The sequence below is a fragment of the Oryx dammah genome, unplaced genomic scaffold (assembly GCF_014754425.2).
Source record: "Oryx dammah isolate SB20612 unplaced genomic scaffold, SCBI_Odam_1.1 HiC_scaffold_18, whole genome shotgun sequence".
Classification (NCBI taxonomy): Eukaryota; Metazoa; Chordata; class Mammalia; order Artiodactyla; family Bovidae; genus Oryx; species Oryx dammah.
The window spans coordinates 572,284-644,372 of record NW_024070202.1 but is presented as its reverse complement, the minus strand read 5'-3'; the positions used below and the strand labels follow the sequence as shown (position 1 = coordinate 644,372).

Sequence of the window (72,089 nt, the reverse complement as noted above, 5' to 3'; positions counted from 1 at the left end):
ATGCAGATTCTGCAACGTTCCTGCCACTAACCTTTTCACTAGAAGAGTATCCATACATCTTAGACATTGAAAAGTGGGCAGACATCCTACTTGCTTGATATAATCCCATTTTATGTCCATTATTTCACCATAAGTATTAGCAGAACTCTTTTTAAACTCAAATTATCTCAATTTGAACAATAAATCATATAGCTACCTTTTTTATTTCCAAACTAATTTTTCAGTATATATGAAGATATTGTTGTGGTAAATGTTATATAATTACTAATTTTTGTCATTTTTAAGATGATTTCATTAAAATCACTTTAGAAATATCTTCCAATTTTTATATAGTGATTCTCACATGAATCATATTGCTGTTGTTCAGTTCCTACATTTTTGCTTTTCAAGAGTTGCAATGAATATGGGAAGTCCTCAGGTGATTAGAAAATAAGACTTTAAATTTCGGATACTCTTTTTTTATGAGACTGCAGGGAGTATAGCAAGGTTCTATGGACTTTCTGTCTGGGATGATCAACATGAATGTAGCTTATGTACATTTGGAGATTCATTTCATAGAACTAAAGTATAGGGAGATTAGAATGGTAACCTCCATTTAGCGACTCATGGAAAGAGAAAAAAAAAATCAAAGCAAAGTATAACTTCAACATGGAAATGATGACTCTTATTACTAGGGGATGGAGAAGGCAATGGCATCCCACTCCAGTACTCTTGCCTGGAAAATCCCATAGATGGAAGAGCCTGGTAGGCTTCAGTCCATGAGGTCTAGAGAGTCAGACACGACTGAGCAACTTCACTTTCAATTTTCACTTTCATGCATTGGAGAAGGAAATGGCAACCCACTCCATTGTTCTTGCCTGGAGAATCCCAGGGATTGGGGAGCCTGGTGGGCTGCTGTCTATAGGGTCGCACAAAGTCAGACACGACTGAAGTGACTTAGCAGTAGCAGCAACATTACTAGGGGAAGATGTTAATAAGAAACATGGATTGATAGAAGAAAGGATTTCAACTAATGCTGGTGTTTATGCTTATTTTTTCTAGTGTAAATTTCATTGTTTATTAAACTAAAGTAAGCAAATATCAATTGAATAGGATGTATAATGAGAAGGCAAAGTGACTTTCAGATGATTTGCCTTGCAATCAAAAATGGTTTCTGGCACCACATTTTCCACAGGGCATTCTTCATCTCTGAATTTCTGAGAGTGTTAATCAGAGGGTTGACCATGGGAGCAATGAGGGTGTAGAAGAGAACATCTTGTCTTCTGGAAACATTGTGGCCGGCCTAATGTAAATGAAGAGAATAGGCACAAAGAACAGAACCACAACTGTGATGTGGGAACTACAAGTGGAAAGAGCTTCATACCAGGTTTCTGAAGGGTAAGCCTTGATGGTGTATAATATAAAAATGTAGGACAGCATCACGACCACAAAGATTACCAACCCCATTATGCCTGCTTTGGCCACCACTAGGATCCCAACTCCGTAGGTGTCCATGCAGGCCAGTTTCAGCAAAGGATACATGTCACAGAAATAGTGATCTATTTCATCAGGGCCATAGAATGGTAAGTTAATGGTGAGGAGACCCTGGACAAAGGAGTGCAGAAATGCTCCAGCATGACAAGCACTGACCACGGCACAGTATCTGTGCCTGCTCATTATGATGGTGCAGTGCAGGGGCCGCATAGCAGTCAGAGGCTGTCACGGTGAGGATAAAGTCTTCAATCCCCTAAAGAAGTGCATGGCAAAAAGCTGCACCATGCAGTCTGTGAATGAAATTGTGCTACTTTCTGCCAGCAAGTCAGTGACTAACTTGGGTGTCACCGTTGAGGTATAACACAGATCTGATAGAGCAAGGTAAATAAAGAAGAAGTGCATGGGTTGATCATTTAGCTGACTGCATGTGATAGAAATCATGATGAGCAAGTTTCCCATCCAAAAAGCTATGTAACAAAATAAGAATAGTGGGAAGCACACACGTTTGAATTTCATGTTCTGGGAAAGTCCCAAGAGAAAAAATTCAGTGATGTTATTGGTATATTTCATGATCTAATACAGTGAAGACTCAGTGAGTTTGCCTTTAAAAAAAGGACAGGTTAGCATGAGAAATATTGACTATGCATGGTGTCAATCAGAGTGAGTGTTGGAGAAATACATTCATTTAGTAAATCAGCTTCCTATACTATACTTTTAAACAGATAATTCTAAAATTGTATGAAAATCTTGCCATATAATATACCAGATCTTATTATTTTCTAGAATGAAAGAGAATAGTATCAATAAGTACACTTGCTCAAATATAAACAAACATGCACAGTCATCTTACTTATGGGATGAAAAGTGAGCTTAGGAAAGATACATTTCTTTTCCTGAAATAGCTTGTTCACTTACGAGATTCAAACAAACATACTTAAAGTGAAGGGAGTAAGGTAAGTTGTTCAATTGCAGGATAGAACCCTGTATTTATTTAAAATACTGATAATTTTCTTGTAGAATATGATGTTTTAAAAACCCACAGCAAATATTATCCTCAATGGTGAAAAATTGAAAGCATTTCCCCTACAGTCAGGAACAAGACAAGGGTGCCCACTTTCACTGCTACTATTCAACATAGTTCTGGAAGTTTTGGCCACAGCAATCAAAGCAGAAAAAGAAATAAAAGGAATCCAAATTTGAAAAGAAGAAGTAAAACTCTCACTGTTTGCAGATGACATGATCCTCTACATAGAAAACCCCAAAGACTCCACCAGAATATTACTAGAGCTAATCAATGAATATAGTAAAGTTGCAGGATATAAAATCAACACACAGAAATCCCTTGCTCTCCTATACACTAATAATGAGAAAGTAGAAAAAGAAATTAAGGGAACAATTCCACTCACCATTGCAATGAAAATAATAAAATACTTAGATATATCTACCTAAAGAAACTGAAGATCTATATATAGAAAAGTATAAAACACTGGTGAAAAAATCAAAGAGGACACTAATAGATGGAGAAACATACCATGTTCAAGGATTGGAAGAATCAATATAGTGAACATGAGTATACTACCCAAAGCAATCTACAGATTCAATGCAATCCCTATCAAGCTATCAGCGGTATTTTTCACAGAGCTAGAACAAATAATTTCACAATTTGTATGGAAATATAAAAAACCTTCAATAGCCAAAGCAATCTTGAGAAAGAAGAATGGAACTGGAGGAATCAACCTGCCTGACTCAGGCTCCACTACAAAGCCACAGTCATCAAGACAGTATGGTACTGGCACAAAGACAGAAACATAGATCAATGGAACCAAGTAGAAAGCCCAGAGATAAATCCACACACCTATGGACACCTTATCTTCCACAAAGGAGGCAAGAATATACAATGGATTAGAGACAATCTCTTTAACAAGTGGTGCTGGGAAAACTGGTCAACCACTTGTAAAAGAATGAAACTAAAACACTTTCTAACATCATACACAAAAATAAGCTCAAAATGGATTAAAGATCTAAACGTAAGACCAGAAACATAAAACTCCTAGAGGAGAACATAGGCAAAACACTCGCTGACAGAAATCACAGCAGGATCCTCTATGACCCACCTCCCAGAATACTGGAAATAAAAGCAAAAATAAACAAATGGGATCTAATTAAACTTAAAAGCTTCTGCACAACAAAGGAAACTCTAAGCAAGGTGACAAGGCAGCCTTTGGAATGGGAGAAAAGAATAACAAATGAAGCAACTGACAAACAACTAATCTCAAAAATATACAAGCAACTTATGCAGCTCAATTCCAGAAAATTAAACGACTCAATCAAAAAATGGGCTGAAGAACTAAATAGACATTTATCCAAAGAAGACATACAGATGGCTAACAAACACATGAAAAGATGTTCAACATCACTCATTATCAGAGAAATGCAAATCAAAACCACAATGAGATACCATTTCACACCAGTCAGAATGGCTGTAATCCAAAAGTCTACAAGCACTAAATGCTGGAGAGGGTGTGGAGAAAAGGGAACCCTCTTACACTGTTGGTGGGAGTGCAAACTAGTACAGCCACTATGGAGAACAGTGTGGAGATTCCTTAAAAAAACTGGAAATAGAACTGCCTTATGACTCAGGAATCCCACTGCTGGGCATATACACCAAGGAAACCAGAATTGAAATAGACACGTGTACCCCAATGTTCATTGCAGCACTGTTTGTAGCCAGGACATGGAAGCAACCTAGATGTCCATCAGCAGATGAATGGATAAGAAAGCTGTGGTACATATACACAATGGAGTATTACTCAGCCATTAAAAAGAATACATTTGAATCAGTTCTAATGAGGTGGATGAAACTGGAGCCAATTATACAGAGTGAAGTGAGCCAGAAAGAAAAACACCAATAGAGTATACTAACACATATATGTGGAATTTAGAAAGATGGTAAAGATAACCCTGTGTGAGAGATAGAAAAAGACACACAGATGTAGAGAACAGTATTTTGGAGTTTGTGGGAGAGGGCAAGGGTGGGATGATTTGGGAGAATGGCATTGAAACATGTATAATATCATATAAGAAACGAATCGCCAGTCTAGGTTCTATGCAGGATACAAGATGCTTGGGGCTGCTGCACTGGGATGACCCAGAGAGATTATATGGGGAGGGACGTGGGAGGGGGGTTCAGAATTGGGAACACGTGTACACCCGTGGCAGATTCATGTTGATGTATGACAAAACCAATACAGTATTGTAAAGTAAAGTAAAATAAAAAATAAAAAATTTCCACTAAATCATTATTATCTTTGAGTTGCTTGCACACAAGACAAGTGACTCATTTGCATCACTGAAGAAAAGCTACGACAAACCTAGACAGCATAAAACATTTCACTTTATCAGTATAGGTCCATATAGTCGAAGCTATGGTTTTTCCAATAGTCATGTACAGATGTGAGAGTTGGACCACAGAGAAGGCAGAGCACCAAAGAATGAAGACTTTCAAACTGTGATGTTGCAGAAGACTCTTGAGAGTCTGGACAGCAAAGAGAACAAACAAGTCAATCCTAAAGGAAATCAACTCTGAATATTCATTGGAAGGACTGATGCTGAAGCTGAAGTTCCAAAATTTTGTTCACCTGATGTGATGAGACGACCCTGGAAAAGATCCTGATGCTGGGAAAGATTCATGGTAACAGAGAATGGTATTGTTGGATGGCATCATTGACTCAATGAACATGTATTTGAGCAAACTCCAAGAGACAATGAAGGACAGAGAAGCCTGACGTGCTACAGTCCATGAGGTCAAAAAGATCCGGACATGCTTAGTGACTGGACAAGAAGAAACCTTGATTCTGGAAAAAAGTCTGATATATTTACAAGCATTGTGGAGAACAGTAAAAAAAAAAAAAAATTGCTGTATCAGGTGAAGCAAAAGTAGCTGTGGCATTTTTTTTTAATTTAAATTAGGAACAATAACAGTAATTATACATAAAATTGAGAAACAAATGTTGCCAAAATGACTAATAACAATAATATAGAAGTGAATGGCACTTGCTTTATAGGGATCAGGCTTCAGTGATTTTTATAATAGAATATTTTATAACTTGATTAATCATAGTGTCCCTGCTTTGTTATCTTTTAGGTCAATGATTTCTTTAAGAAATAGTGACAATTTCATAAATAAATATCCTAAGGAAATATTTTTTAGAATATCATACATAGTATTTCTATAATCGGAAAAATAAGTAAAAGTTACTTTCTTAAATAGTTTTAGTTTAGGTTGTAGAATCTTTCATTTCCAATTAATTTTCCAATATGCCATCTTTCTAAATTCCATATATATGTGTTAGTATACTGTATTGGTATTTTTCTTTCTGTCTTACTTCACTCTGTATAATCGGCTCCAGTTTCATCCATCTCATTAGAACTGGTTCAAATGTATTCTTTTTAATGGCTGAGTAATACTCCATTGTGTTTAGAAAGATGGCAATGATGACCCTGTATGCAAGACAGCAAAAGAGACACAGATGTGTAGAGCGGATTTTGGACTCTGAGGGAAAGGGAGATGGTGGGATGATTTGGGAGAATGGCATTGAAATATGTATACTATCATGTAAGAAATGAATTGCCAGTCTATTTCTGACGCAGGATACAGGATGCTTGGGGCTGGTGCACGGGGGTGACCCAGAGAGATGTTATGGGGAGGGCGGTGGGAGTGGGGTTCATGTTTGGGAACGCATGTACACCCATGGTGGATTCATGTCAATGTATGGCAAAACCAGTACAGTATTGTAAAGTAAAATAAAGTAAAAATAAAAATTAAAAAATAAATAAAATTTTTAATAAAATAAAACAAACAATTTCCAATATGCTTCTATAGTTTATAAGCATATTTTTAATCCAATAATTTAAGATCATTTTGATAATTTGCTCATATGATCCTGGAGGAAAGCATATTCTAACTGAAAAATAAAAGAGTAGAAACATTCCATTAATTCATAGTCAGGATAGTTTGAAAATCAGTCTCTCTCATGTTAACTAGATGCTATCTTAACAAAATGGGAAAATAATTAGAACACTTAATTAGTTTCCTTTTTTTCCCTTAAAAGTCTCTCTTTGATAGCCTCCAAATTAATATCAAAGGCTTCATAATAATGCTATTTAAATTATAACTTACATTTCTAATATCTCTTCATTATTTCCAATTTCCTTTGTTAATATTAGAGTTACTGATTTTATATACACAATATCCTCATTTCATATTTATTTGATTTAAAGAGAACATTTCGTATGATAAACTACAAGGACTAGAATTGCTGCTAAGACAAATTCATTATTTATGACAACAAGTTTCTCTTTTTTAATATGAGCATTTCTAGTATAAATATAAATATTTCATGGTAGTGCAGGTAGAATTAGCAGATACATACTGTGCAATGAACATCAATTATTTTCTCTTTGTTTTTCTTCATATCATTGTGTATAGATTGAGTGTCTCATATAGCATAATAAAAAATAAAAACGTGCTGAAATATTAATAGCTAAAAATCAAGCCATTGCAATTCATATCAAATTGATTTTTATTACAGATCTTTCACAGACATAAAAGATAAGTAATGATAATAATACCTAATATTTCCTGGAAGAAGTTTTATACATTTCATGTGAATTGAACCATTAATCCAAATAAGTGTCCAGTGATCATTTTATTATCTCTTTTTTTGTAAAAAAGGAAGCCAAATACTTAACAATTTGGGTAAATACTGATAAACACTAAAGACTGTTTTTAGGTTTATTTTAATTTTCTTTCACTATCCAGATATTGCTAATTTGGTTATCAGGTACAAATTAGTCTTATGGTTCTAGGGACATGTTATTTTTGTTTGTTTATTTTTGTTATTCCTTTCATAACCAAGTTGTCTCACAGAAAAAGTTATGAATAAGCTGAATGTTTTCCAACAGCTTCAACGTTTTCTCTTAACACCTGTACCAATTCTTGGCTAAACAAATTGTATTTGCTCTCTGTGTAACTGTTCATCCTGTTCTCAATCTTCCTGAATAAGTTTGCTCTACCTTGACATTCAGGATCCTCTGATACTAAGGTTTTCTATATTGTAACATTTTGCTTTTTTAATTACTCACTAAATACATATTATGCAGAGTAACAAAGGAGGCAGAAGAGTGATGAATCTCTGTATCAGTACATTCCCTTATTTTATCTGTATTCTTTTTTTCTTTAATATTTTTTCTCTTCAATTTTTTTTCCTCTTCTGTCTTAAGTATAAGTTTTTTTCTTCTTTTCTTTAATATAACCCCTATGTGACACAAATGCTATCATTTCTCCATGAATTTCTCAAAATCATACCAAAAATCTGCTTAATTTTGACATCTGTTGAGGCATATGACAAGGGGAATTAACATATGTAATCAGCATGTTTATAGATAAAATTTAATTTAAATTGTATATGCAAATTTTATCTTTTATATTTGAAAGTAATTATTATTTACTATAGGTTGATTGAAATTTTACTAACCAGGTGATTATCTCATTAGATAAAATCCTTTATCTCTGAGTAAATGTTAGCAATGTTTTTAATGCAGTCAGAATCTTAACCATACTGCTTAAGTTAATGAATTTTACCTTAAAATCACATGAATCCTGGATCTGGGACTTTTCTGCTATCCTTACAGAAATATTAATTGCTCTCCTGATTTTTGAAACTAAAATCATCTAAATTTTTAGATGATCTAAAAATCATTTAGATTTTTAAAACTGAATCATCACTGGCATTTATGTTGAATAGTGCTTTTGTTTTCTACCAAAAGTTATATCTCCTCTGTGGTTCTGGGAATAGAAATGTATACATAAGCCTTCTGTTTGATTTCTAAGAGGTATTTAAATAGATGACCTTGGAGATTATAACCACCAACCTCCTTCTCACTCTTTGTAAGGATGAGACAGTTCTCCAAAGAAAAGCTGGTCAAGTCCTTCAAACATACCTATGTCACAGCTATTAATTCCTTATATTCTGAGGAATATGAGTACAAACTGAAAGTCCACTTTTGTTCATTACTGAGACTATAATCATGTCCTTTATGTTGAAACAAAATTTGAGGAAAAACTAAGAGATAATATCTGAACAGAAGAAATATTAGAAAATACTGAAGAAGCCAAAGGCCAAGAAAATTAGAAACAGGATTTTTATTTTATTTTTTGATGTAGATCATTTTTAAAGTCTTTATTGAATTTGTTACAATGTTGCTTCTGTGCTTGTTTTATGCTTTGGGTTTTTAGTCATGAGGCATGTGGGATCTTAACTCCCCAATCCAGGGATCAAACCCACACTTCCTGCACTGGAAGGCAAAGTCTACTGAACTGTCAGGGAAACTCCAGACCAAGTTTGGAAGTTTGGTTTACTATGGAATAAACTGTTTGGAAAGAGAATGAAAAACATTCTCTGTGTTGCTTCAAATTTAAAGCACCCTCTCAACCTCACTAGATGGTTTATTGTATAGTTTTAATATTCAACTTGTTTAAAATATGTGCTTATTGCAGTAGAAACTTAACTGCATTGCCATCAGGTGAGGTGGTCAAAGTAATGTGTATTTGAAGAAAATTAATTTATAGCACAATATATGATATTTTTAAAAGTAATCTCTGTGTGCTTAAATGGAATACACATTCCAGAGTCTCTGGTTCAAGTGAACTGTAGCTGTCCATGAGATCTCATCAGGTTTATAACCCTCTATTTCCATAGAATATACAAACTTCTATTTCCATAGAATTTTTGTAGTTTCTTAATATTATGAAATGTCATTAACACTATCAACACTATTAACACTATCAACTAACTATTTCTGTTAATTTTGCTCTGACACTAATATGAATACTACCTTTCTTTTCATTAGTAATTACCCAATCGATATTCTTCCTTTATTTTTAACCACTTGGCATCTTTATTGTTTAGGTTAATCTCTATAAAATGTATGGTAGTTGTGGTTTAGTTGCTAAGTTGTGTCCAACTCTTGCAACTTCATGGACTGTTACCTGCCAGTCTCCTCTATCCATGGGATTTTCCAAACAAGAATACTGGAATGGGTTGCCATTTCCTTCTCCAGGGGATCTTTCCGACCCAGGAATTGAACCTGGGTCTCCTGCATTGCATGGAGATACTTTATGGACTGAGCTAAGCAGGAAGCCCCTTTAAAATATATGACTATATTTAAAAGTCAGAGAACAGTGTGGAGATTCGTTAAAAAATTGCAAATTGAACTGCCTTATGACCCAGCAATCCCACTGCTGGGCATACACACTGAGGAAACCAGAATTGAAAGAGACACATGTACCCCAATGTTCATCGCAGCACTGTTTATAATACCCAGGACATGGAAACAACCTAGATGTCCATCAGCAGATGAATGAATAAGAAAGCTGTGGTACATATACACAATGGAGTATTACTCAGCCGTTAAAAAGAATACATTTGAATCAGTTCTGATGAGATGGATGAAACTGGAGCCGATTATACAGAGTGAAGTAGACCAGAAAGAAAAACACCGATACAGTATACTAACACATATATATGGAATTTAGAAAGATGGTAATGATGACCCTGTATGCAGGACAGCAAAAAAGACACAGATGTGTATAGCGGACTTTTGGACTCAGAGGGAGAGGGAGAGGGTGAGATGATTTGGGAGAATGGCATTGAAACATGTATAATATCATGTAAGAATAGAATCGCCAGTCTATATCTGATGCAGGATATGGCATGCTTGGGGCTGGTACATGGGGATGACCCAGAGAGATGTTGTGGTGAGGGGGGAGGGTGGGGGGTTCATGTTTGGTAACTCATGTACACCCGTGGTGGATTCATGTCAATGTATGGCAAAACCAATACAGAATTGTAAAGTAAAATAAAAAAAAAATTAAATAAATAAATAAAAAGAAAATGAAGGAAAAAAATTAATTAATTTAAAAAATAAATAAAAATAAAAACATTTTAAAACCATTTTAAATTAAAAAAATAAAACAATAAGTCTAGTCAGATAATTATTATCTTTTAGCTGAATAATTTAAATCAAGCAGTCTGACATATTTTCATGGATTAATTTCTATAGTTCTATATCTGTTTTATATTTCTAATATATTTTTATTTTTAATCTGTCCTCTTTTCTTGTCTTTTAAGAAGAAATTTGTTTGTTTTCCCCTTCTGAAATTTTGGAAATTTTCATTTCTGTCATTGCTATAGAAATTTGTCACATGTGAATCTATTTATTATTTAAAAGGTTTTTTTCCTCAGTTTCTGTGGCAGTCCATACAGTTTAAGGGGCATAAACTTCACTGATATTGTCAGTGGTTTAGGTCTTAGTGTTGGTACCATATAATGTAACAAAAATTTTATAAAATAAAGAAGGGTTCCAATTACTGTGAATAGCAATTTATGATAGATCAGTAAGTCCCAAGAAATATACTCCTTTTTTTCAATAAGAATCATAGGATTCTGAAGTGGTAGACCTCAAGTGAAAGCACTTTACTGCTAGAGATAAAGTGGTCCCAGACCATCTTATACTGGTCTCCATGGGAACAAAGTTTCACACTATGTTTGTTTCCACGGTTCCTAAATGCAAAGCTAAAATAGACATTCTTGATGACAGAATCTTTTCATTGGATTTTTGATTCTTATTATGCTCAAATGTAAGCCCATGGAACATAATTTTTCTATCACTACTATGTAGCCAAAATAACACTGTATCTCTGATGGATATGCATATATTAAGGTCACCATAATAGCAACAACAAAAACAAAACATAAACAATAGGGGGCACTAATTGTTATTACAAGTACTTCTCAAATTACTTGTTTAGCTTGTGGATAGATATACCTTGAACACTGACAATGGGTGTTCATAAATTACTTTAGATGATGACTTCAACTGTACCTCCTGCTTCAGATTCAGTAATTCGAACAAAAACTCATGTTAATGTCTAAGGATTAGTGTCTCTGAGGCAAAAGAGTATAGACCCTCCCACCTGAAAAACTAATATGTCAGTAAATTTGGAAAACTCAACAGTGGCCACAGTACTGGAAAATGTCAGTTTTCATTCCAATCCCAAAGAAAGGCAATGCCAAAGAATGTTCAAACTACAGCACAATTGCATTCATCTCACACGCTAGCAAAGTAATGCTCAAAATTCTCCAAGTCAGGTTTTAACAGTACATGAACCGTGAGCTTCCAAATGTTCAAGCTGGATTTAGACAAGGCAGAGAAGCCAGAGATCAAATTGCCAAAATCCACTGGATCATTGAAAAAGAAAAAAAAAAAAACTAGAAAAACATCTACCTTTGCTTTATTGATTACACCAAAGCCTTTGACTGTCTGGGTCAAAACAAACTCTGGAAAATTCTGAAAGAGATGGGAATACCAGACCACCTGAACTGCCTCCTGAGAAATGTGTCCTCAGATAGGCATATGACACCACTCTTATGGCAGAAAGTAAAGAATAACTAAAAAGCCTCTTGATGAAAGTGAAAGAGGAAAGTGAAAAAGTTGGCTTAAACCTGAACATTCAAAAAACTATGATCATGGCATCCGGTCCCATCACTTCATGCCAAATGGATGGGAAAACAATAGAAACAGTGGGAGGCTTTATTTTTTTTTGAGCCCCAAAATCACTGCAGATGGTGACTGCAGCCATGAAATTGTAAGAAAAGCTATGACCAACCTAGACAGCATATTAAAAAGCAGAGACATTATTTTGTCAACAAAAGCCCATCTAGTCAAAGCTACGGTTTTTCCAGTAGTCATGTATGGATGTGAGAGTTGAACCATAAAGAAAGCTATGTGCCGAAGAATTGATATTTTTGAACTGTGGTGTTGGAGAAGTCTCTTGAGAGTCCCTTGGATGGCAAGGAGATCAAATCAGTCAATCCTAAAGGAAATCATTCCTGAATATTCTTTGGAAGGACAGATATTGAAGCTGAAACTCCAATACTTTGGCTACCTGATGTGAAGATCTGACTCTTTGGAAAAGACCCTTATGCTGGGAAAGATTGAAGGCAGCAGGAAAGGCAACAGCAGAGGATGAGATGGTTGAATGGCATCACTGACTTGATGAGCATGATTTTGAGCAATCTCTGGGAGTTGGTGATGGACAGGGAAGCCTGGCATGCTGCAGTCCATGGGGTCGCAGAGTCAGACACAACTGTGCAACTGAACTGAACTGAACTGAAAAACAGAGTGGTAAATTTTCCATCATGAAGAAGCTCAGTGATTGCAAGCAACACATCATCAAGTGAGAATGATCTCTAAGAGGTTAGGTTTGAATATGTCTCATACACTTAAGAAATGTTCATGAAACTCTTGCCAAATTGTCTCTTTTCCCTCAGTCAACAACTGTGATCTTATGGTGAGTTGGCCAAGGAGGAAACACACATTTGCATCTGTTTGCATTTAGTTCTACCAGAAAATCTGGCACTGACTCAACATGGAATGTTATAGCATTACAGCCTCAAACATGAATATTCCCAAAAAGATAACACTGAAGAAATTCTTCTCAGTAGTCAAAACCTCAGCCAATGCACTTGATTGTCTAGTTTGTAGAGACAACAAGATATCTAGATATGTAGGACTGTTCCTAAACATGGCACTTGTTAATGGTTTCACTGGGAAAATAACTATTTAGAAAGCATAGAAGGTGTGAAAATAAGATATATTTTTCCACAGCTTCTGTACTATACAGAAGCCCAAACTAGTCCATTGAAAACCGACACATACAGGACAGATGCAGAGTTTTATGGCCAGCAGTTCAGCTGAGATCCCAGCTCACAGCCAACCTCAACTTCCAGGAATGCAATTCAAGGTGTTAAAAGGTTTCAGCTTCCAGTTAATGAACTTTTTTTTTAATTAATTTATTTTTTATTGAAGGATAATTACTTTGCAGAATTTTGCTGTTTTCTGTCAAACCTCAACGTGAATCAGGGATAGGTATACATATATCCCCTCTTCTAGCTCCCTCCCAACTTTTGAGTTATCTAAGCTGCAACCTCAGACATCATGAAGTTAGATAAGCCATCTTCAGTATATCTAAATTCCAGATCCCAATCACAGAAACAAAGACTAATATAGCATTGTATATGTTTCATACATTTAATTACATACTATTTTTTTCTTTTTTAAGTTTTGAGTATTAATTTTACAATATCTTCTTATTGTGACAGATTATTCAAGAAAGATTGCAACCTGAACTAGAAGAGAAACTAACATTTTCCAGAAGGCATTTCCTTTTTGGGAGAGACAGAGGGAGACTATCTTTGTAGAAGCATCTTGTTTGGCAAAAACATAGAGATGTTATTGTTTTTATAAGGAGATTCAAATTTAATGTAGAAGAGTGGTAATAAACTCTAAGTAGCCAAAGGAGTTCAATGTTACACTCATTTACCTATTAGTCTCAACTCAAGTGAAAAATGAAAGTGAAGTCGTTCAGTTGTGTCCGACTCTTTGCGACCCGTGGACTGTAGCCCATCAAGCTCCTCTGTCCATGGGATTCTCCAGGCAAGAATACTGGAGTGGGTTGCCATTTCATTCTCCAGGGGATCTTACCAACCCAGGGATTGAACCCAGGTCTCCCACATTGCAGGCAGACACTTTAACCTCTGCACCACCAGGGAAGCCCTTAAATATAAAAATACAGTCTTTCAGAAAACCTCCTATAGAGACACAGAACTTCAGATCCAAGTACTAACATCAAAGATTTCAAGAGAGGAAAGGAAGCCAGGTTGAAAGAAGAAGGGGGAGGAGGCAGGAGATGGGGGCTGAAAGGGGTGGCCTTACAGACATCTCCTGTCATCTACAGACGCCCAAGCAATATGGGACATTTCCCTGGGCCTCCAGAAAAGGGAGGACTGGAACTGGGCCCTATCAGAAATCAGACCAGACCAGAACCAGAATTCGAGTTCTCTGCCAAGAGGAGGTGACCAGTCTCCAATCCTCAGCTCAGGCTGAGGGCCCTTCGATCAGATTCCTGAATCCAGGACTGGGGGACTAGAAAGACAGGGAAGGATAGGAAGGGTTAAGGAGAGGAAAGAGAGAGGGAAGGTGAGTGAGGTCAATAAAGTATCTTGTTCCTTATCAGTTGGGGCACTCTGGACAGTTGTCCAGGTCAGGAGGAGACCAGGGACCAAAGGGTCCCAGTTGCGGCTTCTGGGTCTGGTCCATTGACAGGCAAGCTGGCCCCTGAGTACCCCAAGTGGTCAGGATGTCAGTTTCATCGAAGAAAAGTCCCGCCAGAGTCACCATTTGTTGCAGGATGAGGGACCCCTTCCACCGCCCGAAACTGGGCTCTTGTCTAACACTTGGAAATGAATTGTCCGAGGAGACACATGTGCTGACAAACAAGAGATTTTATTGGGAAAGGACACCCAAGTGGAGAGCAGTAGGGTAAGGGAAACCAGTTCAAAAATCCACCTTTAAATGCTCTCCTCTGAGAAGCTGGAAGTAAAATCTCACAATATTTGTCCTCTATTAGATGACTTCCTTTAGTTTATGTCATTAAGAGCACGCTAGAATAAGATTGGCAGTCCAAAGGAGAGAATTAGAGAATTGGCTATATGCTACTAGAGAATTTATGTTTCCGTAATTAACGATGCTTATTTAATATTGGTCTGATATTTTAAGAGGGCTTGCCTGTTAGCTCAGATGGTAAAGAATCTACATGCAAAACGGGAGACCCATATTAGATCTCTGGGTGGAGAGTATACCCTGGAGAAGGAAATAGTTGCCCACTCCAGTATTCTGGCCTGGAGAATTTCATGGACAGAGAATTTCATGGCAGGTTACAGACTAATAGGTTGCAAAGAGTTGGACATAACTAACTATCACTTTCACTTTAAGAACCGACATAATTATTTTACTCAAATCTAATAAATTTGAATAAAACTTATCAATACATCCACTTCCCACTATTCTCCACCTATGATTTCCTAGAAAATTAAGCATTTCAAAAGAAAAGTTTCATATATATATAGGAAGAAATAAAATATTTTATTGTACAGTCAAAATACAATGTCAAATTAAGGAATTCTTGAGACAGGTATGAGAAGAGAAAAGAGGGAAAATAAACATGAAAAAAATTAAATTTCCCAACCAGAAGAGACCTGAGAAAATGCTGAAGATTCTATACCCAGCTTTTGCAGTCACTGTAAACTCCTTGTATATCATCCCATATTATCCAGAGCTCATGATATTTCTAGCCCTAAAGTGATTTTCTGAAATATTTTTTTTTCATGCAGGTTACTGCCCTTTCTTAAGAAATGGATGATACCACACTTTCTTCACAGCATTCTTCATCTCCAAGTTTCTCAATACACAGATCAGAGGGTTGAACATGGGAGCAATGATGGTGTAGAAAAGAGCAAACACTTTGTCTTCTGGAAAAGTTTTAGCTGATCTAATGTAGATGAAGAGGACAGGCATAAATAGGACCACAAGGGTGACATGAGAACGGCAAGTGGAAAGAGCTTTGGTGTGGCTCTCTGCAGGGTAATCCCTGATTGTGTGTAATATCAGAAAATAAGAAGCCATCAAAATCACAAAAGTCACCAAAGCAATCAGACCTGAATTAACAACTACCAGGAGACCAATCCTGTATGTATCCATGCAAGCCAATTTCAGCAAAGGGTACACATCACAGAAGTAGTGATCAATCTTATTGGGGCCACAGAATGGTAAAAAGATGGTGAGAAGAAATTGACTGGCAGAGTGCATAAGTCCCCCTAGTACAACAAGCTATGATGATTGTGTTACACTTTAGTCTGCTCATGACGATGGTGTAGTGCAGGCGCTTGCAGATGGCCACATAGCGGTCATAGGCCATCCCTGTGAGGATAAAAATCTCGATGGCTCCAAGGAAGTGAAGGATAAAAAGCTGTGTCATGCAGTTACTATAGGAATTGGTCTTCCTTTCTGCCAGTAAATCAGTCATTAGTTTGGGTGTCACCGTCGATGTGTAGCAAAGGTCAGAGAGTGAGAGGTAATTAAGGAGAAATACATAGGTTGGTCAATGAGAGAACTGCATATAATAGAAATCATTATGAACAAATTTCCCATCCAAATAGCAATGTAGCAAAATAAAAATAAGACAAAGCAGAAGATTTCAATGTTCTTATTTTGAGATAGTCCCAAGAGAATAAACAGAGTGACATTATTTCTATTTTCCATGGTCCAGAGCAGTAAAAAGGCATAACAGTCCCCTGAAAGGACATAATGCATAAGTTGATACCAGAAATATTCATGGAGAAAACCTATGATAACACTAATGTCTGCTATTTTTGTTATTTGCAAAAATGAAAACAGAGTTTTAGATGTAGATAAAAAGAACTTATGGTTACCAAGGGGAAAGGAGGGAGACATAAACTGGGAGACTAAAATTGACATAAACAACCTACTATAAACAAAATGGATACTAATAAGGACCTGCTCTATAACACAGGAAACTCTGCTCAGTAATCTATAATGACCCATTGGGAAAAGAATCTAAAAGAATGGCTGTATCTATGTGTATAACTGATTAACTTTGCTGTACAGCAGAAAGTAAACACAGCATTGTAAATCAACCCTAGTCCAATAAAAATTAATCAAAGCACACTAATATCATGAAACTATATTTAATGAACATAATTCCAGCCTCACAAAATAAAAATTTGATAGCATTTTTTGTTTGATTAGTCTCATGATTTTCACAAGTCCATCTTTAAGAATATCAGGTTCAAAATAAATGTTAATAAATATAAATACATTTGATTAATCAGTCAAATTATTTTAAAATAATAGTTGCAAATATTTCCCACTTCTAAAAAAATATACAAGTTCTTGAAAAGAATCATTGCTCTGTATGTCTACAAACTCAGATTTGTTAAAGACACAATTAAGCATAAGTATTACAAAGTTTACCTTTAATGATATAGAAGGAAGTATAAAACCTAAAAATATTCACTAGTAGAAAATACCCTGCCGCTCAAAATAATTTTAAAGTGAGGTAGAATATAAAATTAAATATTTATTTATATAATGCATGTATATTTACAAAGAGGAAGATGAAAATTATGCAAGAAGCCAATGCAATTGGTTTGAAAACTTTTAATTGCTTAGTTATATTTTTATTACTGATTTGAGATAGTAAAGTTCTAACATTTATAACAGAAGTATGTTTATTTCTGGCACATCAATAAATATCATATACTAAATCAACCACAGAATAGAATAGTAGCTAAAACTAAAAACAGAGAAGCAAAAGGAAGTTTTACCTTCACAACTTTGCCCTTAACTCACTGTATAATAATTTAAGAGCAATATTTTTCTCAGTGGTTTGAATTGGAGTATGACTTTTTCCTCATTTATCTAATCTAAGACTTTTTTAGAACCCATTTATAAAAATTTTACACTGTATAGTTCAGAGAAAAAGTTCATGGGAGGTGTGTGGGAAAGGCTTTCTGAAGACAAACATTTGGGGTCTAGAATCCATTATTAATTACACTGCGGTGTGTGAAATCTGTACAAAACACTTTAGTCCTCTAAATTTAGGCTATCTCTCATTGAAAAAGACCTTGTTGCTGGGAAAGATTGAAGGCAAAAAGAGAAGAGTGTTGGTGGATGAGGATAAGATGGTTACATAGCCTCACCAACTCAATGGAGCAAAGTCCAGAAGATAGTGAAGGACAGGGGAGCCTGGCGTGCTGCAGTCCATGGGGTCGCAAAGAGTCAGATATGACTTAACAAGTGAAAAACATTTGTAAAATGGTGAAATATTTTATATTTTGTCACAAAACACTCAAATTAATAGTCATTGTTTTATTAGCCATTGAAGTATTAATTGATATTTTTATTATATGTATTCTTGTGTTACCAGTGAGGCTGTCAATAATAGTTTACTAAATATAACTTTCATATAGAAATTGAAGTTTTAAAGCTATACAATTATTTTAAACTGGAAGAAAATGTTGAGATATACTAGACAAATCCTCTAGTTCTAAATAGGAGGAATTTTAATTCAAAGCTTATAGGAAATATTTTAAAAAATGAATAAAGGTAGCTTGAAACACTTCATAAACAATCTGTTAAATCATATGGATTTAATATGGATTTGACATATGGAAATACAAACAATTCACTTGGGGTTGACCATAGTCTCTGAGAATGTAGTTTGTGTCTCAATAATAATGACAAATATTACATAGAACTAGTAATTAGCCTCAAATTAAAATTTAAAAAAAAAAATTAAAGAAAAAAAGAACTGGTAACTACATACTCCAAGTATCCTTACTATCAATGTGGATCCCAAAATACATTATAAGTAATTAAAACCTTTTCTAAAGTTTGTTACATGTCTTCTGCCCTAATCTTGTAGCTATATTTTATCAGTTAATTTATAAATTCTCTGCTTATCACTCTCTTTTACAGACAAAATTAATTCTGTCACATCCAAAAAGAAAAAGTCTTTTTCAATGAAGCCCTAAAACAATTAAATTATATCTATGGTAAAATTTTAAGATTTAAAATTAGTTTACAGTGTAGCCATTGAAAAGTAAGGTTTCATGCCTCCAGTTATATTATAGAAATATTTCCTCATCTCTCTCTCCCCTATATAATGGTTAATCTAAAATGATATTCAAAATACTGATGTGATCAACTTGAAGCAATCACTTATTCATTTGAATAGACATAAACAAAGCCATTATTTTAATTATGGGCATGGGAAAAAACAACCAGTTGAAAATTTTTTCCCACCCCTAATTTAAACAGGAACATTTTAGTTTATACATAAATAAATTAAGCCTATAAATAAACTAAGGCTTTTACAATAATTTACCAAAGCCAATTGTCTCCATTTCATACAGTATTAATATTTCTTCTAATTAAATTTGACTTTCTAACCAAACAGTTTTGTTAAACATGTGTTTGATCTCAAATTGTCTCAATTCTCAAGGCCACAAACAATTATTAAGTCCTTTCTTGATAGTTTTCTTTTTGCTAACTTCCCATACAGATGTATCCCACAATGCTTAAACTAGTGCTTAGATTTCTAGCTTCTCAATTTTAGTGGGGAAAGATCTCTAACTTTTATTTTTGACACAGTCATCAGTTTCAACTGTGAACTCTTAACTATATTTCCTGTAACATTTTTCTGTATCTAAATTGTAGAGAAATAGCTTCTTCCCTAAATAATTCAGAGAATTATGAGATTCAAATTTTAAAATAGATGGAAACTCTGAAAAAAGTAAAAAAGTTAGCAAATGAAACAGTCTAAATTCAATTTGACATATATACCAAATGTTGAATACAGTCTTGACAATTTAATAAAATATTCTTCAGTTAAGATTTTACACAACCCTGGGGTTCTCCACTATTATTAAGGGTAAATTTTGGGAAAATATTAAAATTAAGGAGGTGAAATTGCATGGGTTTATATTCTGGCTTTGCTAAGAGTGAATATATGGCCTCAATATGTTATTTAATTACACTAACAGCAGTTTAATAATTTTTTTTTAGTTTACAATTTCACATTTTCATGTGCCTAACATTCTTCTAAACATTGTCTAAACAAACCTTTCAATCATCTCTATAACTCTAATAAATAAATATTAGTAGTAAACTTAGCTTACAAATGGGGAAATTGAGTTTTAGGAAAATTAAAAACTACTGCAAGATGGTCTTAATAAGTGGTAGAGTCAAGATCTAAAACAGCATATATCTTATTTAGCAATACACTTGGTAAAATGTTACACAGTTACCATAGTTCCTGAAACTTGCACTTTGTTGATGAGCATATCTACCTCCATATTTATTGTGATAATTAATTAGATAAGAGGTGTGAGTCAGCCAGTATGTATTAGAAGCTCAGTAAACATTTCAAGTGATTTTATCTTTGCTGTATCTCCGTAATCTTTTTTTTTCTTTCTTTTTCTATGAATGGCTAATGTATGACGTTGAGAGAAATGTGAATTCAAACCATGGAATGAAATACTCTGAACAGTAGGTGAATGACCAGAATGAGGAAAGAATGGCAGGACTGAAAGGAAATGATATGAATGGATTCACAACGATTGAAGTGGAAGAACATGTGTGGGAAATTATATCTCCTCCTTTCCATGATCCTACCCTAATGTGAGGAGCCTAAATGATTACAAGATACCTCTTATTTAACCAATAATCAATAACTATTTGTTGAAATAACTTCATTTTTTTAAAGTAGTATATAAAGTATTCAAATCACTTGAAGTTATCAGCATCACATTTATTACAGGAAACACAAGTGGAGAGCAAGGTACATGGAGATAAAGTAAACAGACTCAAATTTTGAGATATCTCCTTTCGATTTTTTGTGGCCTGCCTAGAGTCTTTGTTTAACTTATTGTTTTAATATAAATTTATTTATTTTAATTGGAGGTTAATTACTTTACAATATTGTATTGGTTAACTTAATTCTTGAGCCATCTTTTCTTTCTTTTTTTGTCAGGATGGTGATCATGGATCATGACAATGGGTACTGGAAGGCTTTTCTTTTTCTTTTGGATTTGTTTTTTTCTCACTTTCTTGGTAATCTGTGAGTCATTTGTTTTTTTAAATGACTACTTTGCCCATTTTCTACCAAAGTCTTAATACTATTTTCCTCTTGTTCAGCAAAGCATGATTTCCCTATCACTTTCTGAAAGCAAATTATAATAAACAAAAATAAAGTGTACATTCTAAAACTATATATATCTTATTCCAGAACACTATTTTTTGCAAGTTGTTTGGATTTATGTTCCTGAATCCATGAGTTCACCAGGTGGATTTCCTCTAGATCCAAGTCATCAGATCCACTAAGTGACTATCAAATCTGGATTATAAATAGTATGAAAACCACCATTAGCTTTTGTGTGTGATTTAGGAAGCTCAGTTATTAGACATTCATTCTTCCTGGGCCTCAGTGACTGAATTCCCTTGCATTTCACTCAGAATTTTCTGATATAAACAATACTGTGGGGATTTTGCCTTGAGGGGGCTTATCCTTTCCATGATTTCTGTAATCTGAGTGAGAAACAAACGACAGCTCTGGTACTAGGGTTCACTCCCAGAGTCAGAAAGACCCTCTGGAGGAGGAAATGGCAACCCATTCGAGTATTCTTGCCTGGGAAATCCCATGGACAGAGGAGCCTGGTGGGTTGCAGTTCATGGGGTCACAAAGAGTTGGACATGACTAAGCACTGAGCTGAGCTAAAGCTTATTGCAATTAATAGTCTTCATCTCCCCTCAAAAATATTGTCTTCCCTGAGAGAGTTAGAATGGGTTTTACTTTATTTTCAAGTATTGATTTCCTAGAAAATTATAAACTAATAAACCTTGGTGTTATTTTTATGAATTTAGAAAACTTCCAAAAATAATATAAAATTTTTTCAGTTGAACGTTTTAATTTTTCCACAAACATACCTTTTCCAAATGCCTTTCTCTTCTTATTTTTTTCTTTCCCATGTGTTTCTGAAGATTTAGTTGCCTTCCAATGTGCTATATGAGCAAAATAAATAATAACAAATGCATAGTGAGGATTTACTGTGTGTCATATACTAAGGGTTCTCTTTCATCTTAACATGGTCCTAGTGAGAAAGGCACTAAGTCTCCTAAATTTACCTATGAGTAAAATCAATGAGATAAGTTAATTTATAATTTGCCTAATGTTTACAAGTGTTGGTTGGCAAACTGACCCCCATTAAGGAGGCAGGGAGAGACTGAAAAAAGAGGCAGACGACTCTAGATTGGAAGGTGGCACTTTTAATAAACAAGGGGACTTACATGGGGGGTTCGTCATGGATGGCTACAAGACAAGCAGATCTTTGCCTCTTTATGTCAGAAAATTTAAGATCATATAGAGGCCTTTCCTGGGTTCATTCACATATTCAGTCCAGATGATCTCAACAACACTTTATTATCTCAAGTCTGCATCCTTGAAAATGTCTCCACCTATGCACCTATGGGGATGATGTTGTTTAGTCACTCAGTTGTGTCTGACTCTGCAGCCCATGACTGCAGCAAGCCAGGTTTCCCTGTCCTTCACCATCTCCCAGAGCTTGCTCAAAATCACTTCCATTGAGTGGGTGATGCCAACCAACCATCTTGTCCTCTGTGATCCCCTTCTCCTCCTGCCTTCTATTTTTCCCAGCATCAGTCTTTTCCAATGAGTCAACTGTTCACATTAGGTGGCCAGATTATTGGAGCTTCTGCTTTAGCATCAGTCCTTCCAATGAATATTCAGGGCTGATTTCCTTTAGGATGGACTAAGCAAAGTGATCACATGGATCGCAGCCTTGTCTAACTCAATGAAACTATAAGCCATGCCATGTACCACCCCTCAAGGTGGACGAGTCATGGAGGAGAGTTCTGACAAAATGGAAAAGGGAATGACAAACCACTTCAGCATTCTTGCCTTGCGAACCCCATGAACAGTATGAAAAGGCAAAAATTTGGACAATGAATAGAACTCAAATTCAAGAATGGGTGGACAAATGAGGAACTTCTGATGCCCAGGCCCATCTCATTGCTCTAGCAGTGGTCATGTCCTCTCCATGACCGACACCAGGCAGAGAGGATAGTACCTATAAAAGTCAGAAGGGCAGCTAGTTCTAGGGGAAGGAAGCAGTGAGGACAGGACGGAACAGGTGATGGACTTTGGAGATGATTACTGTGCTCTATTTCTTGATTTAGGTACAGAGCACAGGTTTATTTCCTTCATAGTTCTGTCTCTCTCTGTTTTGTTTTGATTTCTTTATGGATTATATGTAATAATTAATATATGAAAAAATATGTAAGATGCCTTAAAACTATACATAAGTCAGTGAAATTACCTGAGGCAGAGTGTTAGGTTAGATACGTCTTCAAAGAATTAACTTGAAAGCAAATTTAGGTATTCCCTATTTAGTCTTCATCTACAAATATCATAACCAAATTACTTTTTTTAATTAACACTCAGAATTGCCTACTCTATATAACATAGCAGCTGTTTCTTTAAGCTAATACATTTTTAATCACATAAGTCTCTACCAAATCTCAGAGTGACCAACAGATTTGTCATTTTTGTCCTAATTTTTCAGCTCATCATCTCTGACATTTATAAAGTAAATAATTTGGGCTCTTTGATTTGAAAGTTAATTGAATTCTCTGATTCCCAAGTCCACTTTTACTTCCACATAGAGGTTTTAACACATTAAGTAGGGGAAATTAATTATGCGTCTCTTCTGAAAACATCTTTTGGTACCAACCCTTCTCATGGCCTTTTTCATCTCTGTATTTCTCAGAGTGTAGATTAAGGGATTGAACATAGGAGCAATTATGGTATAAAAGAGAGAAAATATTTTGCCCTCAGGGAAAGTGGTAGGGGTTCTTAAATAGATAAAGATTGACGGTCCAAAAGTAAGACAACCACAGTGATGTGAGACCCACAGGTAAACAGGGCTTTTTGTCTTCCTTCAGCTGAGTGATTTCTTAAGGTGAATAATATAATGACCCAAACAAGTGAACAAAGGTTACTAAGGCAACCATTCCTGAATTGGCAACCACAAGGACACCAGTGACATAGGTATCAGTACAGGCAACTTTCAACAAAGGAAAAATGTCACAATAGCAGTGGTCAATTTCATTGGGGCCACAGAAGGGCAAACTGATTATCATAGAGAACAGACAAAAGGCATGGACAGCCCCACCAGCCCAAGCTGCCAGGATGAGGATATTGCACCTTTTCCTGTTCATGGTAATCATGTAGTGGAGAGGCTTGCAAATGGCAACCCAGCGATCAAAGGCCATGATTGTAAGGATGCACATTTCAGTCATTCCTAAGAAGTGCAAGGAAAAGACCTATAACATGCAGTTACCATAAGAGATGGTTTTCCTTCCCAGGAGCAGGTCACTGATCAGTTTGGGTGTCACACAAGAGGTATAGCAGATGTCCATAGAGGATAAGTGGCTGAGGAAATAGTACATTGGTTGGTGAAAAAGAGGGCTACATCAGATGGAGACAAGGATCAGAAGGTTTCCCACCAAGATGGCAATGTAACAAAATAAGAACACAAAGCAAAATATTTGTATGTTTTTGTTACAGGAAAGTCTCCAAAAAATAAATTCTGAGATGTTCCTCTGACCTTCCATGTATTGTACGCTATCTGCAAACAGTTGAGTAACTGAAAAAAATAAATAAATAAAATGAAAGAAAATATTTGCAATATGATCACAGTCATATAAAAGCTGCTAACAAGCCATTAAAGTTAATTTTAACAAATTATTGAAGCTAGTTAATAAATTAATGATATTATATTTTTCTTAGGAATCATAGCTCATTTCTTCAGTATTGTTTTCAAATATTTTTTTACATTGGTAATAATAAAAATAAATTTTATTAAATTTTCAAAATATAATTGTTTAGGCTTCCCAGGTGGCTCTAGAGGTAAAGAACCCATCTGCCAATGCAGAAGACACAAGAGACATGGGTTTGATCCTTGGGTCGAGAATATCTCCTGTAGTAGGAAATGGCAACCCAATGCAGACTTCTTGCCTGGAAAATTGGGGGTTCAGGACAGGGAACACGTGTATACCTGAGGCAGATTCATGTTGATGTATGGCAAAACCAATACAATATTGTAAAGTAATTAACTTCCAATTAAAATAAATAAATTTATATTAAAATAAAAGAACTTAGTGGGCTGTGAATCCATGGGTCTGCAGTGAGTCGACTGAGCACATGGTTTACAGTACAGAACAGGCATTACAGACATTCCTTGATTCATGGTGGTTCATGTTGCAACTTTATTGACTTTATGATAGTATGAGAATAGTAAAAAAAAAAAAAAAAAAAGAGAATAGTAAGCATCAAGAAGAAACTGTACTTGAATTCTTGAATTTTGATTTTTTCCCTGATCTAGCTATAGGTGATATGATACTCTGTTATAAATGCTGGGTCTGAGCACAGAGTCATAATAGCCTTCAGGCAGCCTGGTGATCACATAGGCAAAGAACTGACACAATTACAACCATTCCGTACCAGACAGCCATTGTGTTTTTCACTTTTAGTGGAGTATTCAATAACTTACATGAGATAGGCTTTGTGTTAGAAATAGACTTTGTGTTAGATTGTTAAAAATAGGCTTTGTGTTAGATTATTGTGGTTGTTCAATCGCTAAGTCATGTCCAACTCATTAGGACCCCATGAACTTCAGCACTCCAGGCTCCCCTGTCCTTCACTATCTCCCTGAGTTTCCTCAAACTCATTTCCATGGAGTCACTGGCATCATCTGACCATCTCATCCTCTGTTTTCCCCTTCTTCTCTTGCCTTCAATCTTTCCCAGCATCAGAGACTTTTCCAGTGGGTTGGCTCTCTGCAATAGGTAGTCAAAGTATTAGAGATGATTTTGCTCAATTGCAGGCTAATGTTAGTATTCTGAGTATGTTTAAGATAAGCTGGACTAAACTATGATGTCCAGTAGGTTCAGTTCAGTACAGTCGCTCAGTCATGTCCGACTCCTTGTGAACCCATGAATCGCAGCAGGCCAGGCCTCCCTGTCCATCACCAACTCCTGGAGTCTACCCAAACCCATGTCCATTGAGTCGGTGATGCCATCCAACCATCTCATCCTCTTTCATCCCCTTCTCCCCCCGTCCCCAGTCCTTCCCAGCATCAGGGTATTTTCCAATGAGTCAACTCTTCATATGAGGTGGCCAAACTATTGGTTTCAGCTTCAACATCAGTCCTTCCAATGAACACCCAGGACTGATCTCCTTTAGGATGGATTGGTTGGATCTCCTTGCAGTCCAAGGGACTCTCAAGAGTCTTCTCTAACACTGCAGTTCAAAAGCATCAATTGTTCAGCACTCAGCTTTCTTCACCATCCAACTCTCACATCTATACATGACTACTGGAAAAACCGTAGCCTTGACTAGATGGACCTTTGTTGGCAAAGTAATGTCTCTGCTTTTGAATACACTACTTAGCTTGGTCATAACTTTTCTTCCAAGGAGTAAGTGTCTTTTAATTTCATGGCTGCAATCACCATCTGCAGTGATTTTGGAGTTCAAAAGATAAAGTCTGACACTGTTTCCACTGTTTCCCCATCTATTTCCCATGAAGTGATGGGACCAGATGCCATGATCTTCATTTTCTGAATCTTGAGCCTTCAGCCAACCTTTTCACTCTCCTCTTTCACTTTCATCAAGAGGCTTTTTAGCTCCTCTTCTCTTTCTGCCATAAGGGTGGTGTCCTCTGCATATCTGAGGTTACTGATATTTCTCCTGGCAATCTTGATTCCAGCTTGTGTTTCTTCCAGTCCAGCATTTCTCATGATGTACTCTGCATAGAAGTTAAATAAGCAGGGTGACAATATACAGCCTTGATGTACTCCTTTTCCTATTTGGAACCAGTCTGTTGTTCCATGTCCAGTTCTAACTATTGCTTCCTGACCTGCCACAGGTTTCTCAAGAGACAGGTCAGATGGTCTGCTATTCCCATCTCTTTAAGAATTTTCAACAGTTTATTGAGATCCACACAGCCAAAGGCATTGGTATAATCAATAAAGCAGAAATAGATGTTTTTCTGGAACACTCTTGTTTTTTCTATGATCCAGCGGATGTTGGGCAATTTGATCTATGGTTCCTCTGCCTTTTCTAAAACCAGCTTTGTATTCAATTCATTTTCAACTTGTATTTTCAGGTTATGATGAATTTATTGGGATGTAATCTCATTGAACGTCATGAATATCTGAACTATTTCCCACAGATAAATTATACCATTCTTACTTTTAACACTTAAACAACAGTGCTAGTAATACAATTTAATAAAGGACATTTTTTAACATAATTTTCAAATGTGTCCTTCAGAAAGGTAATTTTTTTTATTACATGATGCTCCATTCCCCTACCATGATATAGAACACTTTCCTGGACTTGTCTGTAGTCATATGATCATGGAATACAGTACATGTAATAAAAGTCACCTAAATTCTGAGCTGTGTGATTAGGATTATGTGTTGTCCCTTGAAATAGAAGAGTGAAGGTAGAGTAAGTACTGCATATTGAACTTGGGAAACCAATCTTGCTAGCTATTTTAAGACTGATATTATTTGAAAATATAGCAAAAATTGTCAGTGGTTGGTATTTTAAAAAAGAAAATTATATTTCATATTTAAATTTAATGTAAAATAATGGTTTAAGGTGAATTTTATAGACATTAAAATTAGTGCAAATAAAGAGATACAATAATTGAAATTAACAAATAATTTAAATTTGGTACTTGTGCTCTCTGCTGGAATAAATTATGGACAGCAAAAATCTGAAAATGATGTCATCTCAATGTAAATGTAAGGCAAACTTTGTGGTCAAGAAGTGCTCAGTTGTTTTCTGTTGCATGGCTTTTTAATAGATTTCCACGTAGTATATTCTTTTTGCTCAAGGTAGGACTTAACACTAAGGTGACGAAAGAATGTACTACTGAGAAGACACTCTTCTCAGTTTTATTCTGGTCACTCATGAGGAATTAGGTAGCATGCAGGTAGTTGTTTACCTGACTCCTCTGTCAGATGTAGTAGCCATGCTGGGCTCCATAGGTGAATTTTTAATAATACAAAATTTTTGATGTAACAAAATGAATAGGTTAACATGTTCACTATTTTCCAAATTGAGTAGCTGTATTGCTAGTGGTATTTAATATTATCTTAGCTGATAAACAGACATGGCTTTAAATCACATTGCAAAATATGTTGAGAGTAATTCTTTATTTCAATTTTAGCTCAATATCTTTGTCTACATTAAAAAGGGAAAGTATTAACTTAATCATATTGCGTCATTATATCCCTAAGACGTCTTTTTTAACATGAAGATTATATCCATAATCTCCTTTTTATTAACATGAAGACAACAGTGTTGTATCTTTTAAATTATGTACGATTTATATCATATACTCCACAAAATGTCAATTTATACCATAAACTCCATAAAATTTTGTTTTGTTATATCTTTAAATGTATCATCTCAATTGCAATTAATAACTATGAAAAAATATTATATTGCATTCATTTGACTGAAAGTACAAGAAACTAAAGTGACTTAAAATTTATTGAAAATAAATTTCTAGTTATTATGTAGCATAAAAGTACTCATCTAATCCAACCATATTATTTTCAGTATCAAATGAATTGATTTAAAATAAAATATGTGAATATCCCAAACTACAGAACCAGTAAACCGTAGCATTTATAAACTAGATCTTCCAGGTCTTACTATGTATATTGTTGCCTTCCACAGGAAAGGGGCACATATAAAAGATAGCAGTAAAAGAATTATCATTACTTTCATCTCATGAAAGATGACAGACTCCCAGATCACTATAAAACATACTATGATAATTATAAGAATAGATGGATGGTGTAGCACGTCTGTGATTTAAAATCATTTCATAACATGAAGCTTTCAATCTAAACACTACAGATATTAAAGTTTTGATCTTATAAAAATAGATTATCAGCTTTCTTGAAGGCACTAGTAGAATAATGACCTTCATGAAGGTTAAGACATTGAACACATAAGTGAAGAAAAGAAAACATTATTAAGTCAAAAATCAAGTGAGATGCAAAAGCGATAAGGTCAAAATTAGATATGATGAAGATAACAAAATAAAATGGAGGACAAACCACTTTTATCCAAGCACTGGTAAACTTCTGATGCTAGCGAGAGGATATTGGTCACCTAGATGTTTCTGATATTCAGATGTTTAATATCAAGTGAAATAATGTAAACTTAAAGTTAGTTACTTTTTTGTTTCAGTTTTTTTATATTTACGCTTTATATAGAAGAGGACATTTAAATCTAAAAATACCGTCCAGTTTAGATTGGATAATCAATCATCCTTTATGAATCTGGGCGATTGTCACACCTTATTCTTGATACTTTATATGTTTTACTTTATTTTACTGTTGCTGCTGCTGCTGCTGCTAAGTCTCTTCAGTGGTGTCCGACTCTGTGCGACCCCAGAGACACAGCCCATCAGGCTCCCCCGTCCCTGGGATTCTCCAGGCAAGAACACTGGAGCAGGTTGCCATTTCCTGCATTTCATGCATTTCCAATGCATGAAAGTGGAAAGTGAAAGTGAAGTCGCTCAGTCGTGTCCGACTCTTAGCGACCCCATAAACTGCACCCTACCAGACTATTCCATCCGTGGGATTTTCCAGGCAAGAGTACTGGAGTGGCATGCCATTGCTTTCTCCTTTATTTTACTATTTATAATGAAATCTTCAGTATAAAAAGAACAGTTTTGGATTTATTCATTCACACAAGTTGTTCTTGGTTGTGTAACACAATGTACTTTAAACTTGAATTGCAACAACTACATCTGTGATATAGACACATCTTTCCAGCAAACAATGAGAGAACACATGAGTTTATAAAACAAAATCCATACATAAAAATGCTGTATCTTTTCTTTACATTCTTCTTTCTTTGAATAAAGGCACAGACATACATTTCAATGAAATCACTTGAAATAAATGAAACCCAAACAAAATCCAAATTGAATTTCTGTTGAAAAAATAAACTCAACCTGGCTATCTCACTGGCTTCCTGCAAAATTTCTTGATATTTAATTTGAAATAAGTAGTCTGTTATTTCATGCCACCGATATTAAGTTAAAAAGTTAATTTGCACCTGCTGTAGTACTGCTTAACTGTCCTATTCACCCTTCATGAGGTACTATCAGTGTTGTGAAACTATTCTTCAGGAGGTGAAGTAGGATATGTTTTATTTATATATATATATATAAAATCAGTCTGTGGCTAACCATACATTTGCTTAACCTGAGTCTGATGAATCTAGACAATTATAGGCAACTGATATTTTAAAAAATAGGAATTTCTTCAAATATTAGAGTTTGGAGGATCACTGACAAATTGAAAATTTCATCATTTTTAAATGTATTATCCAAAGTACACATGCTGTTTTTAATATACTATCAAAACAGAACTCATTTTAACCCTTGCTAAAATGTTTTATATATCATATCAGAATATATACCCTTAAAGTAACACAATTAATGCCAAGTAAAGCTGGTGAGCTTAAAACAAGTGCTGTAAAGATGATTACCTGCACATAATTGCAGATGGTCTTCAAGTTAGTTTTAACTTATTCAGGAAAATGTGTTGGTCACACAACTCCCCCCACCCCTTGCCCCGGCCTTCATTTACACAGTTTGCTAACCATTCACTAGCATTTACATATAGACTTAAAATTAAATGTAAGTCTATAAAGCAGTGATTCAGACAAATCTAGATCAATTCTCTAAAAATATCTTCAAATATTGCTTGGATTTTCAGGAAGAAAAATCCTACTGTTATACAGAGTGTGTGGTGGTTTGAATACCCCTGAAAACTATCCTGTGTTCACAGAGAAACATTTGTTCATTCCACAAGAAGATGATCTAGGATTTTAAATGCTGATGACTCACCAACACCTGCTCATACTAAAGAGTAAACAAGAATTTTTTCAAATATCTGCTAAAGCAGCATTCACATCTATGCCCTCAGAGTCATCACTTTGATGCCTGTGCCTGAAAGAAACTTGTTCTACATGAGCCAAACATAACCTGAGAGGAAGCCATAAGAATATTTTGACTTAGAAAGTTAAAGAAATTGTTTTCCCAAAAGCATTCCTTAAATATTCTAACCAAGGAACACTAATCAGTTGTCCAAGATTATATTTCACAGCCTTCTGGGAATGCTCAGAATATAAATGTATTTAACTTTTTGTGTTAGCGAAGCTCTGGACACTGTCTCTAGAGGTCAGTACTGTTATTCAGATCCAAAAAAGCTCAGTAAATTCTGCCAGGTCTGTCTAATTTCCTCCTGTGAAGAACAGAAAGGAACCTAGGTAATCCTTTGGGAGCACTGAGTTTGCTTTGAAGAAGGCCTCTATCTCCAGACCAAAGAAGAAAAGAAGTTAGAGGAAAATCAGAAAGAGATATTCAGAGTCCCAACATTTTTTATGAACAAAAACAACATAAGATACCTATGAGTCAGTTAACAATTTAATCAATCACCTGTCACTTCACTACTTTCTGGGACCAGCAACAGCAACAAATAATGCAGTGCAATGGCTGCAATGAAGCATTGGGGTGTGAGAGACAAAGGAAAAAATAACAATCTGTAGGACCTCCCTGGCAGTTCACTGGTTAAGACTCTGTGCTGCCAATGCAGAAGACAGGGGTTCAGTCCCTGGTCGGGGAACTAAGATCCCACAAGTTTCATGGTGTGGCCAAAAATAAAAGTACATAAATATTTTTAAAAAAGAAAATTGTCAAAATAATTGAAATTTAAAACAAAATTCCTGTTATTGAGGTTGGAATAGGCTCCACATTTGCTTATTGAAGTTTTAAATAGCTTAATGAAGTTAGAAACCAACCAAATCTACACATGTTTATCCCCATTACTATTGAGCACTTTCCATTCAGTAGTCTTAGTACTGCAGGGTGGATACACTAAGAGTCATCTGCACAAATGGGCCCCAAGGGCAAAGAAGAAATCAAAAGCAGATTACAAAGTAGTTTTATATCAATTAAAATAAAAACAAAATATAACAAAGTCTATACAATGCTGGTAAGGCATTAATTATAGGGAGATTTGTTGCACCAAACAACTATAATGGAAAAGAAAAATATTCTCACATTTGTCCTCAATTTCCCTCTTAAAATTAGACAAAGAAATAAAGATCAGAGTGAAAAATCAGTAAAAATAAAGCACCAGAAAATACAATAGAGAGAAAATGAAAGCAAAATCAGTTATTTGAGAAATATTCTAAAACTGATATGATAGCACTATAAATAAACAGATATTAAAAAGCTAATAAGTAAATAATATAAGCAATGTTATGCCTAAAATTTCAACAATCTGGATAAAAATTTCAAAAGTTAGCAGATGATTTGAAAAGACACTTCACCAAAAAAGATATTTGAATGTCAAATTAGTGGGTGAAAATTTGCTTAACACCATTAGTCATCTATGAATACAAATTAAAGCCATAATGAGATAGCAGTTTACCACTCTAATAAGGGCTAAAATTGAGACAAGTGACATATCAAGTACTGAAGAGCATCTTGAACACTCTTAAACTTCTTGTGGGGAGGTAAACTGGTACAATCACTCACTTTTCCAAAATAGCTTACAGTTTCCTAAAATATTAAGTGTGCATAAGACTAGCCATTTCACTCCTACATATTTACCTTTCAAGACTATATCCCAAATCAGTAACTTCTACATGAATGAACATAGCGTTATTTGTAATAGGAAAAAACTGGACCTAACCCAAATGTCTATTAAGAACATAGTGAAGAAACAAATTGTAAAATTTGCATTCATGGGATTTGCATTCATTTCCTCATCAATCAAAAGGGATGAACAACTGATGCATGCAACAATATGGATTAATCTTTAAATCATTTTTATGAAAGAAACTAGCAAACACAGAATTTATACTGTATGATTAAATGTGTATAAATATCTAGAGAATGCAAACTAATCTATAGAGACAGAAAGCAAATCAACAGTTGCCAGAGAAAAGGGGTCCAGTAAAGCACAAGAAGGAGGGCTACATTGGACACAAGGAAACTCTTTGGAGTGATAGACACTCTTATTATTTTGATTGTGGGGATGGTTTCAGGGGACTGCACATTTGTCAAAACTGATCAAATTGTGCAGTTTAAATATGTTCAATTTAGGATAAGCCATTAGAAGTGTTGAAAGTAACCTAAGATTGAGGATTAATAACTAAAGAATGAATGTAGAGAAGATCTCTCCTCAAAATTGGGAGTCAGCATTGGCACAATTCAAAATTGGAGCACTTGTTGTTGTAGCTGCAGCCAGAACTGCCACCATCACAGAACAAGAGGAAGTGTCTCTAGAGAGTAGAAAGGCTAAGGTTGGCCAGAGCATATGCAGAGAATGAGTACAGAGAAAAAGCTGGATACAGGGTGTCTGTGGTCTGAGGTGTGTATAAATTTTAAAGAAACTAGGAAAAAAGCAACAACAACTTGGACCTAGACTGGAAGATGTTGACCGGTGAATGCTCAGATAGAGCATGTGTTGGAGCCTTGTCATGGACAGGCAGGCACAAGGTCTGGGATGCAAATATCTGCTCCACTAGGGTCTGATGGTGCAGCAAGGTGATGGGCAAGTTTGTCCTGGGGCTGTGAACTTGCTGAGAAACTGTGTGCTTGGGAACAGTTTTGGGAAGTGGAGAAAAATCCAGAAGGAAACAAAACAAACAAATAATTAGTGATAATAAGAGGATGACAGAGGATGAGATGGTTGGATGGCATCATCGACGTGATGGAAATGAGTTTGAGTAAGCTCTGGGCATTGCTGATGGACAGGGAAGCCCGGTGTGCTGCCGTTCATGGGGTTGCAAAGGGTTGGACACAACTGAGTGAACTGAACTGAAGTTCAGTTGTGTCTGACTCTTTGAGATCCCATGGACTGCAGCACACCAGTCCTCCCTGTCCATCACCAACTCCCAGAGTCCACCCAAACCCATGTCCATTGAGTTGGTGATGCCATCCAACCATCTCATCTTCAGTCATCCCCTACTCCTCCTACCCTCAATCTTTCCCAGCACCAGGGTCTTTTCAAATGAGTCAGCTCTTCGCATCAGGTGTCCAAAATATTGGAGTTTCAGCTTCAACATCAGTCCTTCCAATGAAAACCCAGGACTGATCCCCTTTAGGATGGACTGGTTGGATTTCTTTGCAGTCCAAGGGACTCTCAAGAGTCTTCTCCAATATCACAGTTCAAATGCATCAATTGTTTGGTGCTCAGCTCTCTTTATAGTCCAACTCTCACATCCATACATGACCAATGGAAAAACATAGCCTTGACTAGACGGACCTTTGTTGACAAAGTAATGTCTCTGTTTTTTAATATGCTGTCTAGGTTGGTCATAACTTTCCTTCCAAGGAGTAAGTGCCTTTTAATTTCATGGCTGCATTCACCATCTGCAGTGATTTTGGAGCCCCCCAAAATAAAGTCAGCCACTGTTTCCACTGTTTCCCCATCTGTTTGCCAGGAAGTGATGGGACTGGATACCATGATCTTAGTTTTCCGAATGTTGAGTTTTAAGCCAATTTTTTCATTCTCCTCTTTCGCCTTCATCAAGAGGCTCTTTAGTTCTTCTTCACTTTATGCCATAAGGGTGGTGTCATCTGCATATCTGCAGGGAGGGCACTGGCAACCCACTCCAATACTCTTGCCTGGAAAATTCCATGGACAGAGGAGCCTAGTAGGCTGCAATCCATGGGGTCGCGAAGAGTTCGACAAGACTGATCGACTTCACCTTCACTTTTCACTTTCATGCATTGGAGAAGAAAATGGCAAGCCACTCCAGTGTTCTTGTTTGCAGAATTCCAGGGATGGCAGAGCCTGGAGGGCTCCCGTCTATGGGGTTGCACAGAGTCAGACATGACTGAAGCAACTTAGCAGCAGCAGCAGCAGCAGCAGCAGCATCTGTATATCTGAGGTTATTGATGTTTCTCTCTGCAACCTTGATTCCAGCTTATGTTTCTTCCAGCCCAGCATTTCTCATGATGTACTCTGCATATAAGTTAAATAAGCAGGGTGACAATATAGAGCCTTGACATACTCCTTTTCCTATTTGGAACCAGTCTGTTGTTCCATGTCCAGTTCTAACTGTTGCTTCCTGACCTGCATATGTGTTTCTCAAGAGGCAGGTCAGATGGTCTGGTATTCCCATCTCTTTCAGAATTTTCCACAGTATATTGTGATCAACACAGTCAAAGGCTTTGGCATAGTTAATAAAACAGAAATAGACGTTTTTCTGGAACTCTTTTGCTTTTTCGATGATCCAGTGGATGGTGGCAATTTGATTTTTTGTTCCTCTGCATTTTCCAAGATCAGCTTGAACATCTGGAAGTTCATGGTTCACGTATTGCTGAAGCCTGGTTTGGAGAATTTTGAGCATTAACTCACTAGCGTATAGATGAGTGCAATTGTGTGGTAGTTTGAGCATTCTTTGGTATTGCCTTTATTTGGGAATGGAATGAAAACTGACTTTTTCCAGTCCTGTGGCCACTGATGAGTTTTCCAAATTTGCTGACATATTGAGTGCAGCACTTTCACAGCATCATCTTTCAGGATTTGAAATAGCTCAACTGGAATTCCATCACCTATGCTAGCTTTGTTCATAGTGATGCTTCCTAAGGCCCACTTGACTTCAAATTCCAGGATGTCTGGCTCTAGGTGAGTGATCAGATCTTTGTGATTATCTTGGTCATGAAGATTTTTTTGTACAGTTCTTCTGTGTATTCTTGCCACCTCTTAATATTTTCTGTTTCTGTTAGGCTCATACCATTTCTGTCCTTTATTGAGCCCATCTTTGCCTGAAATGTTCCCTTGGTATCTCTAATTTTCTTGAAGAGATCTCTAGTCTTTCCCATTCTGTTGTTTTCTTCTATTTCTTTGCATTGATTGCTGAGGAAGGATTTCTTATTTCTCCTGTTATTCTTTGGAACTCTGCATTTAGATGTTTTTATCTTTCCTTTTCTCCTTTGCTTTTCATTTCCCTTCTTTTCACAGCTATTCGTAGGCCTCCTCAGACAACCATTTTGCTTTTTGCATTTCTTTTCCTTGGTGATGGTCTTGATTCTTGTCTCCTGTACAATGTCATGAACCTCCATCCATAGTTTATCAGGCACTCTGTCTGTCAGATCTAGTCCCTGAAATCTATGTCTCACTTCCACTATATAGTCATAAAGGATTTGATTTAGGTCATACCTGAATGGTCTGGTGGTTTTCTCCACTTTCTTTAATTTCTAACTATTTCACCAAACAGAGCTCAATACTGAAAAATAATGTCTCCTTTATGAACTTGTGGTGGTTTAGTCACTCAGTTGGGCCCAACTCTTCCAACCCCAAGGACTGTAGCCCACCAGGCTCCTCTGTTCATGCAATTTCCCAGGCAAGAATATTTGGGTGGGTTGCCATTTTCTTTTCCAGGGAATCTTCCTAACCCAGGGATATGAACCCGTGTCTCCTGCATTGAATGTGGATTCTTTACTGCTGAGCCACCAGAGAAGAGCTTTATGAACTTACATTTTCTTAATTTTCCCCGTGTCCAGAGAATATCAGCAACTTGACTTGTCCCCAAGTTTACATGTGAATGATTATGAAAATTCTCTTTAGCCTCATGGTTCACTATGGGTTAGAGAAATTGACACTTATATTTCTTCATTTCATCACCTCTGACATTTATAGAGTAGACAATTTGAGTTCAGATCATTCTCAAAGCCATAGAACTCTATGATTCCAAGCCCCTGTTTACTCTTGCATAAAGTTTTTAACATATAGAGTTCAGTTCTGTTCAGTCACTCAGTCGTGTCCTACTCTTTATGACCCCATGAACTGTAGCATGCCACGCCTCCCTGTCCATCACCAACTCCCAGAGTCCACCCAAACCCAGGTCCATTGAGTCGGTGATGCCATCCAACCATCTCATCCTCTGTCATCCCCTTCTCCTTCTGCCCTCAATCTTTCCCAGCATCAGCACCTTTTCAAATCAGTCAGCTCTTCACATCATGTGGCCAAACTATTGGAGTTTCAGCTTCAATATCAGTCCTTCCAATGAAAACCCAGGACTGACGAGTAGAAGAAATCAATTATGTTTTCCCTCTGAAAATATCTTGACAACAAACTTTTCTAATAGCCTTTTTCATCTCTGTGTTTCTCAGAGTGTAAATTAAGGGACTGAACATAGAAACAATGATGGTATAAAAAAGAGAAAAAAATTTGTCCTCAGGGAAAGTTTTAGGGGGTCTTAAATAGGCAAAGATTGAAAGACCAAAAAATAAGACAACCACAGTGATGTGAGACCCACAAGTAAACAGGGCTTTGTGCCTTCCTTCAGCTGAATGGTTTCTTAAGGTGAATAATACAATGACATAGGACCCAAACAAGAGAACAAAGGTTACTAAGGCAACCATTTCTGAGTTGGCAACCACAAGGACACCAGTGACATAGGTATCAGTACAGGCAACTTTTAATAAAGGAAAAATGTCACAATAGTAGTGGTCAATTTCACTGGGGCCACAGAAGGGCAAACTGATTGTCATAGAGAACGGAGAAAAGGCATGGACAGCCCCACCAGCCCAAGCTGCCAGGATGAGGATATTGCACATTTTCCTGTTCATGGTAATCATGTAGTGGAGAGGCTTGCAGATGGCAACCCAGCGATCAAAGGCCATGATTGTAAGGATGCAGATTTCAATCATTCCTAAGAAGTGCAAGGAAAAGACCTGAACATGCAGTTACCATAAGAGATGGTTTTCTTTCCCAGGAGCAGGTCACTGATCAGTTTGGGTGCCATACAAGAGGTATAGCAGATGTCCATGAAGGATAAGTGGCTGAGGCAATAGTACATTGGTTGGTGAAAAAGGACACTGCATCAGATGGAGACAAGGATCCGAAGATTTCCCACCAACAGGGCAACATAACAGAATAACAATACAAAGCAAAACATCTGTATATTTTGGTCAGAGGAAAGCCCCACAAAAATGAATTCTGATACATTTCTCTGATTTTCCATATGGTGAATTTAATGTGTATTATGTTCTTGCCTGGAGAATCCCAGGGGCAGGGGAGCCTGGTGGGCTGCCATCTATGGGGTCGCACAGAGCCGGACAGAACTGAAGTGACTTAGCAGCAGCAGCAGCAGCAGCAGGCAAAAACTGTCAAGTACCTGAAAGAAAAATCAGCACAAGCATTTGGATGAAACACTTACAGTAAAATTATAGCAAGTTTACTATAAAATTATAACCATTAACATATCATTGAAGCAAATTCATAAGGTATTTACTGTATTTGCTATGGGAAATTATAGACTTTATTGCCCCACAGCTTCCTTTTGTATCAAAATATTCTGTTCTATTGATGGAATTAAATATGTATTCTCTTCAGTATTCCTCAGTTTTTAAATTTAATGATTAACATATCACTATTTCCTAAAGGGTAAAGGAACAATTATGGAGAAGGGAACGGCTACCCATTCCTGTATTCTTCCCTAAAGAATCTCATGGGCAGAGGAGTCTCGCAGGCTGCAGTCCATAGGGTCACACAGAGTTGGACACATCTGAAGTGATTAAGCAGCAACATCATAATATTTAGGGAAAAATGAATATTTATTTACTCATTTCTGGGTAAGTGACATATTGATATATTAAGCATGTATGTTTTTGTACGAGATACAGTGTTTTTTTTTTTTAATATAATGTTTCTTTCTCCAACAGGATGGTGGTTACCCCCTGCATTTTCTTCATGCATAAGTACATAAACAAATTTATGACATCTTTTTCTGAATTTTGCAATGCTTGAGTGGACAATTTATTTGCAAAATATCTGATTTCTTTGCCACTAGTGAAAGAAACATAATCTTATAAGCCAAATAAGTCTTATAAGTCAAATCAATCTTATAAGTCAAATAACTAGAATACATGATCACAAACACTGGAAGGCTGTCAATGATTGACATCCTAAAAATAACTGTAAAATATACGCATCTTTTCTATTTAACCTTTAAGTGTTAAAGTCACTGCTTTTGTAGAAAACTGTAAGTTGTTAAAAATTAGTGGTTTAATAAATAAAGGAAAAAGAAAATTGCTTATAATTACACAGGTATGTTTAATTTCTGCATCTTTTATGTGTTTTATATATATATATATTTTTTTTTTAGTGTTTAATCACTGAAATTCAGTAAAAGATGATGTTATAAAATGATAAAGCATACTTTATGGTCAGTAAGTGTTCGACTATTATGTGTTGCACAAATCAGGGATTGATTCATGAATCTGCTTGCATCATCTTTCTGCATGATTTTTAAGAAATAAAGTATACAGGAGTGGAAAAATATGCACTACATACAGTAGAATTCATTTAAATGCTGCTCTCCACCCTGGTAAACCCAGAAGGTCTTTCCACCTTACTCCTAGATCAGGTGTGAAGACCATACCCAGGCATCACAGACATGTTTTATATATATATATATATAGTTGTAGAGTTATGTAGAAATTAACAAATTCATCATTAACCACACTGTGTAGCTATATTACTGGTAATAATTAAAGTGATTTTAACTAGTGAATAGATAAGACAATAAAACACGCTTGGTATCATTTTAGTTTAATCTATTTGATTCCATGAGGAAAGAGTTTTGGATTTGGTCATATGATATCCTTAACATTTCTCCTTGCTAATCTCCATTTTTAAGAAAATGACAGCAGATCTCTTCCTCAGATTTTTCCGTGATCATGGTAGTTAAATAGCATGTATTCATGTTGTGTGGTTCATTTAAAAAATGTCACAATTATAGTCATAAGTTATGTCTATTATACAGCAATAAAATAAAAACATGTTTTTAATATATTTAAGTACACTGATATGAAGACAACTATTAAATAAGAAGGAGCCTAGTTATTAGAATGGCTTAATCATGGGAACATGATCCCTTTATTCCATTACAAAAGAATCTGATAAAAAGTAACTGAATCAATTTCCCAAATCAGAAAGCTAATAAACAGTAGCTCATAGAAATAATCTGTTTACATTTAGACTGCTGATGCCTCTTCTGGATGGAAACAGAGCAGACAAGGAATCACAAAGGACAGCAGTGGGGGAATTATTTGAATCTATATTTCAAATTCTTTGCAATATAGATTACAGGTGATATGCTAGGTCACTCTAAAAATACATCTATGAAGTTACAAGAATTAAGATGTAGATTAGCATTTATGATTTCAAACCCATTTGCAACATCTTGCCTACAATTTGACCACAGTAGTTTTCAGTGTCCCAATTTGTACTGTTAAAGGATAGCTATTTACTGTTGACTGAATGTTGTTAAGGAAATTATGGTGAACTATCAATTAAGTATTTCTACAGATACTGGCAATAACAAAATTAATCTAATGAATAAATTGAGGGGATAAAATTATAATCATGGAAAAATTAACCTTTCTTTGACTGAAGAAAAATTTTCAAAACATTAAACTCATATATTACATTTATGCAAGTATAAATAGTTTTTAAGAAAGACAATAGCAAAATAATTAGAAAAGGTGAGGAGTATAAAATAAAGAACTAATCACATTGATTCAAACTCCATATATAATAGTAAGTTCCCTCAAGACTGTCAGGCCCCTATAGGCTTTCAACACACACACATTTGCCATTAGATGAAATAGTAGATCCTATGCCTGGCCAATTTATTACCCAATATTTCAATATTAGGGTTTGAATAAATGGTACCATTGTGTCAAATATTTATTTCTGAATTAGTGGAAGACAAACTGTCATCCTGCATAAGCTTAGATACTACCGATTTTACTCTCCAAAATTATTTTAAATATTTTGCTTTCCATAAAATTGTTATTAAGAACTTATAACAAGAACAAAGTGTACTCTTTTGAGATTCTTTGGGAAGGATGTTTAATCTGTCTAAACTTCAGAATCCTTATATGTGCAATTACAATATTGATACATTCTTAAAGAAAATATTGAGAAGTACATAAAATTATAATGTGAAGCTTCCTAGTATGGTACCTACTGCATAACAACTAGACAGGATTCCTTTCCCTACCTTTGACTTAGCTTTACCAATTTCAATCAGTCTAATTTATTTTAGGAAAATCATCATTTGATCTCTGTAGATTAGACGCTCAAAAGTCATAGACAACATAAACATTTCAAAATTTTAATGTTACTTCCCCTACTCCAATTCAGCCTGCAATATACAATTAAGGCTAAACATCACCAAAGCATGTACTCTTATCACTATACCACAATTAAATGTATAACCTTACAATAATAGTTAAGGAGAACAAAAGGCAAATAGTATGCCATTAGCCTAATACAAGCAAAAACATCAGGACAATTTTGAGTTGTCTTCAGGTTAGTTTCCAGCTCTTCTGGAAAATATCTGCTGGGTATATGCTCCACTTTTGGTAAGCACTGTGCTAACCTTTTTCAATCATATAAACCTGAAATGAAATGGGAGACTACAAATCCGTGATGCAAACAAAGCTACATTAATTTTCTGCAAATATATTCAGGATTGTTTTTCTGGGAGAAGCTCTGCTGTTTTGCAAGGGAAACCAAGAGTTAGGTACCCCTGAATCCATCCTGAACTCACAGAGAAGTATGAATTTTTTCCCCAGGGATGTGATCTGGTCTTTTTATTACAGATATAATTTCTTTACACCTGCTCTGAATTGTGAGTAAGCCAGAGATATTTTTGTATACCTGCTAAAGCAATGTGCACATGCATTCGGTAGGAGTCACCTGCTGTATGCTTTTGCCCGGAGGAAATGATATCTGCAAGAGCCAAATATAAACAGGGCATTATAAGAATTCTTCGAAAACTAGGGGCATTTGTTTTCCCAAAAGTGTTTCTAAAGCAGTCTTGTTATAATCACTAACCAGTTGTCCAAGGTTATATTCCTCAGGCTTCCTGGGAATTTTCAGTCTGTAAATTTGCTTTTCACTTTGCTTTAGCAGGGCTCTGGGCACTGAGTCTCTAGAGGGCAGCATTCTTATTCAGACCTGAGGAAGGTCAGGAAATTCTGCCATCTTTACCTAATGCTCTTGTTTGAAAAGTAGGAGGAAGACTTAGTAGCCCTGAGGAAGCATGAGGTTTCTTTGGAGGAGGTCTCTACTTCTTGAGAGGGGAACAACAAAGAGAATCAAAGGGAAACATACAGAGTTTGAATAATTGTCATGGACAAAGCAATATGGATACAGGAATCTCATTCCTCTCAGTCCCAAGTTATTTACTTCCACATTTGTTCCCATTTCTCAAATGGGAGATTAGGTTTTGCACAGAAAAGGAAGAGAAAATAACCAAAGCAAATTAACTTTCCTTTCCTTTCCTTTTGGGAAAAGGGAAAAGATACATACAACTGTGAATCATCAGTTGGGAGTCAATATTACAGGTTATTACAATATACTGGATATAATTGCCTGTGCTATAGTGAATTCTTGTTGCTTCTCAGTTTTACATGTAGTAGTTTGTATCCGTTAACCCCATACTCTTAATTTGTCCTTCCTCCCCTTTCTCTCCCCTTTGATAATCATGTTTTTTTTTTTTTCTACTTTTGCGAGTCTGATTGTGTTTTGTATATGATTCATTTGTATTGTTTTTTAGATTTCACATGCAAGTGATATCATATTGTATTTGTCTTTGACTTATTTCACTAAGCATAATACTCTCTAGGACTATTGACTTTGTTGTAAAAGCCAATATTTCATTCTTTCAAAATTATCATTAATCTGGAAAATTTTCAGTAATCAGCACTTCATTTTTTTTTTCTCATTGTTATCCAAACCCTAGAGTTTAATAAACATTGGTTTTTCACTTTTATTTTACTTCACTGATAATGAATATTAATATCTTTTTGATAGTCTCTATCTTCTTGTCTTTCTAATTCTGTGTTCTGGTAATTTGTCAATAACTGCAATTCTATTTACTGTTTCTTTCTTAAGATAAGATACATTTCTTAAGATATTTACTGTTTCTTTCTTTTTTGTTTTATCCATGAAATTTCAAATTAAAATATTATTTTTTTATTTAGTTTTTTAAATACCCTGGACAATTTTGAGATTCATATATCATGTTTTGAAAATTATTATTTTTATATAATAAATATTTTTACATTGTATTTTTGCCTGATGACCTCAATAAAGGAAGTCATTGTGTGACATACTCTGCAATATCTATTTTCAATATAATTTTCCCCTATATTCAAGATTATTTTTTTAATGTGGTCATAATCTTTTGGAAAAAATTAAATATTGTCTTTCAGTTTGATTTTGAATTCAAGAATGTTTATCTCATTTGTGCTATAATAGAAGTTCCTAGAAAGTTGTAATTGTCTATATTTTGTGTTTGTGTACATATAAGTGTTTTTGTGTGCATTGCAAACCAGCATTAGCATTTGTTGTTGTTCAGTTGCTCAATCATGTAAAACTCTTTGCAACCCCATGGACTGCTTCCTTGTCCTTCACTAACTCCTGGGGCTTGCTCAAACCCATGTCCATTGTGTCGGTGATGCCATACAATCATCTCATCCTCCATCGTCCCCTTATCTTCCCGCCTTCAATATTTCCCAGCATCAAGGTCTTGTCCAATGAGCTGGCCCTTTGAAGCAGGTGGCCAAAGTATTGGAGCTTCAGTTTTAGCATCAGTCCTTCCAATGGATATTCAAGATTACTTTCCTTTAGGATTGACTGGTTTGACTCCTTGCAGTCCAAGAATCTCTCATGTTCTCCAACACCACAGTTTGAAGGCATCAATATTTGGCACTCAGCCTTCTATACTGTCCAGCTCTCACATCCATATATGACTACTGGAAAACCAAAGCTTTGAACATACAGACCTTTCCTGGCAATGTAATGTCTCTGCTTTTTAATACATTGTAGATTTGTCATTGCTTTTCTTTCAGGGAGCAAGCGTCTTTTAATTTCATGGTTGCAGTCACTATTCACAGTGATTTTGGAGCCCAAGAAAACAAAGTCTGTCACAATTTCCATTGTTTCCTCATTTATTTGCCATGACGTGATAGGACCGGATGCCATGATCTTTTTTGTGTGTTGAGTTTTAAGCCAGCTTCTTCACGCTCCTCTTTCACCTTTATCAAGAGGCTCTTTAATTCCTCTTCGCTTTCTGCTTTACCTGCTTATACCTTCTTTACCTGAAACTACTGCCCCTATTTAGAGGCCACTGAAATACATTTTTCTTTTTACTCAGAATCTAAGTAAATAATTTTCCAGCTTTACTTATGATAAGCAACTCCATATCCTCTAGTAAATATCTTATTTTTAAATATTTCCCAGTGATGATTACCTAAATGTTAATCTTGTAAACATTCCCTGACACTCCATTTTGGGACGGAGAAGGAAATGGCACCCCACTCCAGTACTCTTGCCTGGGAAATCCCATGGGTGGAGGAGCCTGGTAGGCTACAGTCCATGGGGTCGCTGGGAGTCGGACACAACTGAGCAACTTCACTTTCACTCTTTACTTTCATGCATTGGAGAAGGAAATGGCAACCCACTCCAGTGTTCTTGCCTGGAGAATCCCAGGGACGGAGGAGCCTGGTGGGCTTCTGTCTATGGGGTCGCACAGAGTCGGACAGGACTGACGCGACTTAGCAGCAGTAGCAGTCATTCTGGGAATTTTTCCTAAGCTCCATTGTACAAACTACCTTTCTAATAGTCTTATTCTTTGTATCTGTGATTGACAGCTTGATTGGCATTGGTTAATATACCCCAGACCTCAGTGATGAATTCTAAAAGTGTCAGAAGTTTCACATATTTCTAAAACTTTTATTGCATCCACCCTAATGTCTTTCTAGTGACATTTTAAAATTTAATATATTTTCGTTTATGTCAGTAATATATTAGCAAAGATTATTAATACAAGGGTGCACCACTATCTTAAAATTTTAACTATTAAAATTTATAATCTAAAACATTAAAAAGAAACAACAGAAGACATATATACACCAAAAGACATTCCAAAATGTTTAAAGCAGTACTACTCTTAATAGCTCTAAGCGAGAAATTATCCAAATGCCTAGCACCAAAAGAATGGATAAATTAATGGTCACATATTCATGCAATGAGATGCTGTAGATCAATGAAAGCAATCAGAGAAGTCAATACATAATGATGTATATTACAAACACAATAATAGAAAAATGGATACAAGAGTATGATCTTTATTGCTATCTTTCTAGAGAATACAAAAATAGATATAAATTGATTTTAAAGATAAAGATAGTGATTTTGTGGGGAAATTGTGATTATACAGGGATATGAAGTGGAGTTCTAGTATATTGATAATTTCTGACTCAATCTGGCTGCTGATTACATGGTGTTGCTTAGTTTTTGACCATTCATGAACTATACATGAGTGGCATGCATATATAGTCAAATAAAAGTTTGAAAATGGAAGGTAATATCTTATTCAGTTTCTCAGCATTTTAAGGCATAAAGTGTGCATGATTTATCTTTTTTCAATAGGATGCTAAATATGTAACTTTTTGTTTTTATCACATGGTCTGGCTATTTTGCATAAACATAGTCCTTAATTGTTAAGACAGATGAAGGAGGGTAAGAATAAGAATAATGCTGAAAATTATGTAAGGTGCCAGTGTAAAAACAGAACAACGGACAGGATATGCTTCCCACCCCCCCTCACTTATCTCTTCAAGCAGAGATGATGAAAATGGATGTGATTCCCAGTCGTGGTCTCACAGAACCTTGTCATGAAACGCAGAAAAGCTTCAGAAAAGTTACTTTCTTTCCAAAAGTACATGACGACACCAAACTTTCCTCAAGGCATTCTTCATCTCTGTGTTTTATCTTCTGGGAAAGTTGTGGCTGGTCTGATGTAAATGAATGACGCAGGTGCGAAAAACAGGACTACAACTGTGATATGAGAACTGCAAGTGGAGAGAGCTTTGCTGCAGCTCTCCACGGAATATGCCTTGATAACAAACAATATAAAAAAGTAAGACAGCATCAAGACAGCAAAGGTAACCAAAACAACTAGGCCTGAATTAGCAGTAACTAAGAAACCTATCATGAATGTATTCGAGCAGGCCAGTTTCAGCAAAGGATACATGTCACAGAAGTAGTGATCTATCTCATTGGGGCCACAGAAGGGTAGGAAGATGGTGAGAAGAAACTGACTGGCAGAGTGTATAAATGCCCCCAGTACGGCAGGCAATGATGGCATTACACCTCTGCCTGCTCATGACGACGGTGTAGTGCAGGGGCTTGCAGATGGCCACGGAATGGTCATAGGCCATCCCTGTGAGGATAAAGACCTCAATGCCTCCAAAGAAATGCACAGTAAAGAGCTGTGCCATGCAGTTCCTACAGGAAATGGTCTTCCTTTCTGCCAGTAAGTCAGTTATTAGCTTGGGTGTCACAATAGATGTGTAGCTAAGGTCACAGAGTGAGAGGTAATTAAGGAAGAATGGGCTGCTCAATGAGCTGACTGCTGGTGATAGAAATCATGATGAGTGCATTTCCTATCCAAATAGCAAGGTAGCAAAATAAAAATAAGATGAAGGATTTCAGTGTTCTTGTTTTTGTAAAGTCCCAAGAGAATAAATACAGTGACATTATTGCATTTTTCCATGGTTAGTGTAGATGGAACACATAAATCACCTGAAATGATATAATTCATGAACCAATATTTAGAAATGGTTATTGAGAAGAGTAATGATCCTATGATTTGAAAGGCACTAATTATTAATAGGTTTAGTAGGACTCATTTAAGTGTCTCTGAATAAAAATCAGGTACTCAAGATACTCTCTACTAAGAATCTGCGTTAATATATACTGACTGATTTCTGTTAGTTTTTCCAGCAAATTGTGATCAGCATCTGTGTTAGTCAACATGAATGTCTTTTATCAATCCACAATAGAGTTTTGAATGCTTCTGAAAAGATGGCAGTGGTTGGTTAACAATGTGCTCCATCAAAAACTTTTATAATAGTAAATAAGAAAAATAAACTAGGATAAATTCTTTTCAGATGTCTTCATGGTGTCTGCATTTTCATACTATGTATTTTCATAATCAATCTCATACTTGGTTTCTTGATCAATTTCTGTTTAGATGTCTGGTTCAATTCTCCCTATGATTGATTAAGTTAACATTGTTACCTACATGGTGAAAAATTGCATTGTAATAGAGACAGAATTTTAAAATAAATAAAATTTGTTTTCATAGCAGAATTTTAAAAGCTTCTGCTAAATTAAAATTAAACTAATTTTAGGAATTTGTTTCAAGACAAATTTATTGAGAAGTAGCTTCTAATCAGTCCCCAAATCAGACCATGGTATATTAGTTAGTAAGTAGAAAGGCTGTTCATTTCAATTTGAATAAAATAATAATGTTGTATATACTACTAGCTTGAAGAATTCACTATATACTTCAAATATGTCCTTTATCATGACTAAAACATATTAAAGCATTTCCATAATTTTAAATCTCTATCTAAAGGAAAATTAGGAATAATCTCAGAAAAGCCAATTCATCAATATGTATTTATTAGGAGTTTACTAAAAATTTTCCTTGAAGGTTAGCTCTCTTTTTATCCAGAAGGATATAGCTATGCTTATTTCTTACCTGGTATTCTTCCTTGATTCATCTTCCTCATTGACATAGGACTACTATGATTGACTTCACATATTTGAATGTCTTTAAAAATAATGATCAGAATCTAACCATTCATTATATTTTTGGGGTATCCCTCGTTATATGTCTTAACTAAGCCACTAAATTCAGACATAAATTTTGCAAGGTAGTTAATATATTTAATCTTTTTCTTTTCTTAAAACCTAAGTAAAATATTCTTTAGAATTCAGATTGACTCTGGGACAATTTTGATCACCGTTGAGAAAGATTTTTTTTTTTAATGCATAAAATAGTGTACAGACAAGATGATTATGTTAAAATAAATGTACACAAAAATAATGTTCAAGGGTTAAATAATTTGTATATAATAACATACCTAGTATGCAGCAAACTAGGGTTTATAGCTTAACTTTTCTGACTCCATTGCCTGTTTTACAATGTTTCAAAAATGAAAAAAAAAAAAAAGCAACAAGATAGATTTAACATTAACCCCACTTCACCCAACTCTGAAGTTTGCATAGGTTTCTTAAACCTTCTAGATAAAACTATGATACCTCCTGATACCACTGTTCCATTCTAGTCGCAAAAACTTAAATTTAAAAAACTGTGTAAATGGAAACACAGAACATAGTTGGGCTAAAGTCTCTATGAGAAACTACAAACCAAGTCAGCTCCGAATTGTCATAAATAAGACACTACTTCTGTAGGAAGCAATTTCATGTTCTTTCAAGTGTGAGCACTAACTGTGCATCTCAACTCTTAGCCATGTAAAATAATAGGCAGGAGAAATGTTTTAAGGAGCATGTCCTAACATTGCCACTTCTTATATCTATGAACTTGAAAACTCCTGGCTCTGTGAAATGAAGAAATTAGCTTCATTGTTCTAATAGACCTTTCCACTATTACATCTTTTTCAGAATAAAAATTAGCTTAATATTGCTTAATGTTTTACTGACCTTCTCCCTTGAGTTATAACAATGTGTCCTTTTTTTATATATGCAGTCATCCTGCAGTATTATTTTATGACTTTGATCTTATTTTTCCAGAATCTGTTATGCCACCCTCAGTTTACTCTCAGATCCTCCTTGAATTTCCTGGTCCCTTAATGAAAAAAGTTCTTACTCTATAGAATAAAGCCTATTTTAAAACCAGCAGCTAATTAATATTTTCTTAACCCAGTAGTTTAAAATATATTGCAAGAAATACCACATATTTATGGAAGCTCCTGGCAAGGAAAAAAAAGACATAATTTACTCACATATTTTCCTCTGCACTTATCTTGACTCTATTCTTCTTGTATAGTTTCTGTCCTGTCTTCATTGAAATGATAGTCATCCTTTAACTGCTCAAGTGATTTCAAGTTTCTAACTTGAATGCTACTGCTGAGTTTCACTTTCTAATTTTCCCCGATCTGTAAATAAATAGTACAACATTTACATAATTTTAGTAACTACTGTCCCCTACAGCACCATCAAATCAAATAAATGATGGGGATTTATTTCACAGAAAAAATCTTGAGGGTAAGAAGAGTATTCTGTTATCCAAAACTAGTCAAATAGAGTTTTATAGACTGTGTTTATACTACCACATCATTCCTGAGGGGTTTAGACACAAAACTCTGTAAAATTTTAAGTAAACTTTATATCCTAAAGGTACATATATTTCTTCCCTAAAGGTTGCTTACTTAGGTTCAAGTTAATTGTGTATATTGGGTTTCCCAGGTGGCTCAGTGGTAAAGAATCCACCTGCCAATGCAGGAGATGTGGGTTTAATCTCTGGGTCAGGAAGATCCCCTGGAGAAGGAAATGGCAACCCACTCCAGTATTCTTGCCTGGAAATCCCATGGAAAGAGGAGCTTAACAGGCTACAGTCCAGGGGGTCGCAAAGATTCAGACATGGCTTAGTGACTAAACAGCAACAATAATTATGTGTATGTTCCCAAATAATCCACTCACCAGTGTCCTTTTAGATCTAAGTTATCAGAGCAACTCTAGAAGTGGATTATAAGTGCCCTGCAAAAGAGGTAAACCTGCAGCATGTTAGAATCCCTTAATGACTGAGATCTGCTATGTATGCAATTTGAGTTTCTTTTCTCCTTGCTATTATATGAGGAAACCTGTAGTCAGTCCTTCTGTTAAGAAACAATTTTCATCCATCCTCATGTAGTGTTTTCATGTTTGTCTTCAAGGGGGCAAAAATGAATGTTCTTTAATGTACATCCAGTTAAGATAAATTTTTCTGGAAAATTACAGATATATAGAACATTCTTTCATATCTTTCTAGGTTTACAAAAAACTTATTAGACTAATTTGTCAACAGTGGAGTTGACCATTGTGTAATTTTGCTCTCACAATTTTTCAACAGCTTTTCCTCTTTTTATGTCTATATAAAAAACTAATGCTTGGTTCTGCTCTGCTCTGTGAGCCTCATTAATAATAGCAAATATTTACTATCTGTAAGGTATGAGCCAACTGATGAGGTTTAGCTTATTAATCTTTATATCAACCCTAACAGATAGATAACTCAGCTCCATTGCACAGAAGAAGAAACTAGGGTGTAGAAAAATATGTTAAGAAGTGATCCTCAAGAGATAGAAGTTACAATAGTCTTTGATGATGAATATAGAAAGCACTAAACCTAACTTTCCTCTTTTTTTTTTTTTCATTATAGTATTCATTTTAATATAGTAGTGACTTAATGACTATAACCCAGATGGTTTTTAGGCATGTAACCCTGATCACATCATCTCAAAGTCCAGCAAAATTAACTACATTTTCAATTCAATTTTTTGTAACTAGAATTGGTGTTTGATTAGTAGCTATTTTTAATCCAGAAGTCCTATTTATGTCACTTTATAAAACAGTACTGGTGGAATAATTAATCTGTGAAATAATTTCTTGTTCTCTTATTCCACATATAGCTCATCTAGGTGTTCCTCCCCCTACCTTTGTTGTTGTTGTTGTTAAGATGCGGAGAAGGCAATGGCAACCCACTCCCGTACTCTTGCCTGGAAAATCCCATGGATGGAGGAGCCTGGTGGGCTGCTGTCTATGGGGTCGCAGAGTCGGACACGACTCAAGCGACTTAGCAGCAGCAGCAGCAGTTGTTAAGATGTGGTTAGAATGTTTAACACTAAGCTCTTCTTACAGCATTTTTCATCTTTACATCCCTCAGCATATAGCTTAAGAGATTGAACATAGGAGCAATAATGATGTAGAGAGAGAAGAATACTAAATGAAACATGGTATGCTGGACTGAATTGTGGAATATAAAGAAAATGTAAATGTAATTGCTACATCAAAGAGATATATGAGTCCCATTCTCACTGCAGCATTATTCACAATAACCACTAAGTGTCCACTGTCAAATGAATAGATAAAGAAAATGTGATATATGCATGTATATGTATATGCATATACAAAGGAAGGAAGTCTTACCATTTTAATAACATAGATGGAACTTGAGAGCATTATAATAAAAGAAGTAAGACAGACACAGAAAGACAAATACCATATGATTGTACTTATATGTGAAATCTTAAAAAAAAAAAAAAAAAAAGAAAGCAAACAAACTTGAATTCATAGATTCAGAGAATAGATTGCTGGTTGCCAGATATGGGTGGAAGAGGCATGACAAAATGGGTGAAGAGAGTCAAAAGGTCCAAAGTTGCAGTTATCAAATTTATTTTTTAAATAGATAAATCCTTCCTGGATCTGTGATGTAGGGAAGTTAATAATACTATAGTTTATATTTGAAAGTTGCTAAGAAAGTAAATATTGAACATTCTTATCACAAGAAAAATTGCAAATTTGTGGAGTGATGAATGTCAATGGCTTACTTTGGTGATCACTGAAATATATATATATATATATAATTTTTATGCACTAAAAATTAATTATGTAGTTATATGTCAATATGCTTCAATTTGAAAAATGCTGTCAACCTATTACTCCTGACAGCCACTACAAGAAGTACTAAATAATTTCTGTGAAATGTTTTGGTAAAGTCTCAAGTTTCATTTAGCGTAATTTGTGTTTAGTGCTAGGTCAATACTGTTTCAAATAAGAGTTTTGATCACTAATAATGCTCTATAGAAATTCATACTATTAAGGGAAATATGATAATGAAAACAAATAATTACCTTTTAAAGATGCCAACAAAGGTCCATCTAGTCAAGGCTATGGTTTTTCCAGTAGTCACGTATGGATGTGAGAGTTGGACTATAAAGAAAATTGAGCACTGAAGAATTGATGCTTTTGAACTGTGGTGTTTGAGAAGACTCTTGAGAGTCTCTTGGACTGCAAGGAGATCCAACCAGTCCATCCTAAAGGAAATCAATCCTGAATATTCATTGGAAGGACTGGTGCTGAAGCTGCAACTTCAATACTTTGGCCACCTGATGTGAAGAACTGACTCATTTGAAAAGACCCTGATGCTGGGAAAGATTTAGGCAGGAGGAGAAGGGGATGACAGAGGATGAAATGGTTGGATGGCATCACCAACTCAATGGATATGGGTTTGAGTAAACTCCAGGAGTTGATAATGGACAGGGAGGCCTGGCGTGCTGCAGTCCATGGGGTCGCAAAGAGTCTGACATGACTGAGGGTCTGAAATGAACTGAACTGAGAGTCCTTAGAAAACAATCTATTAATTAACTCAACTTCTATTTCACTTTTAGTGACAGTTTTGTTTTGTTCTGTTCAGCTAAGTAAGCATCATAAAATGTGACTAAAATTTGGCGATTTTTTAAAAAACAATAACACAATTTCCCTAGTGATACAGTGGATAAAAATCTGCCTGCCAAGGCAGGGTACCTGGGTTTGATCCTTGGTCTGTGAAGATTTCACATGCTGCAGAGCAATCAAAGTCCCTGTTCTATGACTGTTGAGCCCACAAGCCCCAGAGCTAGTGCTAAGCAGCAAGAGAAGTGACCACAATCAGAAGCCTGTGCACCCCAGCAAAGAGTAGCCATACTTACCACAACTGGAGAAAGTCAGGGTGCAGCAGTGAAGACCCAGTGCAGCAAAGTAAATAAAACATTGAAAATTTTAAAATATAGTAATGACAACAATAACACTTTCCTTAACATTCTTGGATTTGAGGTTTTATTTTTCTCTAGTTGTTGTTGCTGGCCACACTGCCACTTTCAGGAATCTTTGTTCTCTGACCAATGATTCAACCCAGGGACCCGGCAGCGAAAATGCTGAGCATTAACCACTGGACTGTCAGTTTTGCCATTGTTTAATCACTAAGGCACGTTGGACTCTGTAAGCCCATGTAGCCCACTAGGCTCCTCTCTCCAGGAAATTTCCTAGGTAAGATTACTGGAGTGGGTTGCCATTTCCTTCTCTAGGGTTCTTCCCAACCAACCCAGAAGACTGAATCTGCATCTTCTGCTTTGGTAGGTGGATTCTTTACCAGTGAGCCACTAGAGATTTCTCAAATCTGGAGATAATTTGATTCATTAGGAATTTTGGGGATGGTAAGTTGTGCAGTTCCTCCCTGCTTTAAAAACAATACTTAATTTTACCTTTGTTATCATTTTTTCTACCCTTTATAATTCCCTGTGGGCTTCCCAGGTGCTGCCAGTGGTAAAGCACCCGCTTGGCAGTGAAGGAGATTTAAGAGACACGAGTTGAACCCTGAGTTGGTAAGTCCCCTGGAGGAGGGCCTGGTAACCCATTCTACTGTTCTTGCCTGGAGAATCTCATGGACAGAGGAGCCTTGTGGGCTATAGTCTATAGGGTTGCAAAGAGTCGGGCACAACTGAAGCAACTTAATGCACACATACATACTTCCTTATATAGCATCTTTAGATTGTGACTCTTGGAATTTTTAATTTTTATACAATTTTAAAGGTTACTTTCATTTATAAAGTCATGGCTATATTCTCCGTGTTTTACAACACATCCTTTAACCTATCTTGCATCCAATAGTTTATACATACCATTCCTCCACCCCTATTTTGCCATCCCCTCAATGGTAACTATTAGTTTTTTCTCTATATCTGTGAGTCTCCTTTTTTTATGCTATATTCACTAGTTTGTCATAGCTTTTAGATTTCACATTTAAGATATATCATACAGTATTTATCTTTCTCTGTTTGATTTATTTCACTTAGCATAACACCCTCCAAGTCCATCTATGTTCCTGAAAGTGGTAATATATATTAATCTCTTTTTAGGACTGAGTAGTATTCTTCTGTCTGTGTGTGTGTGTGTGCACATGCACCACGTCTTCTTTATCAATTCATCTGGTAATGGACACTTAGGTTGCTTCCTTGGCAATTATAATAATGCTGTTATTGAACATTTGCTAAGCCATGTCCAACTATTTGCAATCGTGTGAAATTCAGCATGCCAGGCTTTCCTGTCCTTCACTGTCTCCCAGAGTTTGCTCAGATTCATGTCCATTGAGTCAGTGATGCCATCCAACCACCTCATCCTCTGTCATCCACTTTTACTCCTGCCTTTAATCTTTCCCAATATTAGGGTCTTTTCCAATGAGTTGGCTCCTCATATCACATACCAAAGTATCAGTATTGACTGGTTTGATCTTCTTGCTGTGCAAGGGACAATCAAGAGTCTTCTCCAACACCATATTTCAGAAGTGGCCAAGTCATCAGCGTTCAGCTTTCTTTATAGTCCAGCTCTCACATCTGTACATAACTACTGGAAAAACTATAGCTTTGACTATATGGGCCATTGTTGGCAAAGTGATGTCTCTGTTTTTTAATAAGTTGTCTAGGTTGGTCATAACTTTTCTTCCAAGGAGCAAGCATCTTTTAATTACATTTCATTGAACAATGAGGTCAATATACATTTTTTCAATTAGTATGTGTGATTTCTTATACATACATACATACATATATATATGTATATATATATATATATATATATATATATATATGGAACAAGCATCTTTTAATTTCATGTCTGCAGTCACCATCTGCAGTGATTTTGGAGCCCAAGAAAATAAAATCTATCACTGTTTTCCTTACATATATATATGGATAATGCATAATTGCTGGATCATATGGTAGTTTTATTTTTAGTTTTACTGCATTTATACATTCTAAAATATTTCCAATACTTTATTTTCCTTTTCATGAAAACCTGTCAGTCAGTGTTTTCTCTCTAATGGTATTTGCTTATTATTTTTAAGATCATTATTTAAATCCTATTAAGCATGCTGAAAGGACTCTCATAAAATTCTCTTCTAGTTTCTCTATAAAATCTTTCTCAGAATGCTCTTCTACATTCTACTTTCAAGAAAAGTTGATGTATCTATTTTGACAATATGTATATTTTTAACTAATGAATTTTACTTTGTAAGGCAGTTTTAGTTTCATGGCAAAACCATATACCCCCTACCCTCACACAAGGACAACCTCTCCCACCAGAGGGGTGTATTTTTTACACTCAAAGGAATCCACATTGACACAACTTCATCACACAAAATTCATAGTTTACATTAGGGTTCCCTCTAGGTTTTATACAGTTTATAGGTTTTGACATACATCATGACATTAGCTTAGACACAAAGTATATCATGGAAAATGCTGGCCTGGATGAAGCACAAGCTGGAATCAAGATTGCTGGGAGAAATATCAGTAACCTCAGTTACACAGATGACACCACCCTTATGGCAGAAAGCAAAGAGAAACTAAAGAATCTCCTGATGAAGCTGAAAGAGGAGAGTGAAAATGTTGGCAAAAATTGAAGATCATGGCATCTGGTCCCATAACTTCGTGGCAAATAGATCAGGAAACAATGGAAACAGTGAGAGACTTTATTTTCTTGGGCTCCAAAATCAATGCAGATGGTGGCTGCAGCCATGAAATTAAAAGATGCTTACTCCTTGGAAGGAAAGTTATGACCAACCTAGACAGCAAATTAAAAAGCAGAGATATTACTTTGCCAACAAAGGTCCGTCTAGTCAAAGCTATGGTTTCTCCAGTAGTCATGTATGGATGTGAGAGTTGGATGATGAAGAAAGCTGAGTGCTGAAGAATTGATGCTTTTAAACTGTGGTGTTGGAGAAGACTCTTTAGAGTCCCTTGGACTAGAAGGAGCTCCAACCAGTCCATCCTAAAGGACATCAGTCCTGGGTGTTCATTGGAAGGACTGACATTGAGGCTGAAACTTCAATACTTTGGCCACCTGATGCAAAGAGCTGACTCATTTGAAAAGACCCTGATGCTGGGAAAGATTGAAGGCAGGAGGAGAAGGGGATGACAGAGGATGAGATGGTTGGATGGCATCACTGACTCAATGGACATGATTTTGGGTAAACTCCAGGAATTGGTGATCGACAGGGAGGCCTAGTGTGCTGTGGTTCATGGGGTCACAAAGACTCTGACATGACTGAGCAACTGAACAGAACTGAATGCATTTAAGTTTCTTGTAGTGCTGAATAGTATTCCATTGTCTGGAAGTACCACAATTTATCTCTCCACCTACAGAAGGACATCCTAGTTATCTACAAGATTTGACAATTAACAATAAAGTTGCTATTAATATACATGTGCTACAAAAATGCACTCACTTGTTTCTGTGTTTGACTTTAATTGCATATTATTTGTCTTTTGCTAGCTTTTTCCTCCTCATTGTAGCATGAAAGATCTTTGAGTACCAACCCAAACATGAGCCAATTACTTATCATTTTAGGCAGTTAAGGGTTTGTTAACACCTACATTTTATTATTAATCATTTCTGTAATTTTATGGGAAATGCTTTATATTCTGATCTATAGGTGGAAAACATTAATTGTTGTTTTTCTTCCTGAATTATTCTTAGTTTTTCTTTACTAGTTTTTATTATTTTTTAATGTGAACTCAGGTGACCATCTGGAAGCAAGTTTAAACATAGTCTGCTATACCTATCTTTTGTTATATTATTGATTTCTGAATGCTACTAAAGATATGCATGTGAATATTCTTTCACAAATATAAGGATATTATTTTATCTCATATTTCAACATTTCTATTGCTATATAATATAAGCCACCATATGGTCTGGCCCATAAGCCCAGAGTTTTTAAAATAATTATAATTTAAAATGTTTTATCTTTATATTCAAGGATCAATATAAAAATGTCTTATTTGTTTTGAATCAATTTTTTTTTTCCCTTGCAGGTAACCATGTCTACAAAACCATAATACTCCAAAAAACTGATCAAGCTTCCAGCTATTTTGGTATGCACAAATTAATACTGGTTTTGATTTTAAGTTTCTAAACTTCTGTTCTCAATAATTCCATTCAAATGATGATAGAATATAAAATCTATGAGATAGTCTTTTTTTTAATTTACATCAATCTCTTTTCTTTTATAAAATTGCTTACATACAAGCTTCTTCACATTAATCGTGTGCTTTCTTTGAAAATAACCTTTGACACCAAACTTTCCTCTGCATTTTCCATCTCAGTATTTTTCAGTGTATAGATTAAAGGATTGAATATAGAGGCAATGATAGTGTAAAATAGTGCAAATACCTTATCCTCAGGGTAAGGTAGGAGGTCTAAGGTCTAAGATAACCAAAGATTGAAGGTCCAAAAGATAAGATGACTACTGTGATATGAGACCCACAGGTAGAGAGGGCTTTGCGTCTTCCTTCAGCTGAGTGATTTCTTAAAGTGAATAATATGACGACATAAGAAACAAGACAACAAAAGTAACTAAGGAAGCCATTCCTGAATTGGCAACCAGAAGGACACCAGTGATATAGGTATCAGCACAAGCAATTTTAAGCATAGGAAAGATATCACAAAAATTTCATTAGAACCACAAAAAACAACTGGATTATCATAAATAATTGAGGAAAAGAATGGACAGTCCCACAAGCCCAAGTAGCCAAGACTAGAAGATTACATTTTGTCCTGTTCATGATAGTCATATAGTGGAGAGGTTTACAAATGCCAATGTAATAGTCAAAAGCCATGGCACTAAGAATGAAGACCTCAATACTGCCAAAAAAAAAAAAATGCATTGCAAAATCTGTAACATGCAATTATCATAAGAAATGTTTTTTGTCCCCACTAGCATATCACCAACTAGTTTGGGAATAACACTAGAGGTATAGCAGATGTCTATGAATGATAAGTGACTGAGGAGATAGTACATTGTTTGGTTAAAAAGAGGACTGCCTAGAATGGACACAAGGGTCAGAAGACTCCCTACCAACAGGATAACATAGCAGAATAAAAAGAGCACAAAGCAAAATGCTTGTATGTTCTGGTCATCAGAGCCCCAAAAGGATGAATTCTGAGATGTTTCTCTGTTTTCCATATATTTGAGTTTGGTATATATTATATACAAATGAATTAGGTATCTGGAAAAAAAAGAAAAACAAATTTGGTGAAAATTAACAATATGAACACAAAATTATAAACTTTACTAAAAACTAGTTTGACATGAATATAATATTATTCTCAACTTATTAAATTAAGCTGCTTTATTTTTAAATGATTTTTATTTTATAAATCTACTGTGGAACACTTTTGTAATGGAAATAATTATTTTAGTGAATTTTATTTTTCAGTAATGATTTTAAACATTTAAATAATATTTTGAAAATTGAAGCATATTTGACTGTCAATTCTATTATCTAGCTAAACGAAGATTTTTAATTGACCAAAGTAAAAAAATGGTTTTCCATATATTTTAACTACATATATATCAAATACATAAAATTGACCTTCCTTTTTCTAATATATTTTTCCAAATTATCTGAATTATCTGAGAAAAAATTCTCTAATTATAAGAGAACAAAGATAGCTAAGGGGCAGCCATTCCTGAATGAACAACCACTGTGAATGTTCAGAGACAAAGGTCCTGATTCTCCCTCATCTGGGGCTTCATGCCATGCTTGAGAGCTGAGAGAAATGCAGGAAAACAGTGAAAGCACTCTTTTGAATTCTCATCTGAGTAGAAGAAAACATGCATGCTGATGCGTTATTAGATACCAATTTGTTTTCTGAATATTTACATGTGTAAAGAGAATGGGATAGTTAATGCAAACATGTGTTCCATAGACATATTTTTCTTTTACTGGAAATTTTTCCAGTAGTCATGTATAGGGGTGAGATTTGACCCATAAAGAAAGCTGAATGCCTTAGAATTGGTGCTTCTGAACTGTGATGATGGAGAAGACTCCTGATAGTCCCTTGGATTGCAAGGAGATCCAACCAGTCCATCCTAAAGGAAATCAGTACTGAATATTCACTGGAAGGACTGATATTGAAGCTGAGATTCCAATACTTTGGCCATCTGATTTGAAGAACTGACTCCTTGGAAAAAACCCTGAGGCTGGGAAAGATTGAAGGCAGGAGGAGCAGGGGACAACAGAGGATGAGATGGTTGGATGGCATCACCGACTCAATGGAGATGAGTTTGAGTAAGCTCTGGGAGTTGGTGATGGACAGAGAGGCCTGGTGTGCTGCAGTCCATGGAGTTGCAGAGTCAGACATTACTGAGAGATTGAATTAACTAACTAATCTGATCTTACTATTAATGGAGTGGAAAAGGGAAAGGGAAAGCTCAGATGAGGATAATTATTGTCATATAAATTGTGTTCTGATCACATAAATATTAAGGAAAACTCCCAAGTAGAAATTAGGCAAAATGGATGAAATAAAGAGTATTCGGCAGTCTCTGGATATACAGAACAGTGGTGACACGGAAAGTGGTAGTAATGTTAAGGAGTGGCTATAAACAAACAAATGCAAAAACTGACCAGTGTCACCCTTGAGCGAACTGCTTACTCTTTTTAAACTTCATCTTATTCGTCTTATATCTATGATATCATGCCAAAATTCAGATTTCTAATGAGGAATGCATGAGGTGATTTGAAATAAACCAGTGACAATGTGATATTTAAAACACATTTTCCTTTTAGTCTTTCTTCTTTGAGTGATTGATTTAGAAACAGAATTGTCATGTACATTTACTCAAAGTCGAATGGAAAAATAAAGGCAAAAATGAAAAAATCCACAACATGCATGTGATAACTATGATGAGGTAAACTTTAATTTTAGCTCTATGTTAGTGAGAACATTTGGAGAAGGCAATGGCACCCCACTCTGGTACTCTTGTCTGGAGAGTCCCATGGGCGGAGGAGCCTGGTGGGCTGCAGTCCATGGGGTCGCTAAGAGTCGGACATGACTGAGTGACTTCACTTTCACTTTTCACTTTCATACATTAGAGAAGGAAATGGCAACCCACGCCAATGTTCTTGCCTGGAGAATCCCAGGGAGGGGGGAGCCTGGTGGACTGCCATCTATGGGGTCCCACAGAGTAGGACACGACTGAAGTGACTTAGCAGCAGCAGCAGCAGCAGCAGTACTGAATAAAAATTCTGAGTGCCCTTTCTGTTAAGTTATTAGCAATAGGGTAAGAAGTTCTTATACTTAAAACTTCCACTGCATACTCAAATTTTTCTTTAATGTATCACAATGTAGCATTATATAAGCTTACCTTAGTTGATTCAGGTCAGACTAGTGTACTGTGAGATGCCAGATTTTGAAATACAAGAAATTCTTTATGACTGTAAATATTGAAGCATAATCTAGTATATGTCTTAATGGTAATATGAAGGAATGCATATAAACATAAAAATAGGGCACTATGAAATTCACTGCTGATTATTAGAAAATGTTTTAACTTTGTGTTATTTTAGTAAGAACCTTGTTTACATGTAATGCACCATTAAAACTGAGGCATGACAAATCATTTTATAGTAAACAAATTATCATATACTGCAAGAGAAATTATAGGCCTTAGAATGAAATTATACAGAATAAATATAAAGAAGATAGAATCAGCCTAGCACATGTTTGATCGGGCTAAGGCAGTAAAGAATCCACCTGCAATGTGGGAGACCTGGGTTTGATCCCTAGGTCAGAAAGATACTCTGGAGAAGGGATTGACAACCTATTTCAGTATTCTTGCTTGGAGAATTCAATGGACAGAGGAGTCTGGCAGGCTATAGTCCTTGAGTTCACAAAGAGTCAAACAATACTGAATGACTAACACTTTGACACTTTCCGAAATCTAGATGCTATGAGTAATACACTGCCGAAAGATCTGAGTGGCTATCAGGTTAGTTTTAGTTTGATCAGGAAATTTATCCTAGTTGCTTACTTTTCCAATCCATCCCTAGGATCAAAATCTGCAATAAAGTGTGATAAATTACATTTTACAAATAAATTACAAACTAATAATTCAGAAACATCCAGATTAATTCTCTACAAATATTTTAGAAATTTGAATACATCTCAAAAATTCTACAGGCTTGTAAGGGAAGTGGACGGTTAAAACTACTGTGTACATCTTTATGTCCCCAAGAAAGAAGGCTAGGAAGTTCAAATGCCAATTGAACATCTCAATACCAAGTCACTAAAAATAAACAGAAAGTATGTTTGCTTCTGCTGCTGCTATGTCGCTTCAGTCGTGTCCAACTCTGTGCGACCCCAGAGATGGCAGCCCACCAGGCTCCCCTGTCCCTGGGATTCTCCAGGCAAGAATACTGGAGTGGGTTGCCATTGCCTTCTCCAAAAAGTATGTTTAAATCCCTTCAAAAGCTAACACAGGTATTCAGGCCCTATTCATTGCGTGCTTATGCTGGAAGAAAATCTGGTTTGAAAGAACAGAATGTAAATGAAACTAACAACCATAAATTAACAGGTCCTTGAGAGCTCTAAGTGATTATATCCCCAAAGGCATCTTCTAAACAGATCCAAGTCAAATGTTGCTGAGTCACTGTCCTTGGCAACGTCCTTGCTCCCACTGGGAGAAGGACTTTTCATACTTTATCTTGATTAGGGCATATTTTCCCAGGCGTCCTAAAAAAGCTATAGGCAGAGCAGTTCAGGAAAATCGGACTGCTCTGCTCTTCCAGCTTTCTGAAGATTAGGAAGAAAACTGATATACTAGGCTACCTTTCAGGAAAATGTGAGCTGAGGTGGGGCAGAGAACCAATTACAGGTATTTTACATTCTAAGTATGGACCATTATCAAGATCCTAGCTGTGCAGTGTAGATAAATCAATACAATTGATGACCTTCAATATCATAACTGGTACAAAATTACTTGTTTCAAGGGACAAATTTTGCCAGGATAGATGGTTTGGGAATGAAAGATAAGAAAAAAAAAAGGGGGGGGGGAAATGAGAGGAAGGAAGCACTCAAAATACAGCAAAACATGTATCCTATTTCCTCTTCAGTTTTTTTTTTTTCCCTTGAAACTGAATATTTACAGGTTGTTTACTCAGCCTCATCCACACACACTGAAGTTTGATTAGTCTCCCTCTGAAACAAATGCATAAGTATATACTTTTTCAGGCATTAAAAACTTAAAAAAATTGCAATTTATTCTATCAGGCTTGATACAACACTGCTAAGATCAAACTACTTAGCAAATTAATAATAGTAAAATAATTTATTGAGAGATTATTGGGTAGTTCATGTTCACTATTTTATTTAATATGAATGAGTGAGTAAAAGTCACTCAGCCGTGTCTGACTCTTTGCAATCCCATGGTCTATATAGTCCATGGAATTCCCCAGGCCAGAATACTGGAGTGGGTGTTTTTCCCTTCTTCAGGGAATCTTCCATACCCAGGGATCGAACCCAGGTCTCACAAATTGCAGGCAGATTCTTTACCAACTGAGCCACCAGGGAAGCCCATTAATGTGACTAAGAATGGATATTTTGACCTAAGTACTATTACCTCTGTACTTCCCAGATGATGACTCAGTAGCCAACTTTTTTTGTTTTTTCCACAATACCAATTCCATTCTTTTATGCCCTCATACCACAAACATTTAACTGCCTTTTTGCAACCTGAATTTACATAAACAAATTGCAAAGGAAAAACAGGCATTTTTTATCTTCCAAAATGCATGTATGAAATATAACACAAACCCTAGTATTAATAAACAAACAAGCTTAGCTGAAGTTTTATGGAAATTTCTTAAAATTAACATGACAGTTTAAATATTTATGCCTCTAAAGGTTTGCATAATCTCTCACATGAGAATAAAGTAATACTTAAAATTCTCCAAGACAGACTTCAGCAATACATGAACCATGAACTTCCAGATGTTCAAGCTGGTTTTAGAAAAGGCAGAGGAACCAGAGATCAAATTGCCAACATCTGCTGGATCATGGAAAAAGCAAGAGAGTTTCAGAAAAAACATATATTTCTGCTTTAGTGACTATGCCAAAGCCTTTGACTGTGTGGGTCACAATATACTGTGGAAAATTCTGAAGGAGATAGGAATACCAGACTCCCTGACCTGCCTCTTGAGAAACCTATATGCAGGTCAGGAAGCAACAGTTAGAACTGGACATGGAACAACAGACTGGTTCCAAATAGTAAAGGGAGTACATCAAGGCTGTATATTGTCACCCTACTTATTTAACTTATATGTGTTATAGCTACACGTTCCAAGAGACAAACTCATGCAGAAGGACAATGCGGATAATGGAGTGCAGTTTATTACACTGCCCAAGGCAAAGTCTCCTCTTAGCCAAGGACCCCGACCAGCATTTGTGAAAATCTTATATACCCCATGTGTACGTGTCTGAACCACCATCCAATTTCGTTGACTTACAAAAAACAAAGGAAGCTCAGTTCAGTCGCTCAGTCATGTCCAACTCTTTGTAACCCCATGGATCGCAGCACGCCAGGCCTCCCTGTCCATCACCAACTCCCGGAGTTCACTCAGAGTCGTGTCCATCGAGTCAGTGATGCATTCCAGCCATCTCATCCTCAGTCGTACCCTTCTCCTCCTGCCCCCAATCCCTCCCAGCATCAAAATCTTCTCCAATGAGTGAACTCTTCGCATGAGGTGGCCAAAGTACTGGAGTTTCAGCTTCAGCATCATTGCTTCCAAAGAAATCCCAGGGTTGATCTCCTTCAGAATGGACTGGTTGGATCTCCTTGCAGTCCAAGGGACTCTCAACAGTCTTCTTCAACACCACAGTTCAAAAGTATCAATTCTTCGGCACTCAGCTTTCTTCACAGTCCAACTCTAACATCCATACATGACTACTGGAAAAACTATAGCCTTGACTAGACGGACCTTAGCTGGCAAAGTAATCTCTTTGCTTTTGAATACGATGTCTAGATTGCTCATAACTTTTTTTCCAAGAAGTAAGCGTCTTTTAATTTCATGGCTGCAATCTCCATCTGCAGTGATTTTGGAGCCCCCCAAAATAAGTCTGACACTGTTTCCACAGTTTCCCCATCTATTTCCCATGAAGTGATGGGACCAGATGCCATGATCTTCGTTTTCTGAATGTTGAGCTTTAAGCCAACTTTTTCACTCTCCCCTTTTACTTTCATCAGGAGGCTTTTTTGTTCCTCTTCACTTTCTGCCATAAGGGTAGTGTCATCTGCATATCTGAGGTTATTGATATTTCTCCCAGTAATCTTGATTCCAGCTTGAGTTTCTTCCAGCCCAGTGTTTCTCATGATGTATTCTGCATAGAAGTTAAATAAGCAGGGTGACAATATACAGCCTTGACGTGCTCCTTTTCCTACTTGGAACCAGTCTGTTGTTTCATGTCCAGTTCTAACTGTTGCTTCCTGGCCTGCATACAGATTTCTCAAGAAGCAGGTTAGGTGGTCTGGTATTTCCATCTCTTTCAGAATTTTCCACAGTTTATTGTGATCCACACAATCAAAGGTTTGGCATAGTCAATAAAGCAGAAATAGATGTTTTTCTGGATCTCTCTTGCTTTTTCCATGATCCAACGGATGTTGGCAATTTGATCTCTGGTTCCTCTGCCTTTTCTAAAACCAGCTTGAACATCAAGACGTTCACGGTTCACGTATTGCTGAAACCTGGCTTGAAGAATTTTGAGCATTAATTTACTAGCGTGTCAGATGAGTGAAACTGTGCACTAGTTTGAGCATTCTTTGGCATTGCCTTTCTTTGAGATTGGAATGAAAACTAAACTTTTCCAGTCCTGTGGCCACTGCTGAGTTTTCCAGATTTGCTGGCATATTGAGTGCAGCATTTTCACAGCAACATCTTTCAGGATTTGAAACAGCTCAACTGGTATTCCATGACCTCCACTAGCTTTGTTCGTAGTGATGCTTTCTAAGGCCCACTTGACTTCACATTTCAGGATGTCTGGCTCTAGATGAGTGATCACACCATCGTGTTTATGTGGGTCATGAAGATCCTTTTTGTACAGTTCTTCTGTGTATTCTTGCCATCTCTTCTTAATATATTCTGCTTCTATTAGGTCCATACCATTTCTGTCATTTATCGAGCCCATCTTTGCATGAAATGTTCCCTTGGTATCTCTAATTTTCTTGAAGAGATCTCTAGTCTTTCCCATTCTGTTCTTTTCCTCTATTTCTTTGCATTGATCGCTGAAGAAGGCTTTCTTATCTCTTTTTGCTATTCTTTGGAACTCTGCATTCAGATACTTATATCTTTCCTTTTCTCCTTGGCTTTTTGCTTCTCTTCTTTTCACAGCTATTTGTAAGGCCTCCCCAGACAGCCATTTTGCTTCTTTGCTTTTCTTTTCCATGGGGATGGTCTTGCTCCCTGTCTCCTGTACAATGTCATGAACCTCATTCCATAGTTCATCAAGCACTCTCTTTCAGGTCCAGACCCTTAAATCTATTTCTCACTTCCACTGTATAATCATAAGGGATGTGATTTAGGTCTTATCTGAATGGTCTAGCAGTTTTCCTTGTTTTCTTCAATTTCAGTCTGAATTTGGTAATAAGTTCATGATCTGAGCCACAGTCAGCTCCCGGTCTTGTTTTTGTTGACTGTATAGAGCTTCTCCATCTTTGGCTGCACAGAATATAATCAATCTGATTTCGGTGTTGACCATCTGGTGATGTCCATATGTAGAGTCTTCTCTTGTGTTGTTGGAAGAGTGTGTTTGCTATGACCAGTGCATTTTCTTGGCAAAACTCTATTAATCTTTGCCCTACTTCATTCCGTATTCCAAGGCCAAATTTGCCTGTTACTCCAGGTGTTTCTTGACTTCCTACTTTTGCATTCCAATCCCCTATCATGAAAAGGACATCTTTTTTGGGTGTTAGTTCTAAAAGGTCTTGTAGGTCTTCATAGAATCATTCAACTTCCGCTTCTTCAGCGTTACTGGTTGGAGCATAGACTTGGAGGTCAGGGCAAGAGCAGAGAGGAGCCATCCTGCGCCTGAGGCCAGGGGTGGTGCCTGAGAGGAGCCACCCCACGTCCGTGGCCAGGGGTGGTGCCTGAGAGGAGCCACCCCACGTCTGAGGCCAGGACGGTGCCCGAGGCCAAGGGCCACAGCAGGAAGGAGCAACCCCATGCCCGAGGCCAGGGCAGCCACTGGGAGCAGTAACCCCATGCCCAAGGCTAGGGACGGTGGCAGGGAGGGGCAACCCCACGTCCAAGGAGTGGTGGCTGTGCGGGCGCAGGAGGGCCTAGAGGAGCCATCCCACATTGAAGGTCAGGAAGGGCAGCGGGAGGAGATACCCCTCATCCAAGGTAAGGAGCAGTGGCTGTGCTTTGCTGGAGCAGCCGTGAAGAGATACCTCACACCCAAGGTAAGAGAAATTCAAGTAAGATGGTAAGTGTTGCAAGAGGGCATCAGAGGGCAGACACATGGAAACCATACTCAGAAATCTAGTCAATCTAATCATACTAGGACCACAGCCTTGTCTAACTCAATGAAACTAAGCCATGCCTGTGGGGCAACCCAAGATGTGTGGGTCATGGTGGAGAGGTCTGACAGAGTGTGGTCCACTGGAGAAGGGAATGGCAAACCACTTCAGTATTCTTGCCTTGAGAACCCCATGAAAAGTATGAAAAGGCAAAATGATAAGATACTGAAAGAGGTACTCCCCAGGTCAGTAGGTGCCCAATATGCTACTGGAGGTCAGTGGAGAAATAACTCCAAAAAGAATGAAGGGTTGGAACCAAAGCAAAAACAATACCCAGCTGTGGATATGACTGGTTATAGAAGCAAGGTCTGATGCTGTAAAGAGCAATATTGCATAGGAACCTGGAATGTCAGGTCCATGAATCAAGGCAAATTGGAAGTGGTCAAATAGGAGATAGCAAGAGTGAACGTTGACATTCTAGGAATCAGTGAACTAAAATGGACTGGAATGGGTGAATTTAACTCAGATGACCATTATATCTACTATTGTGGGCAAGAATCCCTTAGAAGAAATTGAGTAGCCATCATGGTCAACAGAAGAGTCTGAAATGCAGTACTTGGATACAATCTCAAAAACGACAGAATGATCTCTGTTCGTTTCCAACGCAAACCATTCAATATCACAGTAATCCAAGTCTATGCCCCAATCAGTAACGCTGAAGAAGCTGAAGTTGAACGGTTCTATGAAGACCTACAAGACCTTTTAGAAAACAATTGAAGGGTAAATACAATCACAATAACCTCATCATTCATGTGTTATGTGTTCAAATAGTTAATAATCAATAAGCCTGTGGCTACATTGCGGTAGATATAGAAAGAATTTATGACCTGTCTGAAGGTAGGGGTGATTAGAGTATGTTTACTCTTAGGCAATGAGTAACATGGATGTGATCATCAAGATTCCCCTGTCCATAAGGGGTTTATCCTTCTATTATGGTTTCCACAAGCACTAAGCACAGAGTTCAGAGTCCATTGGAGAGGTGGTCGAACATGGTCAGCATGAGCAGGCCTAAGATGGAGTCCAGCTTTGTCTGTAACCTCCTTCATATGCATAGAACATCATGAGAAATGCTGGGTTGGAAGAAGCTGGAATCAAGACGGCCAGGAGAAATATCAATATCCTCAGATATGCAGATGACACCACCCTTATGGCAGAAAGTGAAGAAGAACTAAAGAGCCTCTTGATGAAAGTGAAAGAGGAGAGTGAAAAAGTTGGCTTCAGTTCAGTCGCTCAGTCGTTTCTGATTCTTTGCAACCCCATGAATTACAGCACGCCAGGCCTCCCTGTCCATCACCAACACCCGGAGTTCACTCAAACTCACGTCCATCGAGTCAGTGATGCCATCCAGCCATCTCATCCTCTGTTGTCCCCTTTTCCTCCTGCCACCAATCCCTCCCAGCATCAGAGTCTTTTCCAATGAGTCAACTCTTCGCATGAGGTGGTCAAAGTACTGGAGTTTCAGCTTTAACATCATTCCTTCCAAAGAACACCTAGGACTGATCTCCTTTAGAATGGACTGGTTGGATCTCCTTGGAGTCCAAGCGACTCTCAAGAGTCTTCTCCAACACCACAGTTTAAAAGCATCAATTTTTCGGCACTCAGCTTTCTTCACAGTCCAACTCTCACATCCATGCATGACTACAGGGAAAAAAAAATAGCCTTGACTAGACAGACCTTTGTTGGCAAAGTAATGTCTCTGCTTTTGAATATTCTATCTAGGTTGGTCATAACTTTCCTTCCAAGGAGTAAGCATCTTTTAATTTCATGGCTGCATTCACCATCTACAGTGATTTTGGAGCCCCAAAAAATAAAGTATGACACTGTTTCCACTGTCTCCCCACCTATTTCATTTCTGAATGTTGAGCTTTAAGCCAAATTTTCAGTCTTCTCTTTCAATTCATCAGGAGGCGTTTTAGCTCCTCTTCGCTTTCTGCCATGATGGTGGTGTCATCTGCATATCTGAGGTTATTGATATTTCTCCTGGCAATCTTGATTCCAGCTTGTGCTTCTTCTACCCAGGATTTCTCATGATGTACTCTGCATATAAGTTAAATAAGCAGGGTGACAATATACAACATTGACATACTCCTTTTCCTTTTTGGACCAGTCTGTTGTTCCATGTCCAGTTCTAATCGTTGCTTCCTGACCTGCATATGCGTTTCTCAAGAGGCAGGTCAGGTGGTCTGGTATTCCCATCTCTTTCAGAATTTTCCACAGTTTATTGTGATCCACACAGTCAAAGGCTTTGGCATAGTCAATTAAGCAGAAATAGATGTTTTTCTGGAACCCTCTTGCTTTTTTGATGATCTAGCAGACGTTGGCAACTTGATCTCTGGTTCCTCTGCCTTTTCTAAAACCAGCTTGAACATCTGGAAGTTCATGGTTCACGTATTGCTGAACCCTGGCTTGGAGATTTTGAGCATTACTTTAAGAGCATGTGAAATGAGTGCAATTGTGTGGAAGTTTGAACATTCTTTGCCATTTCCTTTCTTTGGGATTGGAGTGAAAACTGACGTTTTACAATTCTGGGGCCACCGATGAAATTTCCAAATTTGCTGGCCAATTGACTGCAGCACTTTCACAATATCATCTTTCAGGATTTGAAATAGCTCAACTGGAATTCAATCACCTCCACTCGCCTTGTTCATAGTGACACTTTCTAAGGCCCACTTGACTTCACATTCCGGGATGTCTGGCTCTAGGTGAGTGATCATACCAATGTGATTATCTTGGTCATGAGGATCTTTTTTGTACAGTTCTTCTGTGTATTCTTGCCACCTCTTCTTAATACCTTCTTCTTCTGTTAGGTCCATACAATTTCTGGCCTTTTTGAAGCCCATCTTTGCAAGAAATGTTCACAACAATACACAGTTGTGGATGTGACTGGTGATAGAAGCAAGGTCCAATGCTGTAAAGAGCAATATTACATAGAAACCTGGAATGTTAGGTCCATGAATCAAGGCAAATTGGAAGTGGTCAAACAGGAGATAGCAAGAGTGAATGTCGACATTCTAGGGAATCAGTGAATTAAATGGACTGGAAAGGGTGAATTTAACTCAGATGACCATTATATCTACTACTGCAGGCAGGAATCCCTTAGAAGAAATTAAGTAGCAATCATGATCAACAAAAGAGTCTGGAATGAAGTACTTGGATGCAGTCTCAAAAATGACAGAATGATCTCTGTTTGTTTCCAAGGCAAACCATTCAATATCACAGTAATCCAAGTCTATGCCCCAACCAGTAATGCTGAAGAAGCTGAAGTTGAACGATTCTATGAAGACCTACAAGACCTTTTAGAACTAACACCCAAAAAAGATGTCCTTTTCATTATAGGGGACTGGAATGCAAAAGTAGGAAGTCAAGAAATACCTGGAGTAACAGGCAAATTTGGCCTTGTAATACAGAATGAAATGGCAAAGGCTAGTAGAGTTTTGCCAAGAGAACGAACGGATCATAGCAAACACCCTCTTCCAACAACACAAGAGAAGACTCTACACATGGACATCATCAAATGGTCAACACCAAAATCCGATTGATTATATCTTTGCAGCCAAAGATAAAGAAGCTGTATACAGTCAACAAAAACAAGACCGGGAGCTGACTGTGGCTCAGATCATGAAGTCCTTATTGCCAAATTCAGACTTAAATTGAAGAAAGTAGGGAAAACCACTAGACCATTCACTTATGACCTAAATCAAATCCCTTATGATTATACAGTGGAAGTGGGAAATAGATTTAAGGGACTTGATCTGATAGGTAGAGTGCCTGATGAACTATGGACAGAGGTTCATGACATTGTACAAGAGACAGGGATCAAGACCATCCCCATGGAAAAGAAATGCAAAAAAGCAAAATGGCTGCCTGGGGAGGCCTTACAAAAGGTTGTGAAAAGATGAGAAGCGAAAAGCAAAGGAGAAAAAAAGAAAGATATAAGCATCTGAATGCAGAGTTCCAAAGAATAGCAAGAAGAGATACGAAAGCCTTCTTCAGTGATCAATGCAAAGAAATAGAGGAATACAACAGAATGGGAAAGATTAGAGATCTCTTCAAGAAAATTAGAGATACCAAAGTTGGCTTAAAGCTCAACATTCAGAAAACTAAAGTCGTGGCATCTGATCCCATCACTTCATGGCAAATAGATGGTGAAACAGTGGAGACAGTGGCTGACTTTATTTTTCTTGGCTCCAAAATTACTGCAGATGGTGATTGCAGCCATGAAATTAAAAATGCTTCCTCCTTGGAAGGAAAGTTATGACCAACCTAGAGAGCTTATTCAAAAGCAGAGACATTACTTTGCCAACAAAGGTCCATCTAGTCCAGGCTATGGTTTTTCCTTTGGTCATGTATGGATGTGAGAGTTGGACTATAAAGAAAGCTGAGTGTTGAAGAATTGATGGTTTGGAACTGTGGTGTTGGAGAAGACTCTTGAGAGTCCCTTGGACTGCAAGGAGATCCAACCAGTCAATTCTATCTCCAGATCAGTCCTGGGAGTTCATTGGAAGGACTGATGTTGAAGCTGAAACTCCAATACTTTGGCCATCTGATGTGAAGAGCTGACTCATTTGAAAAGACGTTGATACTGGGAAAGATTGAGGGCATGAGGAGAGGTGGACGACAGAGGATGAGATGGTTGGATAGCATCACTGACTCAATGGACATGGGTTTGGGTGGACTCCAGGAGTTGGTGATGGACAGGGAGGCCTGTTTTGCTGTGGTTTATGGGGTTGCAGAGTCCGACACGACTGTGCGACTGAACTAACTGAACTGATGATACATAATTATTTCAGAAGCAGTTAAGACATTTAAGTTTATTGTGATCCACACAGTCAAAGGCTTTGGCGTAGTGAATAAAGCATAAATAGATGTTTTTCTGGAACTCTCTTGCTTTTTCCATGATCCAGCAGATGTTGGCAATTTGATCTCTGGTTCCTCTGCCTTTTCTACAACCATCTTGAAGGAGGAAACAGACAAAACAGGCTCCATCTTGAAAGCAGGACTCCATCTTGGGCCAGACTGTGGACTTTGAGCTGGATGTCCAGTATCTATGGAGAAGACATACCAACCATAAAACCACCCCCCTCCCAACTGGAAGAGCCCCAGGGTTCACACCTAGACTTTCTGACGCCTAGAAGAATACCCTAGTTATCTGTGTGACCAAATAGAATCATACATTCTTTTATGCTTATTGGAGTATGACCACAAGCCTATTGATAATTGTCCACTGTTAACTACCTAGGCTTAAGGCATATGAATCATGGGTTAACTTTGATTGTATCTTTCTTTCCCTTCATTCAGACTAGTTACAGAGAATTTGGGGAGGTGGGTTTGGGCATGTACACTTATGATTTATAAGGTTTTCACAAAACCTTTTTGGGGCCCTTGGCTAAGAGGAGACTCTGCCCTGGGCCCAATTTTGTAATAAACTGCACTCCACTATTTGCATTGTCCTTCTGAGTGAGTTTGTTTCCCGGAACACCTGGCTACAACAGGAGGAGACTAGAAGGCTACAGTCCATGAGGTCACAAAGAGTCAGACACGACTGAGCACTCATACAGCACACGTTATTACCTCTATTATACATATGAGACACCATAGTTTTTAGAGGTTAAATAACAAACTCGACAACCAAGAAGCAACAGAATCAAGACCATGGATATTTGTAAGGTTAATGGTT

General features: G+C 36.6%; 6 pseudogenes; all 6 read right to left on the bottom strand.

The window, feature by feature from the left end:
- Positions 1–1,120: 1,120 nt before the first annotated feature.
- Positions 1,121–2,043, bottom strand: LOC120878253 (annotated as a pseudogene).
- Positions 2,044–15,768: 13,725 nt separating this feature from the next.
- Positions 15,769–16,695, bottom strand: LOC120878252 (annotated as a pseudogene).
- A 7,029-nt stretch (positions 16,696–23,724) lies between these two features.
- LOC120877810 lies at positions 23,725–24,648 on the bottom strand (annotated as a pseudogene).
- A 12,545-nt stretch (positions 24,649–37,193) lies between these two features.
- On the bottom strand, positions 37,194–38,119 carry LOC120878251 (annotated as a pseudogene).
- A 7,759-nt stretch (positions 38,120–45,878) lies between these two features.
- LOC120878250 lies at positions 45,879–46,732 on the bottom strand (annotated as a pseudogene).
- Positions 46,733–57,095: 10,363 nt separating this feature from the next.
- Positions 57,096–66,096, bottom strand: LOC120878249 (annotated as a pseudogene).
- Between the last annotated feature and the right edge of the window lie 5,993 nt (positions 66,097–72,089).